This window comes from Neopsephotus bourkii, unplaced genomic scaffold (genome assembly GCF_033783945.1).
Source record: "Neopsephotus bourkii isolate Nb327-2 ecotype Australia unplaced genomic scaffold, CSIRO-AGI_Nbou_v1 NB_1767, whole genome shotgun sequence".
In the NCBI taxonomy this organism is placed as follows: domain Eukaryota; kingdom Metazoa; phylum Chordata; class Aves; order Psittaciformes; family Psittacidae; genus Neopsephotus; species Neopsephotus bourkii.
This window is the reverse complement of record NW_026902241.1, coordinates 3105-75193: the sequence shown is the minus strand read 5'-3', so window position 1 is coordinate 75193 and position 72089 is coordinate 3105. Positions and strand designations below refer to the sequence as shown.

General features: G+C 41.2%; 1 long non-coding RNA gene across 1 annotated transcript; it reads left to right on the top strand.

Annotated features, from left to right (window-relative positions):
- The first annotated feature begins 14207 nt into the window (after positions 1-14207).
- Positions 14208-48299, top strand: LOC133225800 (uncharacterized). Its single transcript, XR_009729283.1, has 4 exons — positions 14208-14818; positions 42004-42168; positions 42911-43022; positions 48090-48299. It is a non-coding gene; the product is annotated as an uncharacterized LOC133225800 (long non-coding RNA).
- The last annotated feature ends 23790 nt before the right edge of the window (positions 48300-72089 follow it).

The following is a 72089-nucleotide window of genomic DNA, read 5'->3' as shown; positions in this document are numbered from 1 at the left end:
GAATCCTTCCATTTTCATCTGCTTTTTTTTCAATCGTGTCAAATTCTTTCCCTTTAGTAATCCCCCTTATTCCCTCAGGAGCTGAGAGAAGATTTAATTGTTAAATTTGCATAGTAACTCAGCAAACAAACTCTCCATTCTCATGCAGACCTTTAGCCATTGCAGGATTCATTTTAGCTATAAATCACTTACTTCTCTATGCTCAGCCATGATGGCATTTCATACTCAGGAGGCTGGTACACAGAAATGATTGAAGGACAGTCCTTGTGGGGTTTTTTTGCTTTTAGGCCTGCTCTTTTATGGTGTATCTGATTGCAAGATTATTTTGAAAATGGGGCTTTGCAAGTGGATTGTGTTTGCTCTTTCTCCACAACTATCCATGTGATAAAATAATCCTGCCATAAATGGCTTCTGTCTGGTAGACCCCTTGTAGATGTAGTTCTGATCATGAGAAATAACTTAAATCCTATTTAGTGCAATGAAGCACAGTAAATACAAAAGTACTTTCACTGTTCCTTTATTACAACAAAATGGTTTGCTTTTAAAGATATTTTGCAAGTATTTGAGTTTGTAGGTTTTCTACAGGATATGGGAAAGGTGGGACAACTCTCTAGTTCTTCCAAGTTTCTATATGCATTCCATTATACCCCATGCTAACATCTAGAGTCTTTTAAAATCATGACACAGACAGTGATAGACTAGACAACAGACAACATCACTCTTGCAGATGGATTACTAGGATTGGCTGTCCAGAGGTGTGCTGTCATAGTTCAGTGGGGCAGCTTTAGTATTTAAGATTTTGATGTTAAAACTGTCCACAGTTGCCTCTACACCTCTACCTTGCTCTACTGAATGTCTTTCCTGTGACAAACCAGCTTGACAACCTACAATCTCACTAATGAAGAGGAAACTCCACAGTCAGCAGGGAAGTGTTGTACCAGACAGGCAGCAGCCTGGTTGAAGGTGTGTGGAGCTTCTACCTTTGATGGTGGCAAACTCAACTATTGCAAATGTCATTTCTCCATGAAATGAAAAGATTGTGTAGCCTCCATCCTTTGAAGCTTTCAAGACCCAACCACATGAAGTCCTAGGCAGCCTAGTCTGAACTCATTGCAAACTTGGCTACTGGGACCTAACACACAAACTTGTCTTTCAACACTTTCTTCACTGATACTCTTATTTCAGCGGGGCATTTTAAAGCATGTATGTCACTTCAGGAGAAAGCTCCCAATGCTTCAGATCCAGATAACATTCTTTAGTTTTGCAATATGTCAGACAAGCAGAGAAGACTCCTAACAACATCCACTGTCTGCTTACTCAGAAGTAAGCACAGAAATTCAGGACAGTAACATAGCCTCCTCCATCAGCCCTGCTTAGTGCTGCAAGCACAGCCAAGCTGAGCATGATAGGAGCTGTCTGACTGCATTGCTTCCCTTCCCACTCACCAATACTGGATTGCAGCTGCCTTTAAACACTGATCAAGTCTATCTCCACCTTTAGTTCAGACAAAGCCTGAATTAAACAAGAGGCAAATGCCTCTATCAGGGATCTCTGGTGATCTCCACTGAAGAGAATCGTAATAAAGTATATACCACAGACGACACTTGCTGACTTCCCTTTTGAAAAGAAGAACAACATCTGCACAAATTGCTTGCAGCAAATAATGTATCACAGGGATGAGTCTCCACTTGCTCCTAGTAATACATACCATCAAACGTCTGAATGAATTAATTATTATTTTTATGAGATACAAACCACATGTGTCACTTCTAAAATGTACTTTGTGAGTGTTAAATGCAGCTCACACAGAGGTTATGATAGGTATGTCTGACTCAGATGGCACTGCTCATTTCCAGTTCCAAGGCTACTCAGCCATTTTTGCCAGGAACACTTGGACATACCAATTTCAGGCTGATTTAGATAAACGTGTTCTTGTGATTCTGAAACTTACATTCCATAAATATCAGTTCCTTTAAATGATAAAGGAAATGTTGCAGGAGTAGGATTGCAGAAAGAAAAAATGCATCTTGGGATCCATAAAAAGTTGTAGGGAAGTTCTCCTGCAGAGAAAACGGTTTAAATGTTCCTTGACTCTCCCCCTCAAAATCTACAATGTGATGCTGCTGCCTGTGACATAGGTTTTTTTTTGTGTATGGTAAATGCTCTATCTCACTCTCCAAATATCAGCATCTTAAGGCAGCCCTGTTAAGTGATGTTGGATAGTGATCTACCTGGTATTTCTCCTACAGCTGGCTATGTTTTCAGAGGGCTTCCAGAAATTCAAATGCTTACAGTAACTTAAAAGTAATCCCTGATACCCATGCCTTGACATAGTTGTGGGAATCTTATGTACTTACAGTTTTGGACTGTGACAACTGCCCCAGCCTAACCCCTGTCCATTTTGTTATCACTGGGGTAAGAGAAGAATCCAGTTCTGTATTGACTTTCCTCTAAACCCTCCCACTGGGTATCTTTAACTGGCAAAGAAAACAATTTATCTACTTTCTCCACACAAACTGTCTGCACTGAGTTTATCATGCAGAACTGTGTAACTACATTTATGCATTAAACAGTAGTCAGGAGAGATGCAAGTCTCTACTTAGCCTTGGAACATGTTGATAGCATCTGTAAGGCAAGCCATTACCCAGGAGTTATGAAATCAAACAGGGAATTTAATTGTTGAATTGGTTGTATGTTGATTCTTGTTCCCAAGCTAGAGGAAAAAATGGGTGCTTTTCCTTCAGTTATGAGCCTATATGAGCTTAAGGTAGTAAATAAGAGCAATCTACCAGCATTTCTGCCCACTGGGGAAGTGTAGTTGGGACTATGAGGAAACTTAACTTCTTTGGAGTTGGCTAGCAACTTGGAGTTGGCTTGAGCAAGCATTTGCATGCACCACAACTCAGTAATAGGTGGGATCTTGCAAGTGATACAGCACAAAAATTCCACATATTTTTCTCATAAAAGCCACATTAATTTATCAGCCCAGGGCTTTTCCAGCATATTGTCTTACCGATCTTGAAAGAGCCATCCTGGTGTTAGGGGAAGAGTTACCTGGGTGATAATCAGGGCTGAGACCCCTGAACAGCATAAGGAAATCTGACAACTGTATTAACATTCAGCTGAAATGCCTTTATGAAGTTAATTTTCCCTCCACTCATCTTTTGAACTCCAAGAGAAGCATAAGCCCTGACTCAATCAATGCGGAGTGTTTGCTCTGGCACCCAAGCCAGCAGATGTGACTACTTGGCATCCCTTCCCGAGACTTGAACCTCATGGTATGTCTATGCCAAATGTATCCACATTATGCAAGAGTAATGGAAATTCGCCAGGCAGAGCAATGCTATGTTTTCCTAGATAAATGTTGCTCAGTTTAATTTTAAGGAACTGACTGATAAAAGCCTCAGTGATTACCTTGTTTGCCTAACTGTCTTCATCCCATGAGAAGCAGTACTTTTGCTGGCACAGAGAATATATATAAAACACAGGAACAAAAGAGGCCCTTAGTGAAAGGTGAAGCACCTATCTGAGAAAAAGGGTTTCTTTCCTCTTTGGAAGATAAGTTGGCTGCAATAAGGACCCCTAAGAATATAGTTTGCCATCTGACATGGTTCAAGTAACTTGAGCTGCATGGTCACATTGAGCTGTTCATTTCATTTTTGTCTTTTCTCCAATTCCAGTCAAAGCTCACCATGGGAAAATGCTGGGGATGAAGGTCATCTGCCTTTTGCAGCACCTGGAAGGCGAGACAAAAGTGCAGCAACTCATGCTACGCAATATCTACAAAATATAAGGAAGTAGAAATCGAAAGGTATTTTGGACTAATGAGTGCGTGGGATTAGCCAACTAAAACACATGCATTAAAATGAAGAATTATCTTGTCACCACTCTGTCCTTCATTTAAACCATGTATTAGTTTGCCTACAGCCATGGTACCAGTTCAGGACTTTCTATTTCATATTTGCCCAGTTCACCTAACAATATAGTTCAGTTTCTGGCCACTGCCTCTGATCACTAGCAGAACTCCTAAAAATAGTAAGCGTGATTTCTTACCTTCAACAGCCAAAGGCACTTGCCACAACCTGACTCAATTGTACTCAACATGCTCATGACATTCACACACAGGGCAGCCCATATCATGCAAAGAAGGATCTATGCAGGGAGCTCAGATTCAGCTCCAAAGTTGAGGAAAGCTATTCCACAGAGCCTGTCTGAGGTGTAACAAAGCTTTTGTCACCAGACACAGCCTGACAGAATGGCTGGAGCATGCAATGCCTTTTGTTGCCAGATTTTTCACTCTACAGGGCAAAAATGCTACTGAAATTGGAGGAACACCTCAAGTAGTAGCAGGCTGCTACACTATTAGTACAATTGATTACTTCAGCAAATAGCCAGAAGTAGACATTACTTCCCAAGTTACTTCCACTGCAATAATCAAGTTCTTGTTCACAATCTCAGCCATGAAGGAAATTCGAGAGAAACTGGCTTCTATCTGTGGATTTCACCTTCAGGAGAAGAACTGAGGAAGAGAGACAGAGAAGTGCAGAGCTCCCGCTATTTGTTAGCCAGAGGCAAATGGGAAACTGAACCATTTTCATAACATTTTGAAAGGCTGTTTACAAACTGTTGGCCTAGAAGGAAAATCTTGGAAACCATTCTCTGCAGATGTCTTACCTAACCACTGGTCTGACATGTAACAAGCCACATGTATCCTGCAATGCTGCTGTGTAAAAGGAGCATGGAAGACAAGCGAGGTGCTAATGTTCTCCAAAGCCCCATAGGAACAATAGCTACTGCACAGGGTGGATAGTTCACAGTGAATAACTCATCCAATTAAAATGTTCTCGTTTTTTATCTGCATTGTTGCAAGTTCCTCACTTATTAATTTGAAATCATTGTCTAAGTTATTTGTTGTCCACAGCAATTCATTGCAGGATTAATAAAAATAATGCTGAAGCTCAGAATATGAGACAGAGATCAGACATCTATTTTCTTTGGTTAGCTAAATGAGACATTTTGAATCAAGTTTCTGCTTCAGTACTTAGGTTTTTTAAACAGAAAATGGTCTTGTGAAAATGCCGCACAATATTTATTTAAATACTACTGTTTCAATAGTTGGTAGTAAATTTATTCAATGGACTATTTGGGAAAGTCAGCAGAAAAAACATGAATAATCAAACTATTTAAACCATTTAAACACAGCATTATCCGAGGGTTAAGTAATGTTTGCCTACTTGCAAACACAGTTACCAGTTGCCTGCAGCAGACTGTACAGGACGTACCTTCAAATACAAGCTAAGAGAGTGGTTCACAGATAAAAGCTAAAGTAAGTCTACTACTGCTTTCAAGCAAATTAGCAAAACTGAGATTCTGAGCACAGAACAATTTCAGCTACTTAACTGATTTTGGTTTGTGAAGCAGAGAGGCCTAGCTACATATAAATCAGCAATGGTGAAATATAGGATGCCATATACCCTGACCACACTCATCAGGAACAAGAGATCAGTGCTCCCAGCTCCACTGATGGACTAAGTTGCTTGTTTACCCTCTACAAACATTCATCAGAAAAAAAAAGTAAGTTTTGCCAAGCTACTAAGCACACTGTCAGCACATAACAACAACAACAAAATCTTATGCATAATAAAAGAATACAGAAAATACATGTATAGTCTTAAGCTGTTCTATATTGTTCAATGGTTCAGTTGGTGTATTAAAGGTATTTAAAGACATTATTTTGGTTAAGTCCAATCTCTACTCATCATTTTTAAAACATTTAAGAGAACTAAAGTATGTCATATACTAGTTATTCTTCCTGCCAAAGGGAAGAATGCTATGGAGATGCAAGTTATCCTGGGTGACAGGAATACGGAGTTAGGCACGATTCATGTTTCATTTTGCTAACGGATTACAAACCTTCTCTTTAGTTAGAAGCGTATGGATAAAGTCTTTGCTTTTTCACTGTAGTCCAACAGGATGCATTGTAAGTTATTCTTACTAAGTGTCAAAATGAGTCCAAGTGACAGATTATGTATTTGCTTACCTACATTTAACACTGGCACATCTCCATTCAGTCACACTAGGGTAAATAAACTGAGGCTCTGGCTCCGTATTCCCCCTTGTTTGATCTCACTCTAGATCAGTGATGCCAAACCACCAGCACTGGCAAACAGAGATCTGGGCTGGCACCAATGACAATGAGCAAACAACACTTTCAAAACACTTTTGACGCCAGATAGCAAAGAGCACCCTCCCTACTTCAAGGAGTGCATTGCTAGAAAGGCTTTCTGCTTTGAAATCCACAACTACCTCTTACATGTGACTGGAAGGGCCAACATGACATTTCTCTTCTGCAGCTCCCAAAAAAGAAATCCACTGTATTTATCTCAGTGACATACAGGTGCTTCCTGCTGATCCAGTTAATCTAAAACTGTTTAAGAATGAACAAACCTAGATCAATAATATACAAGAAGCAGACCTGACCCAGCTAAAATGTTCAGGTCAGCAACCTTCATTTCAAACCTTCCAGCTTTTACTGAAAGCAGGACTTCTTCTGGAGGACACGACAAAACAAAAACAAGATGCAAAAACCCAAATGCACGCTGAAACAAGGCAGGGCATGTGTGAGAAAAGGAAAGAGAAAATTAAGGTATCTCCTTTTGCTAAATCATCTGCTAAGGTGGGGGCCTGGATGTTGGTGGCACCTATCCCACTCTCAGGCATGAGGAGCAGTGGGCAGACCCTTCTGAGGCAGCACATGAAGGTTTGCTGTGCTTTGACCTTTAGTGCCTGGCCCACTTGGATCAAGGCTATGCTCTGCTCCCACTCTCCAGAAGGAACAGTCCAGGCCGGTGCCCTGCTGCAGGTTGGGCTCTTCTCGAGCACAGCCACTGGCCGCTTCACACCAGCTGGGAACCTGGGTGGCCCAGTCCTTACTCGCCACCCCAGAGGTGCTCAAGAGGTACTGGGGACCAAGAGAGACGAGGCATCACATTGCCCACAAGGCCAGACCACAGCACAGGCTGTATCTACTTTGCACAGTAATGCAGCAAAGAGGATCTCCGTGCTGGGAGGCACTGGCATTCACACACGAACCCATTGCGTCCCCAGGCCTCCACCCGCACTCACACCAACACAGACGCTCCCGGCTGTGCCAGCACCCCGACCCCGCTCCACGCCTGGCCGGGCCGCGCTGCGCAGCGCCCCCACCAGAGGGCGTCACGACCTCGCATTCGTTCGGGCGGCACACCGACCCGACCCGACCCGACCCGCCCCGTCACCGTCCCCCGGGCCCCGCTGCCGGCGTGTCCCGGCCGGGCCGCCCCTCCTACCTCCTTGCTACCGTATTTCGTCCCCGTGCGAGCCCACACCCTGCGGCGAGGCTTCCTCCCCCACACCGCGGCACCTCCGCCCCTTAGTCGCCGCTGCCGGGGGAGCCTCCCTGCCGTCCCGGCCCCGGAGCCTCGCCCCAAGCAGCCCTTGCCTCCCCATCCCACCTTCCCCGCGGTCCCAAGCAGCAGGCGGCGGCCCTCGGTGGCCGAGTTTACGCTTCTGAGCAGTGTTTTGTGCTCCAACTGAAGTTGTACGCTGTTGGGCTGCCCTGTGCGCAGGCTGTTGGTCGGTGTGTGCATACACCTAACACCCCGCCACACCACCGTGGTTTGGGTTGTGCAGGGAGGTGCTCCTTGTTATTTCCCAGATTAAGGGCTGGTACCCGGAGGGTTTGGTGGCCGGGAGGTTGCCTCCAGTTACCTTGAGGAAACTCTCGTATAGAAGAGTTTTCTCCCAGCCCACAGCCCACATTCTGCCTTCTGAGCAGCACTGATTTTATTGTACGTGAGAGCCAGTGATGGGTGTAGTGGGGCACGGCTGAAAAAAAGTTATCATCAATGTGAATAATCATAGCTGATTCTTTCAAAGTTCACACCCCACGAAGCTGCAGAGCGAAGCCAAGTGGATGAGAGGAGGGTGTTTCATAAGAATGAACTGGTTGTTGCAGAGCAAGCAGGGGGGAAGAGTGATCTCTCAAGACAGATAGCATTGCCAGATCATATTGGTAAGATTGCAAGTTACAACTGAAGCCAGAACATGTGCCAAAGGGAAAAGGGAAAAAAAAAAAAAAAAAAAAAGAAAAGAAAATATAGACAGAAAACAGATGCAAAACAGAAAGATGCCAAAATAAAATGAATCCTAGGCCAGCGTTGGAACACACCACAATCCCTCACCATTCAGGATGATTTAAATGGATGGAAAATGGATTAAGGTCTAATCCAGCAGTTGCTCTGTTTGAATTATTCTCATAGGAGTCTGTCAGGATATGTATATTTAGAGAGGGGGAGAGAGAGAAAAAAGCAAGCAAGAAATTGCAGGATCAGGCCCTGAATGTAATCTGAAGAGACTTGAAATAGATCCTTGGCCACACTGATTTTAAAAGCTGATCATCTGACCCAAACCCACCCAGATATTTCAAACAGAAAAGACGGCATTGCTAAATAGGCAGTTCTTCCTGAAATACTGAACCCCAAGTCTCCCTGCCCATTTTTGGCTGCAGCAGAGGCAGTAGCCATTTCACTCACACTGGCTGGGGCCCTCTCCATCATTGCAGCGCCTTCCTTGGCTGTGATCTTGCTTTCAGATGCCACTGATTTTCTGGGACAGTCTCAACTACAAGGAGACTGTCCCTCTGGGTCTTGGGTTTCCTGAGAGCCTGAGTGATTAAAGAAATTCTTCTTCCTTTTGAACTCAAAACATTTTCCAGAGCTGCCTTCTCTTCCCTAAGTAACACTATCAATCTGAGGCAGGGCACTGAAATATCTACACCAACACTGCCAAAAACAGTCTTGCATTAATTCCAAGCAGTTATGCAGCCGTTAGTAAATCACCTAAGCACAAGCAAACTGCATTAGGCAGTGCAATAAAAGGCACATTCCAAATGCTGGGGAAAAGGAGTACCAAGGGAGGCTTGTGTAGACAAACAGGAAGGGAAGACAAAGTACTAGCCCCAGCCCCTAATACACAATATCAGCAGCTTGTTTCTGTGTGTGTGGGTGCCCTTTATATGTGCAGGTGGGTTTATCTGAGACAGGAACCAGGTTAGAAGAAGGGAATCCTATAAATCTCAGCTCAGTGCTGCAGTCCAAGAACTATGTACTCATTTTAGCAATTCTGGCTATGAACAGTGCTGGTTTTATAGTCTTCTGGCAGCCCTCAGCATCTCCAGGGGGACTAGCAATTCCTTTCAGAACTGAGACCGTTCTCAAGAATATTATAATATTAAAAACCAGACAAGCAAACAACAACAAAACACAACAAAATAAAAAGGTCAAAAAGAAACCCCCAAACCAAATCAACATGGCAATACTGAAAGCTGAGCTTAGTTCTTCTTCTTTTCCCAAGTAACAAAGTGATCTCCTTACATTTCTTACATTAGTGCGTCAATATATAAAAAACCACTATAGGCCACAAACTGTAAGAGAAAGAAGCATTTTGAGGAGTCAGAGATTCAGATTACAGTACTTTCCAGTTTGCTGGGAATGGAGCAGAGGGAGTCAGTGGGACCACTCAGGGACAAATTAAAATTACAAGGTGAAAGTGGCTAAGCATATGGGTTTCTCTTTCCCATGTCAGAAGCAAATCAACAAATACATGCTTCCTGCCTTTGTGGAGGTAAAGAAAGAGATGAACACTGAATGGCAAAGCCACCCTTTCAAAGATTTTTAGCTCACGGAAAATGAATGAAAAAGTCGAAAGGCCCTCTAAAGTAAGTGCTTATCACTGAGTAATCTGAGCTGGGCTTGTGCAGTACACTCACCAACATCACAGAGCAGGTATTGGGACCTTGGGATAAAGCCAGCTAGTGACGAGAACAGGTAATGCCACTTTGCAGGCAACAGGGGTCGCAGCTGGGATCCCAGACCTCCAGCGCAAGCCAAACACTTCTCTTCAGTGCTATTTTGAGCATAAAACCCCACCTACCTTCAAACATCACTGTCTGCATTCTCATTTTTCCAGGAAAATGTTAGCAATTATATTACCCTACCAATATCAGTTGTGCATTTGTGTGTTTCTGTACAGCTTGTGCACTGGAAATGTGTTTTGGCTTAAGTTCAAATCCACTTCAGTGCCCCCAAAGAGATCTTTGTTGTTATAAAGGCTTGCTGAGATTGTTTCCAGTTTATACACAACTGTTTCTAAACCCTGGGACCTGTGCTTTTTGGTTGTCTATCACAAAAGAGTGGCAAAGATTAAAGAAGTGTATGCCTTTGGCTGCATACTTTAAAACAAAAACAGCCGTGGTTTTCAGAAACCTCTTTTAAGGTGTAATAAATCCAGCTTTCTAAATGCCCAAGGCTGTGTTTATCTAAAAGTATCTTGGGGGAGATTGCCATGTCTATTAATCTGTTTTCCTGTTTCCTTACCTCAGGGCTTAAAGGCTACATAAACCAACCAGCTAGAATGCTGTTAGAGAAAGTGTCCACAGACAAGTATCTCCCTCTGCTTTCTGCTCTTAAGCAACACACTCCTGATACAGGGATGTCATTAAAGATTGTTACAAAGCAGGAGCGGTAGATGAGGGTGATACAATAGGGACAAACCAGCACGATCTGTGTTGGAAGAAACCTCAGACCTGTTGAAGGCCTTTGAAAGAGTTAAAACAGGGGATAAAGGACAACCAATGACTATATTTTGTTTAGACTTTCAAAGGGTTTTGATAAGGTTCCTGAGAAGAGGCTGTAAAGGAAACTTAGTAACCACAAGGTGAGAGGTAAACTCCTGCAGGGATTAGGGGAAAGCCCACAGTTGAGAGAGCAGAAACAAAGAGGAGGAACAAATGGTCGATCTCAGCATGGAAAGGGGTTACAGGTAGGATGCCCCACGGAATAAAAATAAGATGTGCTTGGGATGTTGGTGAAGAGCAAAAGTGATGGAGTTTGTGTCATGCAAAATTAGGTAGGTGGGTCAAATAGAAAAGCATGAGAAATTGCAGAGAATGAAAAAATTAAGAAAACTGACATAGTACATGAAAGTAACACACACAAGAGAAGAATGGTGTGTAGAGAAAAATACAAACTACTTATGCACATGGGTAGGTTTTGAATTTCTTTTAAACATCCCAAAACACATCAGGCACCAGTACAGACAACTCAAGGAAACTGACTGCTGACCATGCAGTGGTGATTGAGAACGAAATCAGTCTTTATGAAAAAGTTAAAAAACCAAAAACAATAAAGGAGTATAATCCTGTGATATCGTACTAGCACACAGCACAATCTTTTTTTTTTTTTTGCCTTGGCCACTGTATTCATGTTCAGCCCACCTTGCACAAAGGAGAAACAAGGAAATAGGCTGCCAAAGGACCCAGCAATTTTGGGTTTCTTTTGGCTCTTCCCCTCATGTTCATGTTCTCTGGGGGCTGGAAAGGTGTAGGCTCTGGCAAAGTCTTTCCCAAGACAAAGGCAGCAGACAACTCTTTTCATGTGGATTCGCTGTTATCTAGAAGAGATGAGCTCATAACACAGTGTTTCTTGTCAGCAGACCACTAACAGCTGCCTGATTTGATTAAACTTCTGGGAAGTTAGCATATATGAGACATTTTTGCTCCCAAAAAAGTTAGAAATGACCAACTAGTTCAAAGATTACTGACCACAGTGAAGGCAGAAAGGCACACACACATGTATAGGGACAGCCAGGCTGAAGAAAGTGGCACTAAAAGTTCATTAAAAATGGTGAGGAAAGTGAAAAGTGAAGTAAACTATGGCAGAAATACAATACACTTGGCTACACTGATACGATATATATCAGATAAACTTCATAAATATCTCTCTAGATATATTGTACCTGTAAGGCCAGGTAGATTCTCTGTCTTTCCATGTTACACTATAAAAATTTTGGCATACCTTTAAACTAGAGTTATGAAATACATTTTATTGCACTATAATTGGTTTTGTTGGGCTTTGACATCTATCTTTACTAAAAATTGACACTTAAAATCAATATTTATTTTGGGCTGACAGTTATCAGAGGTTATAGCTTTTGCTCAGTCTCAGGCTTTTGGTCATTTTAACAGCAGGCAGAGAAGCTTCGCTCTACATCTGAGAAGGTAGGATTCACGACCAGGAAGCATTGAGGCTTAGCCAGTAGAAGTATGCTCTACAAGGACAAAATACATGTCACTAACCTCTGGGACTCAGTGCTGAGGAAAATGATGAAAAATTAAGATTTAAAATTACTTTGTTTACTGTATGTAAAGGTTATATGATAAGCTATATCAAACCTGTTATGGGACTCATGACAACTACACTGATAGCTGTAGCATAACAACCAATACAGAGAGAGCAGAAGAAAGACTCAGGATTGATCACTGAAGAATGAAGGTCATCCCAGTTCACTTCAGCTATCTAAATGCTAGGTATTGAAATGCCTCTCCAGTGAAAGGAGAGAGCCAAAAGCACATCCGAGGGATCATCCTCTGGAGGTGCGTATCAATTCTAAGTTATCTCTATAATCCTCTCTGTTGATTCAGAGACACTTATAGCCTTTTCTGAAGTACCTTAAACACAATACCAGAACTGGTTCTGGCTGGGATGGAGCTAACTTCTTCCATAGCAGCCTGTATGGTGCTGTGCTTTGGACTTATGTCTAAAACAGGGCTGGTAACACACCAGTGTTTTGTTTATTGCTAAAGAGTGCATGCACAGCATCAAAGCTTCCTCTTTTCCTCACTCTATCCCCACTTTCTGCAGCAAATAGGTAAGAGGTAAACAAGAGACTGGGAGGGAACACAGCCATGACAGCTGACCTAAATTGGCCACGGAGATATTGTGTGCCATATAATGTTATCCTCAGCAATGAAAACAGGGGTAGAGAAAGAAGGATTTTTTTGGCTTCCAAGGCAGCAACCAGTGCTTGGAGACTGGCTGTTCTGTTTGTAGGATATAGTGATTGATTGCTTGTGGTTTTCCTTTCCTCTTCCCTTCACCAGTTAAACAAGTTTTCTGGTTTTTGTTTTTCCTCTTCTCTCCCCCATCCTGCTGTGGGGGCAAGGGTGAGTAGGCAGCTGTGTGGGAGTCTGGCTGCTGGACAGGGTCAACCCACCACAGTAGCAGTTATCCGATTTTCCTAAATGAAACAGCTGCACATGCAAAAGGCGAACCAAGCCAAATGTAAGTCTCATAAAAGGGGAGTAAAACAACACCAAAATGTGTACTTTTGAATAAATCATAGAGAAATGAGGGTTGGGTTACCTGTATTGAACAGAGGTTTCTGAAAAGCACCTCAGTAATATTTTGCTGATTCTAATGATCTGTGTCAGACGACGTTTTGCCTGTCTATCCCACATGCATAGAACAGATTTATGACCAAAGTTACATCAATGAAGCAATATTTAATGTGCTCCTGAGCAATCTGAGTCCTGTGCCTGTGGCAACATCACAGGAAATGCCAATGCACAGCACAGAAAATGTCAGCTTTCCACAAGGCAAGCAAAGAAATGCTATCCCTTTATGCTCATGCAGTTTTCTTGAAGGTAGGTATTTCTTAGTTCATATTTGGCTTCCTGAAGGTTTTGAAGCTGGAGCATATGCTAACCTGCTCCACAGCACCATGGCACTTAGTGGGATCAAGGAGACTAATGTCTCAGGTTTGATCTCCTATGTGACCACAATTAAGTCACCCCACCATTCTGTGCTTTATTGTGTCTTCCCTTCCTTCACCTGTCTTGATTATTAATTTTGATGTAATGCCTTCAGGGAGAGACTGTCTCGGGTTTTTCAGGCATGATAGCAGAGATGGCTCACATCTCCAATTTATTTGAAAGTGCGTGGTTGCTGACGCACACACAGGCAGTGTACTGCAGTGAGCTGTGGTGGCAGGAGATCTGAGAGCTGTTGACCTCCCCTATCTCTCCATAGCTAGAGGAGACTGAGTATGCAGCTGGGTCCCATGGCAAATTGATGCTTGCCTGCACAAATGCTTCTGGTTTTACTTTCTCCCCATGTCTCCACGCCATCACAGCCTTCTTACTACTAAATTTTTCACAAACCCCCTAAGCCTCACCAAAGGCAAGCTGGGGACCATTGGTCTCCTAGGGAGCTTTCAGCACCATCAGGTGTACTGCATAATTGTGGTTAGCCATTAATGAAGACAACTGTCACAGGCATGCTTTCTATTTCTTCAGTAAGCTATTGTGCAAAGTCTGGAGAGAAAAAGGGAGGAGGGTCTAGGGATTGGCAAGCTGCTGTTAGCAGAAGTCTCTTCTATAAAGGTGAAAAATAACTTCTGTTGATTTCAGACCAAAAGTCCAAAGAGGAGAGGGAGGAGAAAGAGGAGGATTCCAGCCCTGGGAGCAGCCAAGCGGAGCAGCGTGTCCCTGGCACAGGAGGAGCGGAGGACATGCCTTCTGCAGGGATTAAGCAGAGCTGCTGGAAGTGAAGCCCGAAAACTGGCAGAACGGAAGCTTGGAAACTGAGCCCTGGACTAAAGTGGTAATTTACCTTATTTGAAATAAAAACAGCTTAAGTTGAAGCCAACCGGAAATTCAGCTGACTTGAAGCTGCAAGCAAAATTAGCATAACACTCTGCAGGTTGAAACACAGCAGAATGAGGGGTTGAGCTTTGATGGCTGGCGGTGGAAAGAAGCTGCTGCTGCTTCTCCAGTCCTATTAAAAATTATCCCCTAAAGCTAAAATCATTGCAAGACCATGCTAGAAGACCATAATAGTGCCTCCTGGCCTTAACTGCAACAAGCAAAAAAAGACGACTGCAGCAGAATCACCATTAAAAGGAATAAGGGTATGACTAGCCCCCAGATTGGTAGAGCATGGTAAGTACAAATGACAGACCAAAACATCTTGGCCGGGAGTCTGTCAATGTAAATCAATGTAGCTATGCCACTAACTTCCACTGTAAAGCTGGGCCAGTTCATTCCATGAAGAATCCAGATTTTGAGTACGAAGTAGTATAGCCTGTGTGCAAAGTGCACTGTGCTGGGTGGGGGCTGCAGGAGGAGTGGGCTGCAGTCTGCTGCGTCATGTTGAAAGACACAAAATGGCTCTTATGACTTATCTTCAGTATCAGAAGCTATCTGATCACAGTGGTAGCCAGATAGGCTAACTCAGGCATGCAAGCTAATGTATCCTGCCACTGCTGTTAGGCTAGTTCCAATCCCCAAGCTAATTCTTGTAGAACTTGCTTGTATAATGGAGCACTACATTTCATTGGCAAACCCTTAAGGAGCATGGCTGCATGTGTGTGCAAGCAAGAGATCACAGTTAAGTGATGCTGTACTCCCAGGCTTGTGTATATCTGGGAATTTGCCCATGTACTGACAACTAAAAACCCAGTTCTTTCCTAAAATTCACAAACCAGCCCCTGTGTCAGTAAATGGCTTAATTTGAGAGACATAATGATTAGCCAGCTATAATAGGGCTTTAAGGATTCTGCTTCTTAGTATTTTCCTTGCACTTACACTAGCAGCAATAAAAGTAACCTCTCCTTAATGTATGAAACACAAAGTACATTCTCAAGCATGGGGATTTTGCATCAGTGTGCCAAGATGCAATCCAGTGTCATCGCATGCAGAGTAAGGTAGTGATGTGCCCGAGCAGCATCATGTTCTTACTGCAAGTAATATTTTTCCAAGGCCTGGTGTAGATTTCCTAAACTGCAAATAGCACAAGAGTCTTACAGAAATTATCTCTTAATAATGGATCTGGAATGCGCATTTTCATACACACCATGCAGAGTAGTCACTGTGTCATTACTGTGCCATTACTGTGCCATCTATCACCATTTTATTGAGTTAAACTGAGTTTTGATACAATATCCCAGTCTCTCTGCTGCATTTACAGGAAAGAGCAGCTGGGTGGAATGTGTGATCAGCATGTTCACCAGTGTTTGCAGTGAAGCAGAAACATGAATGAGCCTAGACATGCTTGAAAGCCCAGAAAAGTATTCATAAAACTTGCTCAGTGTTTTTAATGAAGGTGTTTGGAACAGTAAGATCATAGAAGTCATCTCCAACTTGAGAAATAAACATACATCCATGTTGAGTCAGCTGAAGAGAGCAGTGACAGCAAACACACATTTTCTAAAGGAGGCATTTCTGTGTGATTATCTTCTGCCTCTAAAAAAGAGACCCTAGCTGGAATTTTGAAACGAGTCATCTTCTATATATCATGGATTCCACACACATAAAAAGAGCAAAAAATACACAGTGGGCTTTTTTATAAATCTGTTTTTTCTGGAAAAAAAAATACTGTGCAGACATAAAAGTTTTTCCAGGGTTGCCCTGGGCACTCCTTGAAATACACTGTATGGACAACATGCACTCAAACCTCTGACTGTCTCGAGGAGATATTCATCCTGTCTCTCCTTGGCAAGCTGGGTTTCCTGTCCAGCCCCATTGGATTTATTGCCTTATTGTGGTGGAAAGAAAATCGAGGCTAGGCTAGTGACAGACCATATATGGGTATGGAACAACCGATATGAACTACAAGGGGAAAAAAAAGAAAAGTGGGTATAATTACAAGTCAATTAAATATAAATCATTACAGGGATAAGAGGAAAGGAGCAGCATGCAGAAACCTGCAAGAAATACAGGTGTTCCTTGACTTTCTCCCTCCACCCTGCAGATTGGGAGGGCTGAGGAGCAGTGCCTGTACTGGCACTGGGAACAATCTTCATATCTGCTGGGTGGGATTTCCAGTCCTCGACAAGCACAAAGTAGCTTAATGATGTAGCAGCACTATCAAAGAAAGCAGCAACAGGAGGCTGAAATCTTTTAGCTGGATTGTTTTGTGCTTCCATTACTGCCTAGTAACACATAACTCTTTATGAGGGCATAAAATTGCTCTTTACTAATGTTTTTCTCATTCAAAGGTCAGCAAAGCCACAGTGAAAGTTAAAGAGGAGGAGTGCATGGCTCTAATGGGACTGCTGAAAGCAGACAGGCACCTTTGGAGAAGAGGGATTTAATCTGGTGTCTCATAAGAGGCAGCTTGTGAATTCTTCTTTGCAGCATGGTTGTCATCACCAGAGGCTGTGAGCACATGTGTCGGGCAGGATGGCAGCTGGGGGCTGCTTTTGCCATGCTTCAGACTTGCCCAGCTCGTGCAAGGCTGGTAAAAAGCCACAAGCCCTTCTTTATTCAGACAAGAGTATGGGCCAAAATATGACAGGCCAGAGTCAAACCAAAGCAGACCAAGGTAACCTAGTCCCATTAGGACTGGAAAATGGCCTCAGCTCGTTCAAGAGTCACAAGCCCAAAGAGCACTTTTTTCAGAGGCACCATTCCAGTTCTGACTCAAAGGCACAGGCAACGTAAAGCATTGTGGCTCCACAGATGGTTCACACCAAATCAGCTGCTGGCCAGTGTGTTAAAAAAACACTCAAATTGTCAGTCCGTCAGTGCTTCATTATTTGCTTCTTACCCATTTCTAGTGATTCTATACCAGCTCCAATAGGCAACAGTGCCATTGAGAATCTGCTGATTCAAATCCCTCCCTCCCCAGCAGAAAGACAGTGGGAGCAAGGAAGAAAGAAACCCAACTCGACATTCTATTTTTCCCCCTTCAAATAAAGCCTAAATTGCTTCTTTAATGCACTCGAGGTTTTGAGCAGGGTAGGAAGCTCTGATACAGAATGGGGCTACAATTTTGTTAAAGACAAGCTCTGCAGCAAGCCTGTGAACTCCAATAAATTTGTAACTCTGTTCCCAGTCAGAAACAGAACAATAGCCTCTCCTGTTTAATTGTGGATTGCAGCGAGTGGTTTCATGCTCAAACCCTCTTGTAATGTAGTCCTCTCTTTTTAATCATCAAAGGTGATCTCTGCCAAAGCAGCTGACAGTTGCATTTGATCAAGTGTAATAGGAACAGTCAGATCTTCCAGGATCCTTGTAGTTACCCATTTTCCATGTGTAATTCCAGTCTATTTCATACAAGTTTAATATGACAACTGTATTACAAAATTAGAGGGAGGATTTGGGGTGAGATGACTCACAGGTTTTTTTATTATAAAATCTGATATCAAAACAAAAGCCATTTTTTATTCCCAGCCCTGCTCCTGACCCCTGCATGACCTTGAACAACCTTTGATGTCTAGATCCCTTCTTCTACTTGCCTGTCATTGCTATTTAGACTGTGAGCTGAGCAGAGCACCGACTGCCTGGTTTGAGTTCCCAGCGTAACAGCTAGCACAAAGCAGTGTGCACTTAGAGTTGGTGATACCTGAACATTAACACCTCTCACATACATGTTAGTAGCTATATAAATGTTTATGTTTATCACAATGTATATGTATCTATATCTGTACCCACACAAACGTGCTCCATACTGGTTTTAAATTTAGAATGAGTACTTCAGGGGTGAGAAATCCTGGTTTTAAAACCAAGAAAGAAGACCCATACTCCATCCTTCAGTATAACTGCACTTCAAATAGATTTGCCAGGAGAACTTCTTTTGAACTTTGCCCTGTGGTTTTCATAGTTCAGTTTACATTGGCCCTGGAAAGGCAAAGCAAAATGTCTGTTGTGTGCGCCAGCTGCTATCTAGACCCAACAGGGATGCTCAGAGGTGTCTAACTGGCTGGGTGTAGACCACATCCACTGTGCAAAGAGGTCCATTCTTTATCTTGTTGCACCACAGGTCAGGAGGAGCATCAAATCACTAGCACTTTTGTGAGCTGTCAGCATTTGGGAAGGTGTTTGGTGGTGGGGAGGGGAGGGCGGAAGTCAGTCAAAATGAAAATGGTTTGGTTAATTAATTGCAAGCACTGCTTGAAGGACCGGCACGTATATTTAATCAGTTGCCTAGTAACAAACGGTGTATGATGTGAATGCTATCAGCCCGCGGCGGGAGCAAAGGATGGTCCCTTTCTGTTTTTATCAGCCACCAGCATGCATACTCTGGGTGTTGCACACTCTTGTGCTCAGAAGGGCTGCTCTGCCACCTCACAAAAGCCACACAGTGTCAAGGAGTCCCCCCCCATTTTGGCTCTGCCATTTGTGCTCCTCCCCCAGACATCTCGGAGGGAAGACTGTCTCTTCTTACAGGGAGTGACCTTTTCAATGGTGAATAAAATGACAAGAAAAATTATCCAGATCTCCCCTCCCCTCCACCCACCTTTTTTTCTTTATGAAGTTATCTACACATTGGGAATAGAACACAGGCATTGCTGCTGCTCACGTTCTATTACTGACACCAGTGTCACCATTAATGGTATATATCTTCTACAAAAGCCTGTGCAGAGAAAACCAGAAAATCGTTGGCACTGGGGCAGAGGCAGAAATAATAAGAAAGTGGGTTTGTTGGTTTGGTTTTGGGTTCTTGTCTTTGCAGTGACCTTAAAGAAAGAAGGGCAATGGATGGATAGATGCTGGATTGCAGCACATAAAACCAGCCCAAGATAAACTGTACAGTTCTGTTTCCTGTAGGTGAAAAAATAACTCATGACCTGACAGACAACTGAACATTGAGTACTCCTTTGGTGCTACTTTTAGGAGGGAATTTGACAACCAGAATTTGCTTGTAGTTTTCCACCACCCGTATGACATTATGTTAGCTGGGCCTGATAATGCAAGGACACAAAAAACACTCTCACCACCTCTCCGCAGTGTGAAGGAGAAATAAAAAGGGAACATCCATAAAATAAAAGCAGCCATTTATGTTTTAACATGCCGTGACAATGTTTGTGTGTCTTTATCAGGGCTTCCTCTCCTAACTTCCCCTCCTCCCTCCTCCATTTGTAAATCCCACTGGATAAAAGACTACATCTTCCATAAAGAATTCCCACCAGAAATCTTTATAAATCCTCCATCAGTGAAATACTCTGCTGTCATGCTGAGCAGAAGCTAACCTAATTAAGACAGGATCTGCTAAATTTAATAGCCTGCTATGAATTTTTACGGACATCTGGTAACTGGAAGGTTGGAACGACTCTGACACATCAAATACATATTGTCCAAATGACCAGTATCAGGCCGATTATTTTCCCTTTTTTGGTCCCTTGTAGCTGATGTAGGATGCAATAACCCCCTCAGGATGCAGCCATGACTCCACCTCAAATTAATGGGGGTTAAGGTGCATACATGTTGGAAAGCAGAACTAGGTCCCTGATGCTTCCTCCAGTGTTGTTTTTCCTCGATTAGTGAAGGGTCAGGGTAGACATGCATTATATTTCATTGTTTACAAATACTGTAAATGGTATAGCAGGAGTTGCATCATCCATTCATACATGCATACAGTATCTGCAAGTTATGAACCCAGACTTGCCTCAGTCAAAGCCCTACATCATGGCCTCTGGCTAAGTACATTATTCCTAGTGGGCACCAGAGGCACTCCACAATTTTAATCATCAATCCCTGGTGCAGCAGTGAGTTGTTAGCAGGGGAAGGCAGAGGATGGAGGGTAAGGTTGCTGGGGTCTTTGTCCCTTAAGCTTCTAGTATGAAATCCAGTTGAAACCCTCTAGTAGTCCCCAAGAAATGGTGAACTGAGCTGTTACAAGGATAGTCCCATCCCATGAGCCATTATTTTGAGAAGGGAGCACGTTTACAGAAGTGCACATCATTCTCCCTGTCTTCATGAACCACAGTCTGAGAATGCCACATTAATGAGGTCCTGGTACTCATCAACAAGAAAGTTCATGAACATTATTTCCAGCCAGCAGATTCCACTGGTGTTCAGCTTTCCCAGGCATCACTCTGAGCTGCTTAAAATAAAACCACAAATACACACATGCATACATAGTTTACACTCATAGTTATGTACTTTTCAGACAGGGCAGACACCACACAAGGCGCAATGCCAGACCTCTCAGAATAGAAAACTTATAGTTTAAAATATGTATTTCCTTATTTGCTGTTGTGGTAAAGAAACCATTTCTTTCAAAATCCCCTCAGCCATCTCTCCCCACACCCATAATAAAGGACTCAAGTAAATTCAGCAACAGTGTGAGTTATGTCAACCTAATGTGATGAGTTGGCACTTGAAAATTTAATCTCTCTATCATCCACCAGCATTAAATCTGTGTAGTGTGACTTCTAAACACATGCCAAAGAGCAGGGAAGTTACAGTGCTGACTTACAGATTACTTAGGCACTGGCTTCATGAAATGGGAACAAAAACATCTGGGGGCAAGTGGAAAAAAACTGGGCTTATCTAAATAAAAAAAGCCTCACTGAAGTAATATCAATGTTGGTATAGTTAAGTTGGAACATCTGTAGTGAGAAGAGACAGGAAATGCAGCCGAAAGCTTTGGGTTATCACCTGGTAATTGCACAAGCCTATGCATAGGATAGTCTCGTGATGGTCAGTGCAAATCAGTGTTGTGCCAGTGGTGCTGCATTGATTTGCTCCAGTCAGAGCTTTTGCAGTCACCTCCCTGCCTCCTTGAACAGCAAGGTGGGCACTGCTGTGTTCTCTGAGGAAAAGGGCAGAACAGCAGGTCTACCTCCCCACAGGTTGCCAAACTGACCAGCCATTCCTAAACACTCATTGCCTTGCGTTATAAATGCTGGGGCACCTCAGTCACAAATTTGCAAGCCAGGTCTCATCTTCCCTTCCTCCCATTGCACTGCACTGCTCCCTTCCAAATGCAGAAATCTGTACTCACAGAGGAACAACTTTACCCTAAGGTTAGGACAAGTTCTTGGCAGGACAGAGGCTTGACCTGCTATCTATTAACTATCTGAATGAAAAGAAACAGTACAGTCTGCAGAAGGGTATCTATGATTTTCTTACAGAGTGACACTGAATCAATTGTGTGGACCAGGCTAATGTTGGTTATTCTTTCTAGGGAAAATGTGAAATTAACTTATAGTGGTGTAATGTGATTCCACAAATGAGGTATCCATCTTGCCTGTAATGGCTTTTGATTATCAATATCCGTGTTTGTTGTTATTCTCCATTCAGAAAGAAATGAGAATGTGCAAAGGGTAGTAAAGGAGTAGAAATGTTGTTCATTTTGTTGGTGGCAAATAAAATGAAATTTTAAGTAAAATGATCAAAGCATCAGCTAAAAAGTATGTGTAGATATTACAGTTGGAGCTGATTTATGCACATTCTAAAAGTATCTTAAAAAACACATGAGAAGTAAAAAAGTCATGTCCATGGCTTGTAGTTTATTCTTTATCTTAAAATTTATGATATCTGGTGATTATTTCCTTTGTCTAAGATAGATCACACAGTAAGAGGGGTTTGTTGCTTTTTAAAGAAGTTCAGTTTGAGTTAGCATTTACAGACATTTTCGGAAGTTCTTGTGTGTACCCTTAAAAGCAAAACAAGAAGGGAGGGAAGGAGGCAGGCAGGTGAGATACCAAGTAGGCAGTTTCTGAGTGTGCTTATAGCTGGATGGGCTGTGTAAACAATTTTGCAGGACTTTGTGTCCAGATTAATAGCAACATACTAGAGATGTTCATTTACAGAGTGCATAAATCCCATAAATTAGAAACAAGTCTAGTATGAGGAATATTCATAGCAGCCTGAACAGGCCACAGATGATAGCTGTTACTCCAGACTATGCCTGTGTCTACACATCCAGGATATCAGAGCAGCTGCTGTAGTAATAACTAATGCAGTGATTTTCTCCAAACTGAAAGGTGGCAGCTTACATAGGCATTATCTTGTCACCACCCAAACAGGACAGTGCCATCCAGTGAGGAGCTCCAAAGATTGCGCCCTCCACCCTACCAGTGGAGAAAAGCAAAGTAGTGATAGAAGAAAGGCTGAAAATTATGTGTGGGAGCCACAGCTTCTGCTAACAGCATGGCAAACTTCTCTTGCTCCAGGCTGTAGGAGCTCATTTCCTCAACCTGGTGTTTCCCCAGACTCGAGCACAAAATGATTTGTCAAGCTCTCCCTGCCGTCCAATCCTGACTTACAGCAAACACAAGTCTACAAAGGTGAAACCCACCTATCTCCATGCTGCACATGAAAACCTATCTACACACACTCTTTTTTGTTTGCCTCCAGACTTATTTGTGGGCATATGTACCTCAGGATAGGCCTACATGTCAACCTGGAGCCCCTGCTGAGGGAGTACGGTCTCCATAAGCTGCGTTTCACTCAAGGAATGAGCATCCTGGCTGGAAAGCCTGACCAACACAGCTGCTCCTGGGAGCAGCTTACATGGCTCTGCCTTGGGCAGGGTAAGTGCACCTTCAGCATTGGAGTGGGACTTTAGCCCTAAATCAAGGAATAATTAGCTTTACAAACAGATTCTCTCAGAAGCCTGTAGCTTCTTGGGTCTTCTCTGGGCCATTTTCCATCACAAAAGAGTGCCTTCTCACAGCAGTTCAGTAATGTGTATAGCAAGGTATAGTGCCCATCAAGAGGCATGATACAGAAAGAGACAGCTGTCAAAAATCAACACATCCTCCTCCTTTTCTGATACCCTTTAACTAGAAAACACTTCAGATGCCTGTGAAATCACAGGTCAACCATTCAGACATAGGGAGCCATCAATTGGCAGCTCTTTCCTTCCAGCCAGCACCTTGTCGTCCCATGCAAGGAGTCACCACCCTTTTTCCAAAGCAGCTCAGGCAGAGTTAAAGCAACCTGAGAAAGTTCCAGGCCACCAAAGACCTTCACTTCTACTTCCATCCACCAGGGCTTTCCTCCATCTGAAGTGAGACTCTGGCCTATGTGCATTGGCTATTGCCCATGTTTGTTGGCCTTTCTGCTCTGTCTACATACTTCGTATTAGCCCAGAGACCCTCTAAAAGGTAACCCTGTCCCCCATTTCTCAAAGCTTTACTCTAGGCTGGGAGTTTACAAAGATGAAAGAAAATTTAAGCTGAGGTTGGTGTGTACCTTAGTAGCCGGTAATCTTACTTTATTAGCTAATGTAAGTAAATCTCAGTGTGTACTCTACACTGGCCTTGCACTTGAGACCATAGGTTGGGGAAGACTGCCCTGATAACCTGATGCTGGAAAGCCAACAGCTGCCACCATGATGCCAGGGAAGAAGCAACCTACAGATGCTATTAGAGGAATAACATCACTGACAGACAGGCCAGGATCTCTAAGCTTAGAAATAACCATGAATCCTGATTTAAAAAAAAATACAGACAAGCCAATGCAAAGAGCTCCAGCCAGAAATTGCACCTGCACACTGGTTAGGGCAATGGTGTGCATTAAACACACTCTTTCATCTCCATAGGAGCCAGCAGATGTGTTGGCTTCAGTGTCCCTCAGTGGAGTCAAAAACCTTTGAAGTTCTTTTGTGTTGAAGAACAGCTGCAGCAAAGCACAACTTAAAGCCCAAGCCTACCTAAACTAGTCAGGGCTTATATCTGGCAATGTCGCCTCCAGGTAGCCTACTGGATTTAGGTTTTTAACCTGCTTGCACATCAAGGAAGGTGATGGAGCTGACACCGGATGGACATAACAAGTACAGTAGCGTAACTAACCCAACATAAACAATTCAGGTTTAAAACCCCACTGAAGTCTAGAAGATATTACAGATTTTACTGCAAAAGAGTTAAGCATAGTGGCCAACTAAAGACTTTGGGTCTGCCTTGTCAGTAGTTAGGGTTTTCCAGAACAGTAGTGAGCATATATTCATATCCTGCACTATATAAATATGACATCACAGTGCTAAGGACAATTCCAGCATTAGGAAGAGAGAATGAGGCCAGGGTTAGCAAGTACATGTGGTCACAGTCATGAAGGGGAACCCAAGGGTAATTGCAAACGGCTAAATCCAAAGAAGAAAGAAGGTCCTGCTTCCCAGTGCAAAAAGGTCCAAAATTAGGTTAGGAAGAGCCAGCCCTATCCTAATATTGATTGCGTCCCCTAATCTAGACAAACCTCTGAGTGTTTCAAGTCTTCTGCTTTACTCCCTCAGAACTCAGGGTTTGGTTTCATAGCTGCTATTTTCTATATCAGATGTAAAATGCAAATGTACGGGAAGGCACAACAAAGTTTGAAACTGGCCCAGAAGGAAGCTAGAAAAATGGAGAACTCCTTCTCTCTGTCTGATGAAAGGGAAGGAATCAGTAATGCTGAATGTAGGCATAGTAGATAAACACTGTATTAAACAAGCATACCCGTTCTTAGCCCCTAAGCTAGCACAGCGCAGAAGCACATGCAAAATCAGAAATGTTTGAGTAGTCCTGTTTATTTCAATGGAATTACTCCCATGCTTAAAGTTATTCACATGTTTAAATCCTCTGTTGTTCTCCAGTCTTAAAATGCAGTCACTTTTTCATATCCTAAGTGTCTGTAATTTTAACATCCAAGGATGTTGTGGGGGTAAGTATTAATTTTGCCATTATTACAAATAAGAAACTGAATAGGGAAAAGACAGGTCACCTATTACATGAAATAATAGCAATGAGATTATCATTCCTAAGTATGCTGTCTTGACTCTTTGAGTTTGCTTTCTACATTAACATAAATACTCCTTTCTACTTATAGGGTACAAAGTTAGTTGCACCATGAATAATTTTGTTTGCATTTCATTAAAATAATTCTACCAATAACTAAGAGCTAAACCCCCAAAGCAGTTCTCTGAAGACTGAAAATGAAATCCACATTCTAACCTAAAAGCCAGCTTAGGTTATGGCATTCTAGAAGTGCTGTCTGCAATTTCAAATGGGCACAATGATTTCAATCCAAAGCCTTGTCAGCCCTTGTATATCTAGTCATTTTATTGATCCACACAAAAGCAATGAAGCATGGGTAGGTTAAGATCTCCTACGTGTTGTATGCAGGATTTATCTTTGTTTCATGGGCATGCCTGGTGGAATTATACTGAAATAATGAATATTTTTATTTGGTTGAGATCTTGCAACAGAAAATGCACAAGATTTCTTGCAATCATTCAGACTGCTATTTATTTACAAATTTACCTCTATAACCTGGGTGATGCAACCCAAAAAGCTGTCAAGTTTTAGTATCAGTTTACTATGGTCTTAGGAGAAGCTTTGAAGATCAGCATAAGGAAACTGGAAGTTTATAATGGGCTGTTGCCAGCTGAAACTGTTGATAGGAAAAGTCCACTAGCCACTGTGCTTGAAAACTCCATGACATGCTGAGCACAAAGAGCCAAACCTCCTTTTCTCTTTGGAGGTTGCTTTCCAGGGTTTACCCTGACACTTGCTGAACAGACTGCGTGAAAGACACGTCTTGTCTTGTTCTGCCGGTTATCATTCTTGCTTTTTTTTTTTTTTTTTCCCTAAAAACTATTTCAGCAAAGACCATAAGCTTGTGACAGAGTGAATTTGTGATCTTATCCAATCATCTGGACTGTTTGCAAAACTTCAGTAGGTGGCAGCGTTTTGTTGATAAATGTTTTGTTATCCAAGTGATCTCATTTAGTGCAACTGTTGCAATATTAATAAACTGAACTTATGATTGCATTTGCCAGGACTGAAAATATTGCCATCCTATCTGGCATTTGCTCTTATCTGAACTGACAACAACATCCATTGTATTTATAAAAGGGAAAAGTCTCTGTGTTTGTATGTGTTAGGGGCAGAGGGGAAAGGGAAAACAAGAGGAGAAGCAAAGGTAGATTAAGATTAAAACACTGATGTTGTTGACCACCTGATTTGTGATTGTAATAGATGAGCTTTCTGGAAATTCTGTTAAATTGCTGCTGGGGAATATATGGCTCGAAAGAATAGTCAGTAGGTTATTCCCTCACCTCTAGCTCACCAGTTCATATCAAGCCAGTGTTGATAGCACCTGAAAGTTGTTACCACTGTAACTCATTTGGTGATCTACATTCAATTCTTACTGGATAGATGAGTATATCAGGGAAAGATCCCATCATAACTACTACTTGAGTAGCCCGGTTATAAAAGACATCAAGACTCAGCACAAGAAAGAGTCCAGTGAGGATGAAGAGGGTAAGTGCTCCTTTACTGTGGTGTTAGAAGAAAAAATAAAATTGAACTTCATTCAATAATACAGCCCCGTATATGTATGTATATAAACACATATTATTATTGGACCTTAATAGAAATATATCATTTTTTTATATAGGTAGGTTTCTATGTAACATGTTGCCAGTTTTGCCTCTTACAAAAATAACATCCTTCTTAGCCCAAAGTCCAGCACACTATTCTAAACGTAAGGAGCAACTTGTGCAGGAGAGGATTGTCCTCACAGTCATCCACCTAGCATGCAGTTACTTAAGAGTTAAAAATAAATATTGAAGTCTCTGACTCCCAGGAAAGATCAAAGTCATTGCTTTTACTACAGGCTCTTCAGATTAAAACTGACTTAAATACACCAGGCTTTGGGCTAAATCCCACTACCATTAAGGTTTATCACAAAAGTGCCATTAACATGAACAGAAGTTGGATCAGGCCTGTAGAGAACACATACAAACTAATATAAATCCTCTATAAATTAGATATGATAAATAAAGCCTCGGTGCTGAAAGAGGCCTTATAGCCACATTTGTATATATGGACATAACTTTTATTATTCAGGAAATTCTCAAAGACTGAGCAATCAAGAAGGGAAAGACAGAATCAATGTTGCTAGATATCAAGGTGATTTAAACCTTGCAGAGGAAATCGCATAAAGATTAAAAGGTCTTTCAGCCTTATGAATGAAAGAGAATTGGAAAGAAGAAAGAGACAACTATGCTGTGATAATGCCATCGTGATCAAACATCATTCAGGTATAGCTCAAATCCTACATAAATGCCTGCTCTCAACTTTCAATGCAGATTCCAGTGTTGGTCCTAGGGGGTCAACAATGTACAAATGACAATATGGGACTAAGTCATCAGAATAAAATTACACGTATAAGGTAGAAACAAAACTCTAATGGCATTAACAGCAGACATTTATGACAGTTTTCCTTCTCACCATTAGTTCATAGGCAGAGTGCAAGAAGTCATTACTCATTGTAGACCACAGTCATCAGACATATTCCACAACTGCCACTGAAAAAGCTACCAAGGTTTTAAACTCTCGTGCTAGCTCTGGATTGATAGTGAATGGCAGTACCCCTGTTTATAAAGGGAAAATGTAACCTGGATAACTGAAAGAACTGCAAGGATGTTAACAGTCACGTTCAATAGCTGCTAAGAGACCTGACTGAAATCAGACTCACCCTTCTCACCTGTGAGGAAAGGGAAGTAACAGGCTGTCACTGTAACTGGGATGACCACTTAGGTGAAAAGGCAAAAATTGTTAGAACTGAATCATGGATTTTGATGTCACTGAAACCAGAGGTGAACTAGAGGCTTACAAACGGGTAAGAATTTCACCCCAAGTGTTTCGCTGCAAGATGATGAATTTGTTACTTGTGATACACACCTGAGAAAGGATGCCAGTGTGAACTCGTGTTTATACCAATCCAGATCAAGTCTAAGAAGACCGAAGATTTACAGGAGACATCTGACCACTTAATCAAAGGAGGTTGGAACTGTGCCTGAGATGTTTGCACAATCTCTTACAGCAACTCCATACCCTGCCTCAGATAGCTGTGGTGGTGCCAGCCTCCATCTGCCATTCATTACGTTTCCCAGCACCTGCCTCTATAATTTCACTAACACTCCCTGTCACACTCACAAAGCTGCATTCTTCTCTTTCAAATCTGACCTTAAAAGTGCTTCCTTCAAATGAGGCCTGGCAGGCCCTTGGCAGTGCCACCTGAAGATTCATGTCCACCATTGCTGGGCATGAGGAAAAATTTCTTCACTGAAAGGGTTGTCAGGCATTGGAAGAGGGTGCCCAGGGAAGTGGTTGAGTCACCATCCCTGAAGGTATTTAAAAGACATGTAGATGTGGCATTTACGTACATGGTTTAATGGTGAAAGACACCTCAGCGTAGAGTCAAGAAAGCTAAAGGTACAGAACTGAAACTCAAAGTAATTGAAATATATTATGTAAACATACACTGTAGTCAAAGGAATATAAATGCAGAAATTCCTAAGAACATGAAGAAGCTCAGTGATGGAAAAGAAGCAGTCATGTTGATAATGATGGAATATGCAATAACAGATTTGGATTACCAAACTGCAAGGCACTTAAGTGTGTGATTATTTCTATTGAATTCAATGGAAATGCTTTTGTTCAAGTGCCTTGTTTCTGTTAAAATGTCTTCTTTTCATGCTATGAGAATAAAGGTGATCTGTTGAAGCTGAGATAGAGAAGGTAGATTGTTAATCAGCCTAGTTCAACAAGCACTTGTTGCACAAACAAGTTATAGCTGCTGTAAAAAGGGATTTCTTCCTCATGAAGACATGTGAATGGCCAGTGGTATTTATTTACTTCCATTAGTGGGAGAGTTAATATTCAGTATCAGCACTTGGATACTGAAATAATTTCTGTCTGCAACAAGATGATTACTTGTGTAAATATGCAGTGTGTGATTACAGGTGTTAGTGTGCACATAGGCTTCAGAGAAGAACACAGCACATGAATGGGAGAATTTTTCCCTGAGTGAGAAAGAACACAGTATCCATAGATGGCCCCTAAAGAATGTGCTAGTCAGGTCAGACTTCTTCAAGGTCTTGCTCTTCAAGGAATTTGCATCACTTGCTATGCCTTGGAGTAAAAATAAGGTACTTGCAGGTTGCTCTGATTTAGTTTGCTAACTACAACTTTAATCATACTTGGATCAGAAGACTAATGTTTACTATGCCATATGGCTACTGGAGTCTGAGCAGAGACCAGTGAATTGACTTTCCTGTGGTCTTCCTGAAAGCCTTTGAGATAATCCCGCTATCTTGCTTGCACAAGGAGAAAAAGGCTTTCCTCTATTTTATTTCACCTGCACCTGTAACTAAGTAGAGCCTAAGACAGGTGAAGCTGAGGCAGTGCCTAGCTACTATGTTCGGTGTACAAAGGCAGTCGCCTGGAAGAAGCCAACACACACTTTTGGAATAGAGGGCTAGACTTCAGCTACTATAGTATAAAATCAGATTAGCTCCAGAGAAGCAGGATTTATCACCATCTCACAGCAGTGATGCAGTTCTGAGTCTGGCCCACGATGCTTAAGTACCCAAGCTAAATTCTGTCTCTGTATCAGTGTATGAATACCAAAAGATTTTACAAAGCTTCAAAATAGCAGAAGGGCAAAGAGTGCTCAGTAGATAAGAAGAAAAATTAGAGTTTGCCACTTATTCTTCATTTTGAAATGTCTAATCCAGGTCATGAAGGACCAGGCTAAAACTCACAAGCTTGTTAAGTATGCAATGCCCTAAGGTGTGTGTCAACAATACATAACTGCTTACTGACTAGTCTCTTGAAAAGGAATGGAGGTTGAGGAAAGCTCTGTGGCTGAGAGAGAAATGCAAATGCAGATCGACCCCTTAATGAAAAACCTTCTTATTAAACTGTGTTTTATCTTGGAGCAGTCCTTTTTTTGGGAACATATCCAAGCAGAGATAAAGGCATTTTACCATACTCATTAAACTGTGCATGGTTTGATGCAATCAGACTCAGACCATTTGCATATGGATCATTTTAATCTAGTTCTTCCTGTCTCACACCTATTGTTAATCATACCTAGACTCCCTCTCCCCTTCCTAACTGTCATCCCCCCTCCTCCGCCGTTCCTTTGACTCAAGTAGATAGATGAATAGGCATAAGGAGATCAACATCTTTCTGAGTGATCATCTGCCATGTATGCTCAGAATGTCCCATATTTTGCTGATTATGTCCTGGTTGGCATCCCATACGCTTCTGATAGTGCGTGTCTTTGCTAATTTAGGAAGACTGAGGACATCAGAGGAAGAATATCGACTCAGTCTGTACACCCCAGCTTAGGTTTAGCTCTAGCCACAAATTAAATGAGATTTGTGTTCTCACCTTATTCAGCATTGTTAGAAGATCTCTCTCTGAGTAACATGTTAAACTGGAAAACATGAGTCCTTTTCTTTCAGGGGCTGAATATTACTTTTGCATTTAACCAGCAGCGGTGATAGATGCTTTTACATAATCAATCTACAGTGGTAGGGTGACATGATATTTGAATAAGTAGGTAGTTTTATCTCTTAGGTGTAATACTGTTTGGGTCTTTTAATAACAGTGCTAGAGGTTTTTAAGACTCTCCCTCTGAATGGCTGAGTTTGTGCTGCTTTTTCAGAGAATAATTACAGCCACAGGTAGAATGACTTTGCCCCAAATTTATTGTCATGAATCCGCAACGTTAGCTTTGTTTTTTACTGTAAGGTTTTCATTTCATCGTTCAGAATTTTCTGACCAGCAGCATCATGATTATAGCCTTGGGGAGGTAATAGGCTTTATGATCGTGTGAGGAATGTGAGAGCAACAGATTGGGCAGTTTACACAAAATGTCTGGCATGGTGATTTTTCCACTCAAGGCTGATGCTATGCAAGTTTGTGGAAATGTTCATACACATGTATTAAAAACATGATCTTTATTTTCAGTTGTTTTGTTGTATTCTGTCCATAGCTTTTATATAAAGCCAGCTTTTCACACAGCCAAACTAAACAGGTTGTGTTTGACTCTCTTGCTGCAACTAGAGTAATATGTCCTCTGAACAGTGAAGGTCAGGGTCCCAGGAGGATATGCCTTTCAGCAGCATAGTTTTTTTCCCTTGGCATAAGGACAGTGATGTAAGTGCAGTTGGATCCAGCATTCCTTCAACCTACATCACACAAAGTGAACCTGATCTTTCTTTGGTAGAGATGGTGACCTGGGTCAGTTCCCCCAGTCTTGAAGGTATTTTGTCATATATATAAAGTGGGTGCAAATAATGCAAGTGTTGAGTAAGAAGGTGAAGGAGAGCATCCATATTCCATGTTCTCCAGTATAACTCCCAAGGCGGTGTGTATATATTGTGATTAAGACTACTTTGATCACAGCAATTCATCCCTGATTCTGTGGTGCAGGGGAAAGTGTGGACCAGTGAGTTTTCAGCAAAATGGGACAGCTTTAGACAGCTAATAGAGAAGAACATGCATGTCGCATGCATTAATATTCAAATTAATTTCTGCTGATTATATTTCAGCTCAGGATGATGCATTATTTATATTAGAAATCCTTTTATAGTATCTTGTGAGTAAGGAAGTTACAGCTCATGAGGTGGAGAAGATGAGGACCCCTTAGCAAGGGGCAATCTGTGCTGTGGCTTCATAACATTTAGCACACTGGGCTGTGAGCTTATCGAACACCCTCAGACAATGCTGTAATTCCAGACAATCTAAGAAACAAAACATAATCTCTGACAACTTTTTCCACAGGACATGGAGAACTTCATTAACTCTGCCTGCTTTGCTGGAAACAGGAAGGAATTAAAAAAATCATGCTAAAAATGTTAACTGAACAATTTTAAACCCCTGGAGGGGAAAAAAGGTTATATACAATTTTATTTCCTGGGAAGGACTAAAGACCAGGTCAGCAGAATTTTAGACAAATTTGATGCAGTTCTCCCTGTTAAAATTTTGTGCCTGAAACTACAACAGCCTTGACATTTTTTCCCTTGTTTGAAGCACAAGAAAGGTTCCTTTTACAGAAGTTTCAGCTTCTACAAGGGATTTCAGCTGGCTGAATCCAATGATTCACTGTCAGCAAGAATATAAAGGTGACTGTGGCTCCACTAAGCCCTTTTCTGCTGCTAAGGTAGCAGTTTTAGATTCCTTGTCATGACATAAGTGAAAGCAGCACTGGAAAGCATGCACCAAAAGAAGCTGATCTAAGGTAAGTACCTTCAGAACTATATTTGCTAATTTGGAGTAATAGATTTTTCTCAATCTTCATGTTACTTTAATTTATTTTCAGTGTGCCTCCTTTTAGAGAGAAGAGGTAAGAAGAGGAAGTGAATTTCCATCCCCTGGAACTATATGAATGAAGCAATATTCCTACACTAGCCTCCATCCCTGAAGCTAGTGGGGTGCCTGAAAGCAGTAGGCAGCTGTCCCTCTGTGACACAGGCACAGGACAGAAAAGAGGCATATAAGGGTGCTAGCAAGCTTCACAGGAATTATTAAGAAGAAAGGAAAACTAAGGCTGCAGTACCTTGAGCTTGCTTCATATTTTCATGGGAGTGCATATGTGCTCATGGGTATAGACTCACTTGTGCCCCTTTCTCTTCTAGTCTGTCCCAAGCCTGCTCTCCGATACCTAATACCTCTGCTACCCAGACAGCTGAAGCTCTCATCTAGATCTATTGAACAGTGGCTATTTCTTCAACTCATTTGATGCTAGGGCACAAGCAACACGCACAGCAGTGGGACTGCTTTTTGCTTTCAGTCTCTGTGTCCTGAGTCACATTATCTCCTGGGGCAACTGCTCTGAGGTCCTCGGATAAGGCCTGCTAAGGGCAAATGGCATCTCTGGGCAGTCATTTCAGGGCATAAGCAAAACAAAATAGTTTCAAAAATCTGATATTTAGCTAAACTTGACTACAGTTTTACAATTATGACAAAAGAAAAAGCCTCTGCTACCCTTTCATACCTCAGAGAATTCATAGCTTGCCCTCAGAGAGTGGAGGACCATTTGATAATCTGCAGCTTGTGTACTGCGCACACAGGCTAAAGGATGGAGTTGGAGCTGGGAAAAGTGAAGCAATATTAATATCATTTTTACATCTAGCAGCTGTCATCTGCACATAAATACCAGCCATTAGCATGTAGTACTATCAATCACCTTTGCTTTTGTTCATGTTAAGTTCTTCATTCATATGTGCAGGGAGAGAAAACTCAAGTGTAAATATTCAGCCTGCAAATGAATGAAGGTTACATGAGAAAATGTCTTGTTACTCTTTCCTGTTGTTTTTTACTCCTGCCATATGCTCTATGTTCTTAGAAAGTCTAAGAATTCATTCTTCCTAGTGACCCTCATGCTAGAATTAAAATATGATGAGCCTGCATTTTTTCTGCTAGGGAAGTACCTTGAGACCACAGCATCACGGTAGGTCGTGATAGAAAGGTTTACAGTCATGTGCCTTAAAAAACACTATCGCTTCCAGCAAAGTCCCCAAGCCAACATTCTCCTGTCATTGAAAATTTACAAGCAAATTCAAACAAAATGAGTTTTTTTAATGGCATATGAATGCTTAGTACAACTGTAGTATAAAGGCGCATTGAACTGAAAAGGATCTCTTTCAATGTTATCTGCTATATATCAATTAACTAAGGGAGTCTGAATCTGATTACTGAATGGACAGCCTTTATAATCATCACTCACTAAATACAGATTAAATGGTTTGAAGATAATAATCATCCTTCCTATCTTACCTTTACAGTGGTAAGATTTTACACTGGTTTGCACTCAACATAAGTCATGCACAATACCCACTATTGAAGGACAGGTATCTATTTAACCTGTCTTAATTCTGAGGTCATCACTGCATTTCACAGATGTGTGGCTTTAATGATAGTGCTTTCCTTTTTTCCTCTTCTTCCTCCAGTCTACAAGTGCTGGGCATTGACTTCAGTGCAGACTTCCTGGGTTTTGTATAGGAAAAAATATGTCATTAGCACTGTTTTTGTCATTTGCCTCTGAGGCTTGCTCTCATCCTGGCTATATTAGAGTGTTTGTCCTGGAGGTGTAAGGTTGTGACAGAGCACAAAAAAGGTTTGGGGAGGATCTCTTTCCTCTCTGAGCCAATTTTTTTGAAGTAATGGGCAGGAGCATTGTGTAAAGTACTTCACAAATTGATCCAATACATAATCAGCTTGGTTCCTCCCACAAACTGGGCTTTACAAGTCGTGGTCATCCCAAGAGATATGCACTGACTCTGGTTCAGATTTATATTCATGAAAAGCAGATACAGTGTTGATATCTTGCACTTCCTTATCAGAAATACTTTGTGGGAGATATCCGGTACAGCATTTGCCTTTCCATAGCTATATCACATCACATACTCATAATAAACTATCTAGTGCACAGAGGTTTTTCTTCCCTTCTGTCATCTGTAACCAATAAGCTCCTATAAAAGAATTTTTCTCTTTTACTTCTAAAGTAAATGATCTTTCTTTTTGAACTATAAATGCCATCCTATTTCTTTCTGCCAGACTACCGAAGTCTTCAGCTTCTTCTATACTATCATCTGAACCTCTTCTGTCTTCACAATGCCCCCCAGCCTTGTACCAGCAAGAAAATGCATTAGCGCATCTTTATTTTTTTGCCAAGGTCATTACCAAAAATAAGGCTGGTCCCCAGTTCTCATTCTTCCTCCTGTGAAACCTCACAGACTATGGCACTTAAGGGAAACAATTACGATGTCTTTGGTGAGGGAGATTGGCCATTTTATCTGTGAGCACACGTCATCTCGCAGGTCAGTTAAATTAGAAACTTACATCTTTGCGTGTGAGTTCCAACTGTTATATGTATTCCTTGTTTCACTGGGTATCCTAATGTGCTGAACTCCTTAAGGAAACAGGAGACTGGCCACAGCACATTAGAGAAATCTTGTAAACCGCAGAATACCTTCTTGTCCCAGAGCTGTAAATGAATGTAATGGTGCTTATTCACATGCAGAAAGTGCTAGAGAGCAGTAAGTAAGGAACTCTGGACTACAAAGCATACATTTCACTGGCCAGTGATTTCCAGTGTGTATATCCGAAACTGAAGTGAATAACGAACAGTTTGTCTTACTAGTGTTCACACTTTCTTCTCTAGCTCTTTGAAGAGTAGGCTTGTGTTTGAAAGTCATAGGAAAAACCCTGTGCCCTTGTGCAGCCTGAATTTTTCACTTACAAACTGATATTTTGCAGATTACACCTGTAACTGCACTATCCTGTAGGCACATAAGAGGAAAAATCACACTTTTTGTGGAAAGATTAATAGTACACACCCACCCTCCACCAACTTCAATATGCAAAGACAGCCATTAAAAAATTGGTTTTGCATCTGAAGAAATTATTTCAAATGATGAGTGTCAAGAAGAGGTTTTGTTTAACAAGGACAGTAAGTCCCATGAAGCATGCTATGAGTTTATTCCAATCATGAAGCAGTATCTCACAGCTGTTCTCTTACAGGAGCACCTACATTCTTTCCATTCTATGTAGCCCCTAACACATAATTAAAGAACATCCTGGCTTCACTATATAACAAAGTCTGATTTTTATGTTGGTTTTTGTTTTGCTTTGGTTTGGGTTTGTTTGTTGTTTTTTTTTCCTAATCCACAGTCTTTCTTCTACAAAGTCAGAAATAAGTCTCCTATTGAATCACAGACTATCTACATGTGTGGGTTGGACTTTTTGCATAGAAGATGTAAATACTTCCCAATTTTTTTTCTGAAAAGCTGTCTTCTGCTGACTTCTGCATGCACTTTTCTGCAATTCTATAGCTAGCACAAGCTTAGCAAGGTCAGACAAGGTCAACTGTTGGAAGAACATCCTTTAAGGTAAACTTGTGTAGTAGAGAAAGGAGTACTGGTAATTATAGATGTGATAGACCTTTTTTGACTTGGTACTGATAGAGCAAGTGAATAAGGGCAGTAGGAAAACTCAGTGTACAGATAGAGGACCCAGTAGTAAGAATATTTGGAAAACAAAGCAGGGTTTGGCTATTTGTGGTAGTAGAAGAGTCCTGAGTATGTAGAGGGTGCAGTGCTGGCTTAATGTGAGCATCACATTCTTCCTGCCCCATGATCTTAGCAGGACTGCATAGCTCACTACCACTCATGACTCACTACTTCCATTCTAGCACATTTGCTTTTCCAGTAAAACTCTCTCCCAGGTCTACCCTGAAATGCTGTGTAGCAAGAGCACAATATTAGAACAGTTGTCACGTTATATCATGTCTTCAGCCATGCCCTTGCAATGGATAACATGGTCAATGTGTGTTCCCTTCAGCCTGTCAGTACTCAGATATCATTTGTATGGAATGAAAAGCACTAACAAAACACGGGATGTTATGAGAAATGCATTAGCCCTTTCACATTTAAAGTCTTATACAGTATGTATTTTAAATTATAAAACTATTCCATCAAATATGTACAGTTGCTTTTCCTCTCTAATATGGCTGCTACTGCTGCTACTGTTCAGTTTAGCCTAAATCATGAAAATATAAAATCAGATTCTTGTTTACTGCTACCTTTTCCTCCATCTCACCCCTCCTCCCCATTTTTCTCTCTAAGCAGCTTGAAAACATTCAGTTACCCAGCCCTGGAGGTGAAACTACTCAGAGAACTTCAAGGTTATGAGATGCAAAAGCTTGGCTTTTATTTGTTTCACAGTCAGAGCACAGGATGAAAACCTCTGTTGTGCAGCTCTGCTAACATATAAAGGAAGCTTTAATTGAGTTTAAATAGCAAGTGTATTTTTACATAATTAGGAAAAACAAAATCCCCCACAACAATGTTGAACAAATAGTGGCATTGTTTTTATCAATTTAGTTGAAAGGGAAAAAAAAAAAAAAAAGGCAAAGAAGGCAGCAATGGCCAAAACAGATAAATGACATTCAGGGTGCTACTGCTATGTGAGATAGAAAAGCAAAACCATTGGTGAGAATTAAGTACTCACTGCAGAGAGGGAGAAACATTTGAAGTTATCAAAGAGAGAAGTCTTGATGTCAGAAAGAAAGAGGAATCTTGGTTTAAAGGACGGTTAAAGCTTTTACTTTGGAATGATCTGAATTTTGAAAAGTCACCCAGAAGAGGTAAAGAACAAACCAGGGAGTTCAAGAGCTAATAGCTGTAAAAAAAAAAAAGTGAATAATTGGTGGGATGTGAGCAATAGATAGGAATGTTTTAGGGAGCTGAGCTCAGAGACCTGAGGTGCTTTGTCTTGAATTGCCGGTTAAGTCATTAGGACTCCCGCTTTTCTTTACAAGTCTTGTAGCAGTTTGCTCAGACATTGCAAAAGAAATTAAAATTACAACTCCACGTTTCTATTTGCCTGGGTGGTGCCTGAAAAACAATACATATTTATGTGTGCAGAGTTGTCGACACGTTACACAGCACTTGTAAGCACTATCCATATTCAGTGATATGGTTGCACAAGTGCTTCCATCTCTCTTGAAGACGTACAACAGGAAGCTGTTTGAAATATTCCCACTGCTATTACACCCAAGTGCATTTTTACTTGGCCATCTTTGTCAGCAATTTGTCCTCGTTCTCTAATCGTGACAACAATCAGATGCACTGAAGTGTGCCAGAAATTACACATCCAGACAAACTGGAGATGAAGACAGGGCCTGTTGGGCCTGCAAGGTGACCTTGGGGTCTGTGTGGAGGGCTGGGAGCACTCAGCTCTCTTAAGACCCCACAAAAGATCGGAGCCATTTCAATGCCCACAGGCAATCACATTACAAGCTTATTACTTGTAATTGCCACCTTACACCCCATCTTCCCTATATACTGCTCCTGTTGGTCCCCAGGCATGGGTTGCCTCTTGCTTCTGCTGTAGAAGCTGCTGGCAGCACAATCTGCTCCCTGGGAGCACAGCCCTCCTCAGGAGGCAGCTGCTGGGGACTCCCACAGCACAGGCAATAAATAGGAAAGACCCATTTGGGGCAGATGTGCCAGCTGCTGCACTCAAACAGATGTGGGTGCAGCCCCTGAACTGCACCAGACTGCCAGGTTTGGATCAGGGCAAGATAAAAATCAAAGCACAGACATCCCCAGGACAGTGAAACTTACAACAGGGATGATATAAAATGGCTGCCAGAAGTTGCAGAGGATTGGACTAGAGCCAGGATACATTATAATATTTGTAGTAGCCCCATAAAAAAGCAAACTGCCTTTTAGAGGATGGAAGGGGGCTGTGTTTTCGTGTTTGTGTGTGTTGTGGTATATGCATGTGTTCATTTTTATTAAAATCATGTACTTCCATCATTTCCTTGATGGCTCGATTTTGGGAGGATTTCCTGATAGTTTGTGCCAAATGAAACTTCCTTTAGTTATCTCCCTGCTGTATCTTCTGATAACTTGCCCTGTTTTCTAGCTCCAGCCATGGATGATGAAACTACATTAAGCTTCCAGAATTGCACTGCAGTGAATTAAAGTTAGAGAAAATAGCAAGGAAGAATTAAACATTGTTCCTGTGCTGTGCTCGCACCTCCATGGGAGGTCAGAGCGAAGGTATATTTACGGTTGTATTTGCTGTTGCTGTATACTGTACCTTGTGATACTGAATGCTTGTGAGACTTACTGTTTGAACTTCTTTGTTCCATTGCACTGGGTTGAATTCCCTTTTGATTTGTTTGGGAGACTTGTTTTTCGACCAGTCCATTAGACCCATAGCGTTGAGTGTTTGAGAAGGAAACTGAACTCCCATTCCGATGTATCCCATTTTTGACATCAGCATTAATGCTCCTTCTGCCCTGGTCTCTGAATAAGAGCAGTGTTGTCCTTGTCCCATGATGTTCAGAAACAACGTATTGCTGTTCCTAGGGCTGAACTATCGCCACAGATGAAATTCTGTGTTTTGTTTCTCATCTATAAAGGATTCCTGCTTTGAACAACTTATAGAAGTAAATTCAGTCAAGCTGAATCCAAATCATTGCAGAAGCAGAGCTCTCAAAAAGCCATTTTTAAGGTGAGCGGAGGAAATGCCATCTTCCCACCATGTAGTGGTTTTGGTCAGAATGGAAAGTAGTCGTCTGTTTGAGACAGTCTGTTTTCCTCATATTCCCAACTAGATGGAAGAAGGAAACTTTGCAAGCACATGAAAATCTCTTGCATGACTGCCAGCCCAGGAATGGTTGGGAAAGGTACCACATTTGAGCTGCTTTATGGGAAATACAGGAAAATGCCATGGAGTTGAAGAAAAGAGCTCAGACTTCACCTAGCTGATTCTAACCAGAATTGGGTTGTGTTTATGTCTAGTAAGGAAATTAGATTCCTTACTTAGATTAAACTAGTGGGTGGTTGCTGATTCAGAAAACACTGTCATTGCTAAACACCTCTATCCACATGGTCCTACACAGTGCCCTGTGGAGACATGCTATGGAGCTCTACGTGAAGTAATTTAATCACCAGAAGCAATATTCCCACCTCAAGACAACTTTCCCCCTCAGAGCAGCTAGCCGTCCTGGCAAGCAAGGTCTTTCCCTTCTGCTGTTTTGTGGAGGGCTCAGAGGACGCCAAAAACATCCCTCAGGCTGCAACACAATCTAAAGCTTCCTGTGTGGACTGCTGTGAGGAAATATCTTTTTCTATCCATGATCTTACTCAAGAAGCTTCTAGACACACATAAGAACAATGGGAAGCTGCACTTCTGGAAAGCCATGGCATCATATTGCCTGCAGGTTGCTTCTTGCACTGTCTGGGTACCAGCCCTGTCTGGTGTGGCCACCAAACAGCTGTATACAGGCAATCTAGAGCTTAAGATTTTTCAACTGGTATTAACACACATTGTCAGTGTTATTTTTGGATTCTCTCCATGTGGCTATTATTGTCTTAAGGATTTAGATTAAGCATTTTAAAATACCTTAGTGAACCAGTGATGTTAGCACAGAAATCAGTTGCTGAAGTTCTAGTGGCTTTTGAAAACAGGCTTCACAAATGTCTTTCATGTGTAGTTTAAATGTAATGCCCAGTATAGATGACGTCTAGAGATGCCGCAGATGTAACTGGTACCAAAGATCACAGCATTTGTACATGTGCTGGCATAGCTCACCAGCAGTTTAGTCATAGCATCAGTGAACATATTTATTTGGAGGAACTGCAGTTCACTTGGGCTAAATCAACACACACAACAATGCAGTCTGGGGCCAAGCAACAATATGCTGCTTACATCTACCAATCTGAAAACTCATACTACCTACATGGAGAGGCTGTGAGGTGTTCTCACTTGCTCCTGGCAAGCCACCTCCCCCCTCAGGGCACTGGGGTGGGCATAAAGGAATGGCATAGGCCTGGGCTCTGGGAAATTATCCCACCTAACCTTCAGCTCCCTGGACAGCTTTGGCTGAGCAGGAAAGTCCTGCCATGTATTCTAAAGGGTTTAAAAATGGACTTTCTGCCCCTGATGAAAGTTAACTGTTGTGCAGTGGTACCACATGAGTGGTATCTGGGTGGGTCTTTGGTGTGCAGTTAAGTTGAGAGTCAGGATGATGTCCAGCAACTATCTAAAGCCTTAAACTCCATTTTCTTTAAATTTTACACTCCTATCAGGAAATAAATCCCTCTTTGATTGGGGGTAGAATTGAAAAGCTGGCAGGTCACTGTCTTCATTGCTGTGCCTGCAGATACAAATTCACTCAGTTACTGCTTAACTGTGAGTGACACAGAGGGCATCATAGGCCAGAGCCCAGTTCAAAAGTGAGGGAGTCGCATAACTCATTGTAAGAGTGACAATAGGCATGATCTTTCTGGTGATATGCTCAGAGAAGATAGGGGGGGCAGAGGTTCAGTGACAAGCACTTACTCTGTCTTGGCCGCAGTATTGATAATGCCTTCCTATACCTCCTTCCTTATGTAACTGCATCATTCACTTAATACTGGCCACCATTTTCTTAATACCACTCTTTCTGACAAAGGAAAACATTTTTGCTTTCATTATGTTATGTACAACAGAGTTAACAAGCCCCTCAGACTGTAGCAAATCATCTTTATGTTTTGTGGGGCATCTAGTACAGATTTTGGCAGTGACAGAAAAAGCAATACCTCTCCATATGGCCAAACCTTTCCTGCCACCTGTACTATGGGAGCGCATTTGTCTGACACAGCATCCTAGTGAGCTTTCAGTGAAAACACAGCTACGACACACCATCAAGCCCACAGTGTCCATGTTTGGTTTGGCTCACTAACAAGCAGCTGTTTCCAAACAGTTTCTGTTCATCCAGACTATAACACTGCTCTTGGTATGTATCCCATCTACTCCAGATTAACTACCAGCTAAGAGGATCCTTGGAAATATTCAATTACGGCTTCCTACTGTACCATGACAGAAGCTAGAGAACTTTTATGTGTATTTTTTGTTTTCTTGAGTGTATTTGATATGTTTCAAGAAAACAGTAGGTAACAAAATCTTGATTTAGATTTGATCTTCCCTACATCTCCAGATTACTCAGAATTGGGATTCCAGTCCATACTTAGCTCAAGTCGTTTCAACAACAAAATGTACTTAGATTAGTTGGGCATCTTGGCAATTGGTAATCACTAATTTTTTCTTTTCCAGTCCATTCCACTTCTATCAATGTACTGAGTGAATTCCTACTCCGGTCCACTAACAAGAGAAATAACACTCATGAACACTCATAGCCTGTTGGGAGCAAAGTAGGACAATGGGATAATACTGTACTTACATAGGATGGATGGCAGGAGACCAGCCAGCTGTGAAGAGGTAAATTTAGACAGGAACAGTTCTTTGCAGTCACATTAGGAAATTCAACTACACTTGTTTAAAGGACTTTTCAAAGAAATCAAGAGAAACATACAGTTGTAAGCAAGGAAGTTGAGGAAAGAAAAGAGTTTCAAATCTGAAGGTACGTCAAGAGGACAAGGAAAATGAAGAATAATAGTGTCATTGGTGACCATTTACATACCTACCTCTTTCCATACCGCAACACATCCTGGTGGAACACAGCACTTCAGAAGCTTAAAATGCCAAGAAATTTTAGAGGTTTCCCACAAGCTAGCTTCCAGTGGATCCAGAACTAACGTCACTGATGTCAATGCACTACAATGCAGTTGAGCAGTATGAAATACTATTACAAGTGAAAGCAGTGTTAGTGAAGTGTAGCAGCTGCTCAGATTCTCTACTTGAATATTTATGATTAACTCTTCTTCATTAAAGAGTTTGGTGCAGTTGGATGCTCTTATTACTGTATTACTTGCACCTATTCAAGTCCAGCAAGTCTGATGAAAAATATGTGAGTCTGAGGAGTTCAATGTGTCTTTACAAAATTAGAACCTGTTTCTCCTCCAGGTTTTCCCTCATTCGAATTTATGCTATGTTCTGCCTCACCAAAAGGATGAGACAATGATCATTACCCTGTTTACCCTCATCAGGCTATGTCAATGTTGGATATCAGTACAGAATTTTGTGGCAAGAAGGTCATGCAATGTATTTTTCTTTGATTCAGACTCAAAACCAAAGAAGAATCAGCTTACAGGAAGAGAGGAAAAGAAGAGCACTTTTCATCCCTTTCCCTCAGCACATAAATGAATTGTGCATCTTTGGAGGAACATTTGCAGGTGTTCGAGGGTTCTATGCTATCTTTTTACTTATTTGAATATTGGTTTTGTTGAATATTAGTTTTAATTGTCAACACTTTCATGTTTTCTTGTAGCTACTTGGTCCCAAAGTTAGCTCAGAATGCCTCATGTGCAAGGAGGACCTCAGAAAATTTCCTACTTAAATATGCTGTATTGACAACTATGTTACAAATGTCACAATGGGGCACCTTAATCAGGCAGAACTTCTGAATCTCTAAATTTCTCCTTGTTCCTGATTAAAATGAAATAGCTTTTTCTCCTCAGTTAGCGTCTCAATACTTCTTACTGCCACTACTTTAAAGCTTTTATTGTCATTCTTGTCTCTCCAGCATGATACTCATACTTACCCCACGTTGGTAGCATTTCTATCAGATTGAGAAAATCTGACAGCACCTTTGGCTTTCCTAATTGAGCCTAAGAAACCCAGCATGCCAGGTACTTCTCAGAATACAGGTTTTTTGCTGCTTCCAGGATTGGACCACACCAATCTCAGCAGCCTCAAACAGCATCTGCAATCGGTATGCAAAAATCTATCATGGAAAGCTGCTTGCTGGAGTAATTTGTGTCTCCATGCGCCATACGTTTAAGCGAAAGAGTGTGACAATCACAGTGGCACACTGTCCAGAAGTCATAAGCAGTTAACAGAATGCAATGTGATTCTTGGCAGGCCTGCTGGTCTGGGTCATATAGCCAAAGATGAACTTATAAAACACAGTAAATGGGATGGGAAGAGAGGAAAGGCAATTGACATTTGAAACCATGCACCAGCTTGATAGGAATGCTCTGCAACTGCCTCCTAGTTTTGCATTTCCGTTTATAATGCCTGGCTGACCTAGAAAAGGACTCATCTACCTGTCCTTCCACCAAAGCATGGGTCTTGAAGAGTGAATCAAGTTTAGAAAGGGGTACTCCAAATTTTTATTCTGGAGAAGTTCCTACATCAGAGGGATATATAGGATGCTATCGTTAGACTTCCATGCCAGAAATAGTTCATGTCTTTCACAGAAGAGATAAAAAGTGACTTACAGGAAAGGTGGAGCCCCCTTCCAAGGAGTACAATGCTACATTTTCACCTGGTGGTATGCAGTGGCACAGTCCCCCATCCAGCCCATGCTAAGTTGCCCCTGCAGAAGATAGGGTCTATTTTCCTATCCTGGGAAGAGCGTGCATTTGATGGGGCTCTGATCTCTGCCAAAGAAAGGAATGGGTTGGGTGTTTTGTGCAGGCAGGAGGGAGATGTTTGTGTTCATGCAGCAATTATACCCTGAAATCCAGAGTCTGACGGTTGCTGCTCCAGGGCAGCCGACTTTGCTTCCTGCGGCTGGCTGCTTAATACTGCAAAGGTGATAAAACCTGAAGGGAGGTGCTGAATAGGTGGTAATTATGACTGACACAATGACGGCTTGTGCAGACATGTAACTGTGGAACAAAACACCGCAGTTAGCTAACAAGAGATCTGTATAAGGTTTTCCACTGGCACTGTGTTTCCTGTCTGACACTTCTGAAATTGGAGGAAAAAAAGCATTGTGAGCTTCAGCATTCAGAGACGTAATAGGCCAGAGGAGCTGAGGGTGGAATGCCAACATCTGTCCCTTTCAGGATGATTATAGCAGGTTCTGTTTCCATGTTGATTTCTGCAAAACTGCTTTTCTTACTTGCAGTTTTTTCCTTCAAAATTGTCTCTTCTGGGTTGTCTCTGTGTGATACGGTTGATGACACTACACCACCATCTCTCTTAAGCATTTTCTGAATGGTTTCAAACAACTATAGGGATGCATGTGTGTAGCCAAACCCACATGGTCACATTATTCTCTTTCCCTTCCTTTACCTAGGGGGACGGAGAGACTTTCTTGAATAATTATGCTTTTATACAGAGGGCTGAGGAAGGGATACTGGGACATCCTGCTCAATCAGCACGTCTTTGGAACTTCTTCAAGTGTTAATGGACAAAAAATAATCCTTTTCCTGCCTGGTAAGAATATCTGAGATAAACTAGAAATCTCCTAGGTTTCTATAATAATAGCAGTAGCTAGGAAACAAGAATAAGGACTCAAATTCATCACTAACTGCATAAGCACTGATCTATAGAACTTCTTTCTTCCCACCTTTTTGAAGTGGAGCATGGAATTGCCCTGGCAGAAGACCTGCTTTTAATCAAATAGGAAACTGACAATCAAAGTTCACAGCTGGGGTGGGAATTAGGCAGAGCAGGAACCTGTACCAGATAAAAGCCCTAATAGCATATGCGCTGAGGAGGCCAAGAAGAATCATTTCTATCACCCCAGTGTGAAAAAGAGACAAAATAATTCCACTCTGTTTTGGGGAAACTTATGCACTGGAAGTTTGATCAGAAGTGGCACAATTCTGCAGGAGATGTCTGTCTCAATCCATCTACACATTTTAATGAAAAACACTTTTGTCAGAAATTTTCCAACTGTCTGCTGATTCTGCCAACAGTGCATTTGCTTTCCATGGAAACTCCATGGAGTACTCCTCCCCAAGACACTCTGATGGTATTACCCAATTTATACACCTTTCACACCTCTTTTTCATCTTTAGATTTCTTCCCAATTAGAAAAGTGGAAAGCCTTTGCTTCACCCAGTAGCCATGCCATTTTTAGGAAAGAACCTCCTGATCCTCAAACCTAGCAGTCAGAATTTGTTGAGTAAAATCTGTAAATCTTGAACAGTCTATTAAACATAGCAGGCATATAAAAATCATCCATTTTCCTCATGGCCATTGCAGAATATCTGATATTTTATCTCTTCCTATCCCACTTGTTAAATTTTTCTATGGTTGTCTAAACAACTAACTCTACACTTCAATGACCATACTTTTTAATCTGTCCATAAAGGGCCTGTGAATTAAAGTTGGCATAATGTAACTTATGCAAAGGTGAATGGAAAATACTTTAATTTTATGCAGCTATAGATTATTGCTCAACAGCCAGTGCTTTTGTCTATATTATTTCATTTAGAAGATGTACATGTCTTCCAGATTTGGAGTTATTATTATTAATAACTACAAGGATATACTGTTTAAAGAAAACTGTAATCCAATTTATATTTTTTTAATTATTTCACTGTGTTAAAACAACATGATTCATCCACCATTGGTTCTGAGGCCAGAAGAGTGGCCTATGGAAAGTGGCTGCTGTATAAATCAACATGTAGACTTGTGCTTGTGTCCTTCTGTGGCACATACTGGCATTGGTTACTAGTCATTTGTTTCTCCTGCTGTGCACAACACTGAGGACACTAAGAATTAACTATAAGCAGTTTTTTTCTTTTCTGGATTTTAGTAGAGAAAAAACCAGCAAACGTGCCTTTAGGGCTGCTTTCTAAATTCTACTTTGGATTTAGTTCTTACCTACATCTTGATTAAATGTATTAGGCTGTCACTCCACCTAGTCTAGCATCTTGTCTTGGGCAGTGGCCAGTGCTTTCAAACAGAGCTTTACATGCCTGTGGGAGAAAGCGATGGTAGGAAATTAGCAAGGTGTATGATCAGGAAGAAGAAGGGTCACACATCTGAAGATATTTCCTCTTACTCACAGCTCTCCTCACATCACCTGGAGCAAGCAATATAATAACAGGTGCATGTAATGTAAAGTCATGGCACAGAGACCACTGGGAATGCAATGCCATAAGGGAGATGTTGGAATATGCCTACATAAGTCGTCAGAAACATGGAATAAGCCTGAATATCTGAAAAGGCAATAAAATCTGCTGTTCTAGGTTGAGTTCCAAGGTAAAAAAAAAGACCACCATGCTTAAGAGGAACAAGGAATTGTGATACAGAAGCTTTTGCTCTGGTTCAGAGAAGCTAGGTCTGCTGTCTGCTTCCTATAAACCATTGCTGAAATGGCTGGAGCATCAATATTCACTGTCACACCACAGGACAAATGACGAAAGACTTATAGAATAAAGGAGGTATGAAGGGGTCTCCAGAGGTCTGTGGCCTAGTATTCTGCTCAAAGAAGAGCCAGTTTCAAAGGGCAGGGTTAATACCAAAGATTAGGCAATCAGTTGCATCCTGTCTTGGCCAGTGAAAACAGTGTCAGAGATCAACCTCACCATGCTTGAGGAGAATAAGAGCATCAATATGGTGAACCCTGAGGACAACCGGTCTACAGTAATAGATGTTAGGTTGGTTCTGGGGATAGATGTAAGAAACAACATCATGAGCTTGGATGTCGCTTACAGTGGCATTGCATCTCCAAATGGGAAGGACAGAAAACATTACTGTCATAGGAACTAACAGAAGACATTATGTTCAGTGCACCATTAATAGCAAAGATGGGTGGTTGGTTTCTTTGTTTGCTTTAATTTCTGTACATGTTGGATGTATTTTGATGACATCAAATTCTTCATTGTAATCATGGAGGCTTGCATTTCTTGTTTCCTCTTTTTTAATAAATATAAAATTAGATTATTACATAATCCTAAAATTACAGAGTAAGAGGCGTTTATATGTATAAACTGCATATATAATGTATTAGAGCTCAGAAATTAATCGCCAGAAGTTAGTGACATCTGAAAGCAGGCAGGGAATCCTAACAGGCCCCCAAGAGGGTGTCTAAGGAGACACTTTAGCAGAAAACTATGCAGACTTTCTATAAAAAGAGTGCAGTGTAGATAATTTTAACCACATATTAGGCCTCATTAACTCATTATGCAAATATGTACATAATAAGACACTATCATCCAAGGGTCCAAAAATCCAACAACCATATTCTGAAAGGTGACATCCAAAACCTTTAAATATTTTTTTTTTTCTTTAAAATGAAAAAAGATTCAGGAAAATGAAAAAAAAACCCCTCATATAAAAGGCTTTACTGCTGGAAAGAACAACAGCAGGAGTCTTTCAAAACATAACTACTTACCTTTTAAAAGAAAATAAACATGTAGTCTGTTCTGACTCTTCAGCTGTGCTTGTTCTGTCTCTTTTTCCCACACCTACTCATCTCCCTTCATTTCTTTCCTCTAGTCCTCTTTTTCAATGTTTTCAGTATGCTTTTTTGTTCCCCTTTCTCTCTGGGCCAGCTGAAGACTTGAAGACCTTGAAAGAAGGATGACAGAGCTGTAGACCAAAGAGGGATCAAAGAGTTGCAGAAAGCAGAGGTGTGCTGTCAGCACATGGAGGTGGAATCAGGATGGAAGTGGGGAGAGCTTGTTTGGGGTTTTTACCTGGCAAGAGCTTATTAAATAGCGAGAACTTACTGGAAAAATAAAAATAAAGCATTCTGACTTTCACTGCATACATCCTAGCAAGGAAGTCCTAGAGCACTCACTGAAAGAGTTGATCACAGTAATGCCAGATGTGTTTCTCTGCAGTCCAGGGAATGCACTGGAAAATCATATCCAGTAAATACAGGTTCCTTTCCTAAATGTGCATGCTAGCACATCTCCCACTTACCGTTAACAAGGAGAGTCTCACCTTTTTTATGAATGTAGGCCACTGTGACCCATACTTTGTTTTGTTAGGGTTAGACTACCAGCTAACAACGTCCAACCCTTTCTGCTTCTCTTTTCTTCCTCTTGCTTTGAGGAGCAAGAACCAGGGTAAGGCAAGAAAAGAACCAGTAAGGCCAGATGTTTCACATCCACGTATTTTTCAGTAGGTACGTAGCCCTGCCACCAGCCTCAGTGAACAGCATTTTAAGTCATTTATCCAGCAGCCCCTCACAGCTCTGGCACTGTTCAGTAAGAGTGTTTTCTGTGCAATATTTCCAATTACCTTACACATTTTGCCCCAAACCTCTCAAGCCTATAATATATGTTGAGTATCCTACTTACTCTGGAGTCTTACCAGAATAATGGTGATAATGTTTTATCTGTCCAGTGAAGCTTGTCTGGCATCCTATACCATCCAAACAAGGTTTTGAATTGTATTTCCATTGGAGATGATACCATCACACTTTTGACCTAGTTACAGGTACAGGCCCAAGTCTTATCTGCCAGATCTATCTGCGGTTCCCGCTCCTGTTTCTCTGTATATTTATGTTCATGTGCTTCCTCTGCATTCCTCAGAGCACAATAAATCCCGCCTGCCAACCCCTTCGTCACCTCTGCCTCAAAAAGGATTGCTTCAAGGTCAAGCAGTTCCCTTGTAATGTACAGTTTAACCTGATTTGTGGAGGCAAAGCTTTGAAAATTTTAAAATAAGGCTAAGGCAAAGTAAAGCTTGCAAATGAAACTCTGACGGTAAGCTGGAGTGTTTCTCTCTCCAAGGAGTTCGAGCAGAGGGCACTGTGCCATCTGAAGCCATAAGAGCTGGAATTACGTTATTTATTACTCTACGCATAAGATATGCCGCAAGTAGAAAAGAAAACAAATGCTGACAACAGAAAGTGATCAAACCCCCATCCACGTAAATCAGCAGGAGAGAGGCACAGGGACAAATTCTCTCCCCGTCTGTCTGCAGTTTCATACCAGTGAATACCAGCATTAGTCCAGGCAGTTTTAGATACCTTCACTATAGAAACTAAAAGGACGAATGTAGGATGGAAGCCTTAAAAGTATCAAGAGGTGACAAATAATTGCAGGGTATCAAAATGATCTATAACATTTTGCCAGTTTTCACCTGGATTTGTCTGCCACGTAAGTGCTGCTCCACTGGGTGAGGTATTGGATATTCTTTTGAGACAAAAGTAATGAGAATCCCAGACAAAATATTAATATAAGGATTTAAGATGTGGAGATAAAGTACCAATGCAAACACATAGGTGTCCAATGCACATTGACCTTACATACCTTCATTGTCAACAGTGGCTGCTTTATGCTTAAAACAACAGGGTGGTAAGCATGCTGGAGTGATGTATCCCCTATCATAAAGAGATAAAAAAATGTAATGCTATGGCATAGATCAGTAAAATTTCAACAGTACTGCAAATATAAAAAGAACATGTTATTAAAATTGTTACAAAATCCAAATATTCAAAAACCTTCGACTAGACTCTGTAAAGTCATGAAAATGGCTTAAAAATTATGTCTTTTTGAAAAAAAAAAAGAAAGAAAAAGAAAAAACAATTGTATTCTGCTTAAAATCCTTTTGAAGCCTGCGTCTCATTTTCAGCTTTCTTCCATCCAGTGAAAACCTTTATTTTTTTAAATGAATGCTGCAATTTTCATGTACTCACCTGACTCTAGGAGTCAAACTTTAAAAAAACAAATAAATTTCCAAAGATCATGAGAAAGGGCATAAAAACACATTAGGACCAAGTGGAAAAGATCTCTTGAAAAGGATGAGATTCCAGCAACTTAGCATTAGCTAAAGGGATTAAAAACTGTCAGTCAACTAAACATCTAGGAACAGATGCCCATAGTGTATTTTTTTTTTTCATTTTAATGAATAGTTTCAATGATAAATAACAGATTTCCCTATTTATAGAAAACCGGTGTTGCAAGAATATCAGATTGTGCTATTACACCCCCACATGCATACGAGTTTTCTATATGGAAATTTGATAATGACAAGAATTGTTGCTTTTAGAGATTTGGAAACAACAAAAAGGAATGCTTTTTTGTTGTTGTTAAAAAAAAAAAGGAGTATTTATTTGATTTTACTTTTTTTTTAATTAATCTGGAACATGAGGGTATTTGTTTAGCCAGTGGCAAAACTGAAATATTAAGGACAGAGCACAAAAAAAAATAATTATAAAATGGAAAACAAACCCCAAAACTTATGTGAAGACTGCACTAAGCTCTGTATTTTCTTTGGTGCTTTTAATTTTTACCTTCTAAACAACAAAACAAAAGACAAAGAACCCCAAACAAACAAACAAAAACCTTGGGAAGCTTTTAGAAAGACAAATCAAATGCCCTTGTAATTTTCAAATTTTCAGGTTTGCTTGCTTTCCTCACACCTTTCACAAACTGTGTCGTGGTATTTACTAATATGATAAAAAAGCACCAAAAAACTAACATTGCACTGTGTTAGGAAAAGTGCCCAAAAGAGGTAGTATCGAAATATCATGTAAAATTCATGTGCTAAGAAAAATTCCATTCAGACTGAGTCACAGAGCCTCATGCTGTATTTGTAAAATTCTCAAACATGATATGAGAGCATTATTGCCTTCAGGCTTGTTATTTCATGCCCTGGACACACACAGAAGCATATCATCCTTTCATAGGATTGATCAGCAAATATCCTCCAGAACTGTTAGATAAGAAAGCATTCCCTTCCGCTAGCTGTAGGTTTTTGCTGTGTTGCATTTATTACTGTGGTGTGAAAATCTCCCACTGAGTGCAATACCTTTAAACACTTCTCTGGGTTTTTTTGTTGTTGTGAGGCACTTTGCCAAGTGGTGTGTTATTTACCTTGGAAAAGAATTGTTGCAGCATAATTTATTTTGGTCTGGGCAGAAATTAGCTACGGAAGAAGTTCTGAAACCTGCTTTCTCATTACCAGCAGGTTTTCCATCTGCTTAATTAGAAGTGCAAATATTTGGAAATCTGAAATCCTGCAGCAATGTCTCAGGTAGCATTTCTTTGTTGCAAGATCTGAAAGTGATCACTGATAATTGTTGATTGTGCTCTGTGTGACTGTAATTATATGGCATTGATCTGATGTTCAGACACCACAGCAATGAGCTCAATATAAGAAACTAAATAGTCTAGATACAATTAGACCAATAATCACCAAGAAGAGCTAGTTTAAAAGGGCAGAAGGAAATCACAAACAAATGTGAATAACTGAAAGGAGAAAAAACTAAACAAAACAAAAACCTGATGAATATTTTATCCAGCAAAGTCTATTCAGTCATTTAAGCTGCTGATAGAATACCAGACACTTATACCTTTTTGTGATCAAAAAAGACTAATTCCTTGCCTCCCTGGAAGAATAAAGTGACTGCAGCAAACCTGCTCTGAACTGGGCAGCATCAGGCTGCCTACAGACGTGGGTGGCTGGACAAGTACCTCAAGGATTGCCCCTAAATGCCAAGGGAGGATCCTATCAACCAGGTAGAGAGGTGAGAAAGTGGGAGACTAATGTGAGAAGGGAGAATTCATTTCCACAAGAATGTCTGCTTGGCAGTGGATAAAGTACTTTCACATTAGCATTTAGCACAGCAGACACACAGCTGTAAAAGGGTAGAAACCTGAGAAGAAGATGAGATAAAAGGGGAATATTGCTTCTTAAGTGGTCTGTGAACTTTCTTGCTCTAATTGATCTCTTACCAACCTACGCAAAGGAAAGCAACTGGCACATTCTGCAGACAGATCATTAATGCACATACACAGGAAAAGCTTTCTACCCCTCACTACCACTGCTGAAAATCAGGTTCACCCTCAGGCCTGCACGGGCATAACTGTTCTTGTTTCTAGGGGAAGGGGACATGAGTGCTGATGGCATGGTGACAAAATATCCACCTGGCACGTGGGCTAGCCACATGGCTAGTGCCTCCGCTACAGCATCTTCTCCTCATATTGTACCATAAGGGAAGGAACAACTTTAGTTCAGTTGACAAGGAGGGAAAACTTCTTATTCAAATGCGTTCTCCGGGATCAGCATGTTCAGTAGCTCCTACACACAACTCAAACCAGTATCTAGTCCCCCAAGGGTATCAGACACCTCACAAACCATTATTCATGGTAAGCGGAAAGGGTTGATGAAGGAGAGAAGAGTGATCAGAAATGGAGTGGCTGTGGCTGCAGAGGCTAAAGGGCTTCAGAAAGCACAGGCTGGGGAAGGGGAGATTACAGTTCTGTCAGAGCAGATGAAATGGATGGAAAAATAAACAGCCTTTCAGGTAGAAGACTTTTCGGGTCACTGTCATGAAAGGTTAAAAGAGCATTTTCCCCCCTGGGTTGGCAGAACATTAAGAAACAACATGGTTAGAAATTTGGGCTTGGTGCCAAACATGCTCATTTAGCTCCTCTCTGGGAAGCTGCTCCACTGGAGAAGAACTCAAGCCTTCATGGAGCTCTGTGGAAGCAGATGGGGACCAGAGAAGGCAGCATCCCTCCAGTCAGGTCAACAAAGTGGGCTCTGTGGAGCTTTTTTTATCAAATCAAAAGCATACCACCGTTCTACAATTTAAATTCACAAACAACTTAAAAGAATTGTTCAGTAAATAATTTCACGTAACAAGCGAATTTGAGAAAACAGCAATCTGTTGTAGAATAATTTCTGAAGAGATGAGAGGAAAAAAAATATTGAATAAATTATCCATTATAAATTATTCTTCCACCTGCACTTCCAACCATCCTCCTTCAGTTTCTGCTGTTACTTTTCCCTGTTCCAAAACACAGGGAATATTCAACTTTCATGTGCTCAGCAGTAGGCAGAATACAAAACTGTATAAATAATACAAACTCAGCTCATATTTTGTTCACTGCTCAGTGGCTTTTTACTTCTCCTTCTGACGTTTTCCTACCTTACTTTTTCTTTTTTTTTATTTGACAGATTGAAATTCATGACCTCTGTCTCAGCACATATGTTGTATAGTAAAGAAAAGAATTATAATCAAGAATAAGAATTAAAAGATACCTTAACACTGGCATCATGAAGCACTTTTCGTTTGTAGATTTTCAGTGGTTTGCAAAGGCAGATGTGTTTTGTTATGCCCAACTTCACAGATGGATAATCTAAGGCATTACATATATGTATATAACAAAATCTTCCGCTCACTTCAAATCCACATAAGTTTTTCCCAGAGAGATTAGCAGTGCTTCCCGGTGTGAGAAAGATAACAGCTATGCCATTGTGCAGAGCTCTGGGCAGAAAGCAGCCAGGCTAGCACTGAGCAGGGAGTGCCAGTGCCATGTCAACCTGCTACTGCACCTGCACTCATTAGAAGCACCACTAATTAGCTTGACACAGCAACATACTGCCATACCTACATTGCTTCCAGGACCCAATTAGTATCTCTGCAAGGTGCAGCACTAGACGATGTAGACACAGAGCCTGTTCAGAGCTGCTCTGATACCGCCAGCCAAGACCAGCATTCACGGCCAGACATGCACAAGACAGGGCACTGGTAAGGCCACGTAGATCCTAAACCTCCCAACATTTGCTCTTGTGTTCCACTCCCTGGATTGTGGAGTTTTACCCACCCCAAAGGCAGGATACAGCAAATACAAAATCACTTTTCTTATTTCTTTTTTTAACTACAAAAAAAACCCCACAATTATATTCTCTGCAAATACAACCCACAAGGCAGTGTGTTTGCTGGGTTTGCAGTCACTGTGTATCTTAGAAATCTGCAGTGAGCTGATACGGAGATATGACAGATGAAACCAGAAAGCATAAAATCCTTCTCCTGCCACCTTTACACTGTGCAATGAAACAACAGGTTTCTACATCTGCCCGGGGGAAAGGATTCTGCAAGATGTACCTGGGTGAATAATATTGATTTCTCTCTGATAAGAGAGAAATGCACCAGCATTACCTGAAGAGCAGTTTGGAATGAGGCCCTGGGTGTTCACCAAGTGTGAACTGGAGATGCTCTTGGGATTTTAGCAACAGGGTTTGCCTGCCTTTACTTATTGCTTTCTGCATGCTGTCCCTATAACAAACATTCTCGTGACCAGTACTTGTCCCAGCCTTCACGTGGACTGCAGTCACTCTGACTTCTTTAAGGGGAAAGTCAGTAATCCATCAGTAGTTTTCCAGCTTGCAGATCCATGAAGTTGGATTTTGTTCCAGGGAAGACACCCCACACAGACTCTATGGACCACTAATGCCACTTTTAGAAGTGAAATTCACCAGAGCAGAGTCATGGAAACCAACTCATTTGCTCTCTTTTCAGTTGTTGTTTTTTTTTTTTTTTTAGTCCTGGCTTGTACCCAGACAAATGTGAGGGTCAGGTTTTGATTCCACCTGCTGCTGATCTTTATCACAGACTAGAAGGGACTGGTGGAACAACCCAAGGCTCACACTGGACAGGCCTGGCTGAGGGCTGTGTTGTAACCCAAATGCCAGTGGGATTTCAGCCTCACTGACCCTGTGGTCTGCTTTCCCCTTTGTCTGGGAAGCTTCAGGAAGGAGAAGCGCTATGCTACCCATGTGATGGAGTCCTTGCATAAGACCGGCTCTTGAACTGCTCAGGAGTTGCGGTTTACCCCCACCTCTCTCTTCATTACCTCTCCATTTAGATTTTCAGGGCCATCTGGTGTTCTAGGTGGCTGTTGTCCAAGAAACTACATGCATAACATTTAATTAAAAATCATAGAATCATAGTATCATATAATGGTTTGGTTTGGAAGGGACCTTAAAGATTTGGCAGGGACACTTTCTACTAGACCAGGTTGCTCAAAGCCCCATCCAACCTGTCCTTGAACACTTCCAGGTATGTGGCATCCATCCTGGCAACCTGTTCCAGTACCTCACCATCCTCTTAGTGAAGTAAGTTTTCTTCTCTTTAAATTGTCTTCATGGGAGAAACTAGGACTTCAGAGAGAGCTTAGTGCTCCCTCAGTGTTCCAGTCTTGCCAGTGTTCATATTCAAATCAGTAAAATCAGTAGGGAAATGCACACATGGAACTAAGTACATCTGCAATGTTGGCTGGATCAGGACACTCCAGGGCTGAGAGATCATTTCCATTTTCTCATGGTAAGCGTGGAATCTTACACACCATTTCTGAGAGAGCTGTAAAATGGAAACAAATTTTCAAGTAATTAGATTTAAAATACAGTTCTTTACCATTTTCAGGCTAAAAACTACAAGTAAATTCACACCAATATTGTGTTGTCAATTTGGCTTTTTACCATGTGTTTTTACTATTTACTAAAGCCTTTTCTGTTCACCTTTTAGAAATCTCCACTTGATTCCACTTCCTTTTCTAATTACAATCCCATTTCCTTCGTAAGTCCTTGAAAAAGCTTCCCTCATGCCTCTAATCATCTCTCCAGTTATAATCTTCAAAATTGTGTTCCATTCAGTTTTCAATTTGGCAATGCCCAAAGACATATCTCCATGTGGTTAACAACCTTTTATTTGCTGCCAGTTAGGGCTGAGGTTTTTGATTCTTCTCTTTTTGGGCTTCAGTGATGTACTTGATGCTGTTTAATACATCCATCTTCAGCACACTTCTGTTATGCAGGTGTTGTCTTTATCATGGTCTCCTGGGTTTCTTTTTTTTCGTGGGTGCAAATTTATGCTTTGTAGAATCCTTTAATGTAGCCTTTCCTCTTTATTTCTTTCATATTTCTTACACGCCTGACCTGAGCCACAAAGAATATTTTATTTTGGCCTTGATCCAAATACAAGAAAACACTTTTCAGGACTAAAATTTCTGCTGAAAATCAGGGTAACAACACTACAATTAACTAAACTATGCTGACTTAGATCCACAAAGAGCTCTGGTCCCTGTTAATATCATATGGAGACACTTAGCTTCCTGCTGCAATTAAAAGGAAAGCTCCTGTCCCATTTCTCCTAGGATGACATGGGATTGATGCCAGGGCTATTTCCTGAATTGTTATCCTTGGTGGACCTCTCTCTTCAAGCACATGGGCAGAACCAGTAGCCTATGGCAGATATCTGCATTCCCTAGTGTGACACATAAAGCACCACGATTAGTGAGTGAGTCCTTCAACAGAGCTTGCCTTGAAAGAGACATGTTGAGCCATAAAGGAAGGGGCAGAGCTTTTTGCAGATATCTAGGAGCAGAATTTCCCCCTTCCTCACACCTCACCAAACTGAATTTTTAAGTGGTGTTTCTTTGACCAGTCTTTATGTCAATTTCAGAGAAATAAAAAAAAAATTAAAAAAGAATTATGGACAGAAAACTGTCTCCTTCCTCTGGTCACTTGGAACAAAATGCAAAGATTACTTTTTGCACTTACTTCCCCTGGAAAGACAGGCATTGCTGTGATGGCTTTCTAGGAGCCAGTCACAGAATCCAGAGCTGGGTGCAGCCTCTCTCCAAGTGCCTCAGATTGTAACATCTGCGGAGCAGTTCAGCCCTGTGGCTGCTGGCTATGAAGTCATAGCTCTGTCCGAGTCCATCCTATCTCATGTGGACTAACCTGCTCAGGTCCAGTGCTAGATAGATATGCCTGCTTTTGTCATGTAACACTCATGCCTACGCAGTGCCTAAAGCACCATCGGCAATATGCAGATGAGCTTGTCCCAGGGGATAAAGGCACTATCAAACATTTGCTATTTTATATGTATAAATACATTTGACAACTTTAGAACTGTGTGAGCAAGTAAGTGTCTGAAGTAGAGGGCAAATTCATAGCAATTTTCTCTCCTTGAGTATCTTCCCATGGGAGGGAACTTTTTGAGAGGCTGTGTTCATTTTCCTGTGACTACAGAGAACAATAGAAACCAGAATGATCTTTACAGAGCCCCCACCTCCTTCGTGGCATTAGCATGCAGAGAGCTGCTCTGTGGACAAGAGAAAGACACACATAAAGAGCCCAAGGAAGGTTTCTGCTTTCCTCTTCTGAAATTACTGTTTAGAGCTTGCAAAGTACATCACAATAGGCAGGAAGACGCTAAATACAGCCGTTTCATATATCTTTTAGCAGCAAGGGCACGGGTGCAATTCCTCTCCCCTCCATCACTGGTTTGGGCTGTTTTTATTTTCAGGTGGGGTCTGGAATGTCTCCTTCTTGAATTTTAGATGGGAGTCACAACGTTTATATGTCACATTCAGACAAAAAGAGAATGGAGGTGCATGTTGCCATCTTCACTTTGCTTTGTGTTACTTCTGTACCTAATTTAGGTATACAGATTAAGAGACAATGAACCATTTTATTACTGCACTATTTTTCACAATGAGTGTTGCTTTTCAGACATCCCAGTATTGGTGTAAGAAATATTAGTATTTTTGTGTGCAAGGCACAGATGTGTCCACTTCCCTGTCCTGAAAAAAGACATGCAAAATATTTAATTATGATGAGGAGATCCACTTTGGTCAAAGGAGCATGACTGCAAGCACTGAGGCTTAATCTAGCATTTTTTAAAGGCTAGTGTGTCAATACAACATATGAAATAACTGAAAACAATGGCAGAAAGTAATAGGAATTAACCCATCACTGGCAACACAATACCCTGAAATTTGCCTACCATTGTTTGTAGGTGTCACCAGGAAATACCACACAGGGTGTGTTACTTCCATTTAATTATATAAAGCAAAAGAGTAATATAAAGCAAAATAAGTAGATACACAGACACACATCTTTATATCTATATGCGCACACACTAAATTGATCATACACAAAGCTCCATGCACAACAGTGCAGGATTTCTGTTGAATTATTTAATGTTTCCCAGCACTGCAATATCGTCTCTAAATAAAATGCTTTATTAGCTCCAACAAGCACCTCTTAATAAGTTCACTTATTTTATCTTTCTCTGATTAGAAATTACAAATTGCACCCCAAGGCATGAAATATCTATTTTAAAAGAAGTAAATAAATATTTAAATGTGCAATACCTATATGAAAAGCTGTGGTCATTCATATTCGCCTTAATTATGTGAAAAAAACAGAACTACTAAAAAAAATGCTGTTTAGTGGCCATGATATAGAGTGCTTTTCTACATTATCAATCAGGAGTGAGTCAGGAAAGTGCCTGCTCTGTCTTCCTACATCCCTGTAAATCAGAAGCAGTGCCACTAAAACTGGGAGGTTAAAACCTGTCTGACAAAAGAGCAAAACCTCTTGATGTGTAGGCAAAACACCAATGCCTGCAGATTTTTTATGGCTAAAAGACACATTCACAGACACTGGGAAAATGCTGTGCTCTTTCACACCCACAAAAATGCAGACACTTTCCTTTCTGGGTTTATTTTCCCCCCCTATTTTACCTAAGCTGTCACTTCTGTTAAACTGTTCATTGTGAAAGTTAAGCTGTCTCTAGAGATGCATCCAGACTGCTGCCTTCTACAAGTTTCCCAAAGATAAAAAGAAAGCTATAGGTACAGATTACTAATGCCTTTCCACCTCACAACAGTTGCTCCAAAACACAAAAGGCCACCTGAGTTGCTTTTAGTTACGTCCTTGGCATTTCTCAAGGACCTGGAGTTTAACTTTGCTGGATTTCAGCCCAGCACAGATCAACATAAGAATTCCCCCCATTTCTCTCAAAACTGCCCTTTCTTATCGTGTATTTTGATATCTTTGTTCTACCCTTTCTTTCTTCTCTCTGAACATCAAGCTCATTTCTGCAAATCTGCTCACTCCACATTTCCTGATCAGACATCAGCTGAAGTCAAGGGAAGCTTTTTATCTTCTGCCACCAAGATCAATGCTGTTTTGATACCCTTCTGTCCAGTGTAAATCTGAAAAGCCCATTACTAGTAGTTCTCCCTATTACCAATAATCTCATTGCAGATTAACAGGCATAACTACAGCAGTATGCACGCAGCCATTCTATGTCAGAGTTTATCATGTGATGGGTCTTTCCTAAGACTATTAAAATGGGTCTGTCTCTGCCTCTTTTACTTTCTTTCTCAAATTTGTAGGCAGATAACAACTGCTACTTTCCAGTCAGAGCCCTCCAGGGCGTGTTACACTCTAAACTCATCAAGGATCAGTTACCTTAATTTTTCCTCCATTCCAAAGCCAGGGAGGTGTGGAGGGGGTGTCAGTGACTACTTAAAGTACAACACATACATCCACAGTTATTAACCAATATCTGAACTGGCCCAAAGTTCATGCCTTTTTGAGGCATCCCATGGTTTTACCCTCTTTGTAACTCTGTTAAGTTCATTTTGTTGATGACACCTGGATCATAGGCTCCTGTTTACTTGCTTCAAAGACATGGCATCAGTCTCTTCCTGCCAAGGGAAGAAGACGCAATGACTCCCCTTTGCCCAAAAGATCTGTGCTTGCTCAGTAATCAGTGAGAGAAGCAAATGCTCATGACAACAGCCTTTTGTGGCCCTAAATATATTTCCATTAAATGCAGTCTAGCTGTCCTGGATTGCAAAGATTTTATTTCTGACATCTGTTGATACAGTACATTCTGTAGTTGATATTTTCGCAGCAGTTAGACATCCCTCAGTTTAATGTCATTGACTACATCACTGGACAGTCTTAACCTAAGTCTGCTACTGAACATGTTTCAGTAACCAGAGCATTGCTCTGGAATTAAATAATTCTTAAATGAAATATGACTGGAACCTAACAGATTGTTTAAGCATTTCTTCCCACACTGCCATCAGGCTGTGGATATCCTGAATCAGAAGTAATGTGTTTAAAACTCTTTTAGAAAATGTTTAAATTACTAATACTCAAGTTATGGTCCATTATTTGGCGTTGTCATGGGTTGTAAGCTATGGCAGACAAATACCATCTTTATATGTATCTTTATATGAGATCACACATTCAACATAAGACTTCTGCAGCAATGTTATTTCTGGATACAGCAATAATTATCTGAAAAAAATAGTGAATTCTTTTTACAGCAAACATGAATAAACTCCTTTTAGCTGTGGAGCACGTATCTCAAGTTCCTGGACTTACCATAATCTATTTCTTTCTTTTTTGTTTTTTTTTATTTACCAACATTTCTGAAATTAACTGGTTTCTTTCGTTCTTTGGCTACTTTGCCCACACTGATCTCTAGTTAATATCTATAAATACAATATAATGCATTTTTCATTTTCTTCATATGCAAATATCATGCATGCATTCTGTTTAACAACACTGGATTCAAAGTTTTGGGAAGCAGTTTAGCATGCTCAGAAAATACTGTCGATGTTACATAAAATCCTCTTTCAAAACAGTGTAAGTATCAGTAAGTGCTGTCCAGTTAGTCGATCTCATAGCTTGTGTTACCTTCTTCAATGTTTTATCTAGTATTTGACTTCCTGCAGTGACAGGTCTCCACAGTGACATCCTGTCTGAGAAGAAAACATTTCTTAAAGTTTTTGCATGCACATGGAACTCTGCATCTGTCTATACTATTTCAGTTCTATTGAAGGGTCTGCACAGAATGTCTGCTCTAAGTAAGTCTTTTCCAGATTTATATTTGAGTGGTAAATCACACCAGATTTTGCAATCTATAGGAGATCTGCCTTCAAACCCTTTTCAGTAATTGCGACTAACGGCAATTGTGTTCTGTTCATACTAGCACAGGTATTCCACTTAAACACAGCAAACATTTTTTGCATGCATGGATTAAAGACAGAGCCTCCAATTCTTTTTGTGCATGCTGACATGCTGTTCCAGTTAGGTCTCCAGAAGCATATGCCATGGATCCCCAGTGATCACCATTCCTTGTTAAAAGTGTTGCCCCAAGGCCTTGCTTAGAAGCATCAAATGCCAGCTTTGGTGCTTATTATTATACACTCTGAAGACAGGTTCCTTCTATATCAATGATTCGAGATTCAGGAAGTCCCTGTTGAGATTACCAGTCCATGCCCATTATGCAGTTTTACACACTAAAGACCTTCAGATAGCAGTTTAAATTGTTTAGAGTTGTTTGAATAAAAACTCCCCTACAAAATTTGCCTTTCCTTTACGTTTCTGTATGTCTTCTTTATGTATGTATGAGGATATATTAGTAATCAGACCTATTTGCATACTCTGCTAAGCTTTTGTTCATTGCTTGGGTTTTTGTTTTGGTTCGGTTTCAGGGGTTTTCTTGGGGTTTGTTTTGTAGGTTTTTTTTTTCTTTTCCTCTTCTACATTTTCCTAGATTTGTTATTTCTTAACCTTAAACTCGCATTTTTGTCTTCTGCATTTCAACCTCCTAATTTGAATCCCTTCTAGGAGCTTACCAGCATCTCTGATTGCAACATCTTTTCTACTGTTTTTCTCCTCATCTTCTCATTGTATCATGTCATTTATTGTGTATTTGTGGGAAATACTTGAGATTTTTAAAGCACTTTCCAACTAACGTGGGAAACTGGGGCCTTCTAAATGGTGCATTAGAACTGCACAGATGTAAGCCGCTGTTTTTTTCTGGAGAACCCTGTTAGAATACAGTTGAGGAGTCCAGTGATCCCCGGAAACAATTCTCTGGCTAGGTTTTTTTTCCCTTTTTTGCATGCTTTGTTTGTTGCTCAGACTGCCAGCCACAGGGAAATACTCATCTTTATTTCCAGAATTATTGTGGAATAACTAAATTTGGGAGCTCTGATAGTTTCCATTGTATCTAACTTGGCCAAAATAACTCTTCCAAGTTTCCATTTCAGCTCCAGAGAGAGATTTCTAGGAACATCTATGACACGGCAACTGATTCAGTCATTCTTACTTTATGTTTTTGTTGGCTTTGTTTAATAACATTAAAAACATCTGGAAAACAATCTCCCAGCTTACGAGCTGCTGTTCTTCCAAAGAATGTACACTCCATCAACAGTCAGTAGGTTGGAGATGTTTGCAGCATGAGAGTAGGTACTCAATTTGTAACAGCAGTTATGAAAAGTATCTGCTAAAGCTGCTGTTTATATCAAGCTCACAGTGAAAAAACACAATTTACTCACTTGTGGAATAGCAATTACATGTTCCTGCTCAACACAACTAACTTATTTTCAGTTTCTGGAAGCTGTGTATATTGCGTTTGCTATCTAGTTTGGGAGTTCTATATCTCTCTAGATTAAGAGTAGTGAGAAGCCAATTTTCAATGGAAACAATATTAATGTGTAAAGAGCTACCTGTCTCTTGTACGGACCACTGAAAGATATTCTTGCTTATGTTGAAGATATGTGTATTTTTTCTAGGCACAGGTTATTTTTCCCAAAAGGGTTATACTCTATGGAAATGTAGCAGCTCAGTCTTAGCACAAAACAGTGCTTTAAATTCATGCTTTCTTTTACATCTTTTACTTACTTGTGTGACTTCTCCCAAACTCACTCTGTTAGAATATTGTGGAGTATTTTTCCTGTGCTTTCATTTTTTCTCCTCATCTGCATGTAGCTTTGGAACCATGTTTTGCAAAAACATTTTGCTCACTTTCATTTTCATATTATAAAGTCTGGTCTGGTTCTTTTCTGCAGTTAGGTAAAATGTAAACAAGTTTTCTAGATTGATGTTGAGATCTTCTAGCCTGAGGCTTTTGATACTCATTGTAATCTTGTCTCAAAGCAAGGATAGCATGGGCCTCCAAAAATGCTGTTTCTGACTCAGGCTCAACTCTGTTATGAACACTTCAGAAGTATCACTCTATTTACTTGTAGAAGATCTCCCAGAAGCCTCCAGCTAACTAGGAGTTAACTTTCTTCAGCAGATTACTATTTATAAATCAAATGAGGGTTTTAAAATAAATATTAGCTCTCCCATTTTCTATATTTAATACATAGCAATCTTTTGCTCACCTTTGTCTTCCACCTGCCAACATGAAATAGATACAGCTTTTTTGGACCACTTCTTGGGTGCTGTTTCTCAGACCCTAAGCTGTTTTGGAGTTCATATTAGCCTTTCGCTACCTTGTCTTCTTTTCCTTTTTCTCTCTCATCCATCTCTTGTTCCATATTCTGTTCTAAAATGACAATTAATAAAGGACCCTTTGTGAGAGCTTGTAAAATATAAGCCATTCATATGGTTGGTGAGCAACTATTACACAGAAGGGCTTGAAAAGGGAAAAGAGAGAGCTCTGCTTCGTTCTTTGGCTGCTAATCAATGAACAACAGATGTGACATTTCATCCTTACAAGCAGAAGCAGCTTCAGGGTTTGCTCTTTTAATGAAGTAGTTGCTTGGAGATTCTTTTGCACTGTTCTGAGTTTCTAAGAAGACAACTCTAGCTGCATGATTGTTAATCTTCTGCTTCTGAGTTTGCATTGTATGTGCATTGTCCTTTTAGTCTTGGTGGCACAGAGGAGCCTGTGTTTTGGAAAGAAACAGGCAAAGCCAGTTTCTTTCCTTTATTCTAAGCCAATGGTATCCATCTAAATAACCTAATGAAAATTAATTTTAATATTGAAATATATCATGGTATTTTAAACTGTAGCGTAACTCCAGAAGATGTATAAAAAAGAGTATCTGTTGACTTTAGGAACAGCTCTATTAATAAATGGTGCTTTTTTTCAGGGTTACAACCTTCTTTGATTGCCCCTCTATAGTGAAATATAACCTTCCTGATTTAAATTTGTAAAACACCTCTGTAAATGCATCATGACTCATTGAGACCCTGAAATCACTCTGTGATCTTTTAAGGGCTCTCACAAGTACCAGGAACAATAATTTCTATTGGCAAATATCTCAGAATAGCCAGAGTAATAATTTTAAAGTACCAATTTGCAACATCCAGAATAACAGACTGTGGGTAAAAATGGAGATAGATACAAAAGGCTCTGGATTCTAGTAAGCTACAGAGCAAATCTGTCTGTTTATTTTCCTGAATGATGAATGATGAATTATTCCTCACCCTGTGCCTGTCAGTTCCTTCTGGTTTTTCTTCCATCCCTCCACATGCTGTGGGTTGCTTTTACTTTTCATTTGAAGTATAAATTACTGGGCAGTAAATAATCTGCCCAGTAAGTTCATATATTTTGCTTTTTATTTTGAAACTTCAGCTGTCCAAAAATGTTGGGTAAAAAACGTTTTCTCTAAAGAATGAGGTTTTCTTAGGAAATATTTTTTCATAGGAAAATATAACAATTATTTTTTCTTTTCATTTTTCTGTGGAAAGGTCTACAAGGAAAGTAAGTTAAATTTCATTTACTTGACTTGCTTCAGCTTTATGTTCAAGCAGTGTTTGTTTAGTTTTAAAAGTCATGCAAAACAGTTTGTATAAAATTTTTCAACCAATGTTATTTAAAGAGTAAGAGGTGGTGTGAGGATTGCAGTGGCAGAGAGTGCTTAGCTCTACCCAAACTCTGTTCCCATTGAATGGTGGTTTTAAATTGGAACCCATGAAACAGATAGGGTAGATGACTGATGCATGCCAAGGAGAAGGCACTGTCTTTTAGATACAGACAGCAACCCTCAGGTAGACAAAATCCCTGTGAAAATAATAGGGTAGTAAACTGTGTTCATGGTACAGAACTGCTGCAGGTGCTCTACAGCACAGTCAGGCTAGTGCCATGAACAGCACTGCTGGTACCATGGGACCACAGAAGGTTTGCAGAGATATCACCTGGATCAAGTTGCTCTGGTTACCTGAGTTGTTACACTTAATGCAGATAAAAGAACCAAGACAGTGAAACTTGGATTATGACCTCTATTAGCTACTTACATTCATCCCTGCTTCTTCGAGGTAAAGCTAAAATTCACATATCCTTGCCTGTCCAGTTCCTACAACACAAGGTGACAAATTTGCTGATGCAAGGTAATAGTATCCTTTCTCTGACCAGAGCTCCCTTTCTCCTTTCTTTCATCTTACTAGGATCCATATGCTACAGTTGATCATATGGTATTTTGCTTCTCAAGTTTCTTAAAAGCAGTGAGGTGATTCTTGTGCTGCTGGACACACATTTACAGTCTCCATTTGGCCATCTTCTACTCCTCTCCCTCTACAAGGCATAGTTCTCATTCATGCTAAAGTGAGGCACACTTCAGTGCCAATTAAAGAGAACATTAACCAGTGTCTATATTTGACAGTACTAATCACATCCATCATGTACACATGTGACAGTGCTATCAGTATTGGGAATCAGACAGTCTATTTAGTATACCTTTTACATCTCTTTAGTCAAAAAAGAAGGTTATTTTCACTGACAGCTTCCAGCTCTGGTAGTGCACTCTCCCAGATCCTTGAAGAGGAGGCATCACTTCTTTTCCAACTTTTATAACCCACAATTTTGGCTATGAATAAGCATGTTGTATTTCTAACTATATTTTAGAAACTGAACTGCAACACAATGAAGTCATTGCTTTACTTGTTCTACCGCTTGCTACTCCTTCAAGAAACTTTTCTAGCACAAAACACCAACAGTTACTAGACAGATATATTGGGGCCAATGTCTAGTTTCAGTTGTTTTACAAAGACACATTCACTAAGCAGAGAAAATACGACTCAGAAAACAAGATTGTATTTGGTGACCATAGAAGTTATTTTATTTTATAAATTTTCCACAAGTTTTTGCCATATAGAAAGACATGATCTGGCCAGGCTCATTTCAGCAGAAAATTATCAGAAATTAGGAACTGGAAGGAAAAACACAAATTCTCAGACACCCTGGGTATATAGCAGAGTCCGCTGTGACTTGATCAGGATTTTTTTACACTGGCAAAACACCACTAGGGCAAGGACATGCTAAATATCAATAGGAAGAAGTGATGCTTCTATGTAGTCCAAAGCCTTAGACAGTCCAGAGCAACTGAGCCTTAAACACTCACGCTGTCTGGCTGCCCATCTTCCCATCTTTCTGTAAGAAACAGAACGTGCATTGATTCCAACCAAATTTGACAAAGAAGCTGCAACAAATCCAGATTAAATTATCACAACTTTGGGAAATTTAGAAGTTGGGGAAATAAAAGAGTTCATATCCACCCTTCTCCTGATTTAGAAGAGGCAGAGCTTGTCCCTTGTTTTCTTGCTTGGCAGCCAGCTTGTCTGGCAGCACCCATGTGCTCTGCTGCAGGCTAGCCACTGCAGCTGTCAAATCCTGCACAATCCCAAGGGTGTGGGAGTAAATACGGGATAGAAATGAAGTCAACGGATGGGAGAGATTGCTTAAAACCATGGGAGGGAGGAAGAAAAGGAGCTGAAGGGCATTTGGAAGATGCCAGGAGGACCTAAAAACACTGACTGCAGTAGCAGTAGCCAAAGGGGCACAGGAAGGACAACCAGGGCTGTTTCAAAGAGAGAGTGAACATGAGTTGTTGAGCACAAATCCACAAGGACCCTCATCTTGATTAACACCACAATCACGGAACCACTTGTTTTAACATGATAAGAAAAGGATGTGAGATAGGCAGCTACATTCTCCATAATAATGGCTCAGAGAGAGTTCCCTTATCAAGCAAACACTCAGAAGAGTACAATTAGCTTCATTCAGCTTGAGTCACAGGGAAATAATAAGCCTGTCCCTGCTGGAACTAAGAGCATTTGGGCTCTGGAAGTCCACTTCCCTGCTACAGGCAGGAATTCAAACTGAAGAGCAAGAATCTGTAAAGGAATCCAGAAGATCATTCATGCCAAGGAAAAGGCAGTATGTTGGCCAGAGGTGAAACAGGAATACAAGAAAACTGGAGCTTCAGCTTCCTCTAGACCCATGCCATACTAATACCCTCTGAAGTACCGGTACCCATTACCTATCAGATAACTTTTTATTGAGAACTTGCCTTTATGTAAGCATAAAAAACACTTCCAAAAATCTGTACTCACAGGATGATCCTTTCAATTTTCATCCAGTCCCAGGGCAGAGGGCCACCTAGTTCCCAGGAAAAATAGGAGATAGCAGTGCACCAAGCAGCATTTCCCCTGTGCAGCAGGCTGACACAGCCAATAACACAACCAATAAACTACTGCCAGAACTGAATTTAGTGCTCAAGGGTGCCACGCTGGCCTGACAACTCCTATTCACCCGTGGGGACACCTAGTCGTGTTACTCCACTGCAGCTTCTGCCTTCAGCAATCTGCCCTGCCTCTGTCTTAGATGTTTCTGCTGCCAGTGCTTAGGCAGCTCCTACGCTCATGAAGCGGCATCTGGGGTGGTGCAGCACAGCTGGCAACAGTTTTAGTTTTTCCCTTAAGTACTGTATTTTAAAGTGCAGGAGTTCAGTTTGATGCTGCTGGAGCAGCTGAATCACCCCCGGAAAAGGAATGGGGCAGACATGTAGAGATGAAAACAGCTAAGGTGTTCTGGAGTGAATAATTTAATGCATCTATTTTGAATCAAACTGTTGCAATTAACACTACTTTCCCAGATATCTGGTCAACTTTTCCTTTATTCACATCATCTCCGAATTTTTGTCTCCAATAATTCTTATTAATCAGCAATTTCTCTAACCTTGCATTTCAGTGGTTTTGCAAAATGGAAGGAAAGTACAGTAGCTCAGCATTGCAGGCCCTCTGTGGGCAAACTCCATCATATTTATTTAGACTGCAACCTTCTAGCCATTTATCCAGAAAGGAAACTGTGTAAAAGGCACAACTTCAACACTTGGTAAAGATGTTTCCTTCCATCTTGACTCATCAGCTGACACATTCCATATGCTCTGTTTTGCTTATTATTAATTTAACTAACAATAGAAAATATATTAAATGAGTTATGATCCTGCGACAACAAATTAGCTAGACTAGAATGTGTAAAGGTCTCTCTTTAAACTTTAATTAGTTTAACAATGATGTGCCTGCTGCCTGTGTTTGCATTTCAAGAAAACATGCAGCAGCTTAGAAGCAGGATGCTTTGTATTTAGCATGGAAAGTGTCTCTCAGTCCAGGATTATTTATAAAGCAATTTTCTAATAATGACCTAGATACAGTGGAGTTCAGTTGGGGATGGAGTTACCCTGACACACATAAAGTGAATATATTAAGCCATCTATCAAGTACCAGAGTATACAAATAAACATAAAGAATGGGGAGAAGGGAGATGGAGAGGTGACTCCTGAATTAGGTCCCTTTCTTCTGAAAGTCGTCTCCCCTCCCCTCCCTGCCCCTTGCCCAAAGCTGGGAAAGGTGGCAGGCTGCTCCACTGCAACACACTCATCCTGCCTCCCCTGGAGCATCCCATGGGCTGCACACTTCACTGCTTCCATAGGTATGAGTTCAAGAAGCACTGCTTATCATGTATCATGCGACAAGCACCCTGCCGGTCCCTCTGCTCACTCTCTATGGCAGAATATGAGGGATTCCCCGCACCGCCTCCTCTCTCCCAGACCCATGTCTCTGTGTAGTGCGCCATCTTTTATCACATGCATGTCTTCCCCTCATCGTACACTCTCTCCGCTGAATCCAGGCGTAGGAGGACACACCACTGCCCACTTCCACTCTCCCTATTCTCCTTACTCACCCTTTCCACATGGTACCTACTACTCTGCTCCAGATTCCCTTTGACATCAGCTTTCTGAGGTCCTTTTTCTCTCATTTTCCCATGTCACCTCTCCCTGTTTCCCCAACACACCCCTGTGCCCCTCTGTCCTGGGTTAAGCAGTAGCAGCCATTTTTCTCCTTAGTAGCTGGTGCAGTGCTGTGTTTTTTACTTTCAGCCTGGGAACAACACTGGTAACACCGATGTTTTTAGTTGTTGCTCAGTAATGTTTACTCTGACCAAGGACTCTGTGAGTCTCATGCTCTGCCAGGGAGGAGGGGAAGCCGGGAGGAAGCAGAGACAGGACACCTGACCCAAACTAACCAAAGGGGTTTTCAATACCACAGCACATCATGCCCATTATATAAACCGAGGGCAGTTACCCAGAAGGGCTAGATCACTGCTCAGCTCGGGCTGGGTATCGATCAGCAGGTGGTGAGCAGTCATATTCTCTCCCCTTGTTTTTTCCCTTATCATTATTATTACTGGTGGTAGCAGTAGTGGTTTGTGTTACACCTTACTTACTAGACTGTTCTTATCTCAACACATGGGAGTTATATTCTTTCCATTCTCCCCCCCATCTCTCCAGGAGTGGGGGGAGGAAGAAGTGGGGGGAGTGAGAGAGTGGCTGCGTGGTTCTGGGTTGCTGGCTGGGCTTAAACCACAACACCCTCACTCCCTCCCTCCATCTCTATCTCTCACTACTGTCCCAGGAGGACATGACCAGACCTGCCCCTAGGAAAGCAGGGGGGTGTTGTGAGGGCCCAGGACAATCCAAAGCGCCCTCCGTTTCTGGGCAAGTCCCTCTGCCAGAAGCAGGAGGTGGCTGGTGACATGAACTGTAGTCTCTTTCCTCACTGTGCCTTTCATGCAGCTTTCAAACAGGCACCTCCTCCTACCAATGCATGAGAAAACTTGTACCAGACAAGCCCGGAAGAACTTTCAGCAGCTCAGTTTTATACATGGCCTAAGAACCTTCTTGTGCCAACAAATGCAGGCTGGGCCTTCAATGCTTGCAGTGACCTTGAAGCCAAGGCATTAAATACTGAATGTTTTATACTGCCAAGAGAGATGTTGGTTGGAAAGGATCTCTGAAGGTCATTGAGCCCAACCAGCCCCCTCTGAAATCAGGACTGTTGCCAACATTAGATGAAGTCTCTTCAAATCTCTACTGCTAATTTGAAAAAAGGTGTTGGAAATATTTCTGAAAGGCGAACACAAAGTACAAGGTTGCACATCATCTGTCAGAAGAACAGGCTGCATCCTCTGTCCTTTGCAGCTGGTGGCCACAACTCACACTCGTTGACCTCGTACAAAGGCAGAAGTTAACTTCTTGATCACTGTAAAATATCAACAACTTTTGCTTAGTTTAAGTTTTGATTATGGCCCAACATTTCAGAGTCATCAAGCTTTCTTTTTAGCAATCATCTAAAAAAACAAAGAGTACCAGCTGCTGTTTAATCAACCACACACCAAATCAATAATTTTCTTACCAACATTTTTAGTCTCTTACATTTGTCAGGTCTTCAAGGGTGTGATTCATCTGACTGAAATAGTTGTATAGTACTGTTTCAGATGTATAGCGTTTGGCAGCCATTTCATCTGCCTCTCCTTTCTCCGCATACAGAACTTCTAAAGCTTGAGAGGCATCTTTGCTCACCAGGCAACTGCACTTGGATGATCAGACACAGAAAGACATCTGTATAGCTCCTCACACAGCTGTGGGGAACTAGTATGGGAAACCTAGTAATCTAAGTACTTTTGTGATTTGTTTCCTGTTTGCTCCATTTTCACCATCTCCATGCCAGGAACATGACTTCACTCTGCTGGGCATCTTCAGAAAATGAAATACTACCCCTGCATGCTTCTCCAACTCCTACATGCTAGGCAATACCGGAAGAAAGGAGGAAGCATGAGGGAGATTAAATTTTCTGTAGGAGCACCAAGTCAAATCAATTTAGTTCGGTGATGGAATAAATTTGATAAGCACTGGAGGGAGACAAAGGTGGGTCTTAGGAGGTATAGTTAGGGATGCTGTGCATAGATGGGAGTTTGAGATCAATAAAATAGAATAGACTATGTCAGTTGGAAAGGACCTACAATGATCAATTAGTCCAATTGCCTGACCAGCTCTGGGCTGACCAAGTTAAAACACATTGTTAACGGCATTGTCCAAAAGCCTCTTAAATAGTGACAGGCTTAGGTCGTCAACCTAAAGAAGCTTGTTCTAGTGTTTGATCACTCTCTCAGTAAAGAAATGGTTCTTCATGTCCAGTCTAAACCTCTTTTAAAGCATTTGAACCATTGTGTACAGCTTTGAACCATTTAAATGTCCTATCACTGCATTCCAGGGAGAAGAGATCAGTACCCCCCTCTCCACCTCCTCAGGAAGCTGTAGAGAACCATATCCTTCTCTCCAAACAAGACAAGCTCAAAGTCCTTAGCCATTCCTCACAGAATATTCCTTCCAGCTTAAAGTCCTTTCACTAGCTTTGTTAACTTTCTCTGGATGCATTCAAGGACCTTAACATCTTACTTAAATTGTGGAGTCCAGAGCTGCACACAGTACTCAAGCTAGTTGAGTACCCACGCTGAATACAGTGGGATAATCATCTCTTTTGACCAGCTGGTTATACTGTATTTGATGAGTCCCAGGAACACTTAACACATTGCCCAGACAAGACAGCAGAAAAGTACAGGGAAGAGATAGAATAAAAGAAAGTAAATGCAGGTTGGGAAAATCTGGGAAAAGAAACATTCATATTCATGTGTGCCACTTCCATACACTGTGGAGGAAAAAGTAGGAAAGCACAACCTAGACACCACACTCCAAGACTAGCAGTCCACAGTTCAGGCGTCTGCCTCACCAGTGAAGCTGTTATCAGGAAATTTAGCCCCATGTCAAAGCTTGGGATAGTGTCTGGGACAGGAACACACTTCCACATGCAGGCAGAGTCACCACCATCCTCTAGATATGTGTGAGGATGCTGGTACCTGGAAAGAGCCAGCAGAGTACCCGCTATACCCTGAAGAAGTTAATCAGAGCTAGCGGAAAATAAACAATTAATGCACTTTGCCTATGGCCTGGGAGCCAGAGCTGAACTATGAAGGGCTTCTGCTTGAAAGCTAATTTCCCACAATTAATAACATCTGTAATCCTAGTCTTAAAGATATGCAGAAACAACGTCTCAGAACATGGGCTCATGAATGTCACAGGTAA